The sequence below is a fragment of the Mastacembelus armatus genome, chromosome 22 (genome assembly GCF_900324485.2).
Source record: "Mastacembelus armatus chromosome 22, fMasArm1.2, whole genome shotgun sequence".
Classification (NCBI taxonomy): Eukaryota; Metazoa; Chordata; class Actinopteri; order Synbranchiformes; family Mastacembelidae; genus Mastacembelus; species Mastacembelus armatus.
Window position 1 is genome coordinate 8323186 of NC_046654.1, and position 72089 is coordinate 8395274.

A 72089-nucleotide genomic window follows, 5' to 3' on the forward strand; every position below is an offset into this window, starting at 1 on the left:
TTTTAAAAGCTTGTACATGGGAGGATGAGAGCGGGCGAACAGGCATGCAACCCTACCAGCAGACAGCTAGGAAGATCAGAGAGAAGCAAGCAAAGAATTTTTATCATTCAAAGAAATACAAGGGGAAGAAACAAGGGGTTATCCAAAGAGACAAGCTGAGAGAGACAGACAGGCAGGAAGACAGAGAGACAGGCCGAGACAAATAGACAGTGCTTGTCCCTAGTTTGGTAATCTGATGGAGAGATTAGCAAGCAGGCAGCATTTGGGTCGGATTATCGAGTCATTAGAAAAGACTTGTTCTCCAGAGCCTCTCTCATGTGTTAATGTGGCTTTACAGATCCTCAGTCTGCGCAGGGTCTAGATTGTGTTGAGAGTATATACAGTATATAGGCTTTCAGCATGTTAATAGGGCTGCATGAACCTAATGAACCTTCACAGAGTGATTTGTTTGTATGAATGTGTATTATTTATGTACTATATGAAATCCACAAATCTGTATGAGTGATTTCCTATTTTTTAATCTTTGAAATAATTTAGTTATTTTTTAATTTTTTTTGTTTGATTTATCAAAACGAGATTTAATTCTTTTTTTTTTCAGTTGAGGAATTTCCACACTGCAATGCTGTAGATGTGTTTATTGCAGAATTGAAATGTATCGCACAAAAATAACCATTGTGTGTGAGGGGAAACTAATCAATATAAATCATTTTATTTTTGCATCAGCTGAATCACCACTTCATGTTTATTCCTGGAAAAGGGCTTAAATTTATTTATATTAATATTAAATTTTGCAATTCACCACCTATCATCTGAATTTATTTTTATGTAAAACACTACTTTGCATTTTTATTGAAAGTCCCTTCACCCCACAAAAATAACTTCACCTGAGTTTTCAGCAATGGCACACAGATTCTGGACTAGAGGTACTGTAAGTGAACCTGAAGACAAATGAAGGAGTCCGAGCAAATGCATCTGTGCTATGTCCAACTGTAGAGCTAGATAAGTTGTAGCATTTAGCACTGTAGGTCAGAGGAGAATATAGGTGTATATGGCCTTCGTGCACTTGCAAATCATACACCTGTGATGTTCAGTGATGACGGGATTTAAACAGGATCAGGAGGAAGCCAGAGAGCAGACATGTGTGGGTGTTTGTGCAGAGAAATACACGTATTTACAGTAGGTTATGTGGATCTTAGGTATTTACTCTGTAAATATCAGTGGTGATACTTACAGCTCAACTCTGTGTGTGCTCTTGTGTGTGTGTGTGTGTGTGTGTTTCACTGGGTCAGGGGTGGGGGTAACTGGGCAGGTTATTGACAGCTGATCAATGCTGCTGACGCTCTCTGTGTCAGATATGCTGATATGGTCCAGTGACCGCAATATCAGTTTCAATTTCACTGGAGTGGGCAATGGAGCATCTGATGAGTGGTTGTGTGTGGTTTGTAATATTTACTAAATACCAAAAAAATGAGTGTGTGTGTTTGTAATCAGGTGTCACCAACAGGACTTTTTTTTTTTTTTTTTTCTTTCAATACTAAGCAGCTTTTGAATGACTCTTGAACAGCTTGTAACTTTACTTCCAGGTCAAACATATATACACTCAAACATTTTATACACATGCAAACACACACTATCTGATCTGTGTTCCCAAAACCGTCTCTTTTGCTGCTGCCTCTGCATACACCATGCCCCAGTTCCCCACCCCCATCCGTTTTTGTCAAATAAATTGCTATGTGACCTACTTCCCATTTTGCACCATTTCTCTCATGTTCAGAAATTATTGTTTGAACATGAGCGATTTGCTTTGGGGCATACAGTATCAAAGAAAACATGGTGTATATAATTTGTGGAATACTGTACAGTAAAGTGTAATGGATTAAATGTGTTTCTAAAAAATATAGAAATGTTATCATCAGCATTAAGTTTTTTTTGTTTTTTTTTACTGTTGTTGCTTTTTTTTAATATGTGAGCAACATGTTCTAAGTTATTTTAAAGGTTTTTGTTTTATTACAATTGTCCTTGTTTGGTTTTTGATTAAAATGCAATGCTAAAATAATATTTTTAGTCCTCATGATAACAGAATGTCTTTGTGATGCTCATGGACTGGGGAAATAAGGTAAATCAATTTTGCAGCCAAGTTAAGCAGAAAGCACTGAGATACAAGCACAGTTAATTAATTGGACCACATTGCCTTTATAACCCAGTTAGGTCTGCACTAGTTGGCATCCAGTATTCTGTTTGGACTTGAGATGCGTTTTTTTTTTAAAAGCTCCTCATCATGAAGGGGATCTCCTGGCCCTGCATACTGGATCCCAAAAATTCTATGTAGGCAGATTATACAGTGGCAAGTGTTTTATATTTGCGTACGTTTATTTACTTATTTCACTTTACTTTACTTTATTAACTTCATCTATTTTGCAAGTTTTACCGATTCCACAGATTTGATTTCAGCTGACACATTTAATCATAATTTGTATGTACTCATGCAAAAAGTTCCATCTGATCGCTTTCTCAAATTTTGCAAGAATTATCACATTTGTCAGTCTTTCATATATATTTTTTTGTTCAACATTTTGAGATTTAGATGCTTTCTAAGATTTTAAGATCAGTATGTGCATATGTTTGTGTGTTTGTACATGCATATACGTGTGTGCCAATGTGTGTCTATCAGATCAAAGCTCCCTCCTGCCTTTTTCCCCAGCTTTGCAGAGATGGCACCGGAGAACACATTGACCCTGATTTATTGGGATCAGAATCCACATGACAGCAATTAATTTACATCCATTAACCACTGTGCTCGCTCTCTCTTTCTTGCTCTCTGTGGACATTTTGCACTCTCGCACAATCACTTTGAACATTCTTGGTTTCTTACCTCACTTTTTCCTTTCTCAGCATGTTCTGTTGCTCTTTCCTCTTTAATCAGTCACTCTCACTCCACTAGTCACTCCTGAATCTCCCTGCTTGTTTTGCTCAAGGTACTGAGTTGCCATATTCCTGATGCATTCAGAAGACCTTTAGCATGCAGTCCAACCACTGTGCATTAAGACATAAATGGTAACATGATCAAGTTCATATTACGTGTGTGTGTGTGTGTGTGTGTGTGTGTGTGTGTGAGACTTGGAAGCATGAGGAACATTGGGCTGTCGAGGAATCCTATGAACGAATTCTATTATAATCATTAAATCAGATGTATTCACACTTTTTAATAATCAGAACAAATTAAACAGTTCTTAATGAATTGGTTAATTATGATCACAGAATAAATTTAACATTAATATTATAAGCTCAGCATCTTGTGATCATTTTAGCAGATCCTCCATGCCACTTTCTCATTAAAGCATCCAACTCATGCAGGTTCTCAAGGGTCTTTCTTTCTGCTCCTCACGATAAGACACTTTGTTGCTGGCCTACATCTCTCATTGCCTCACTACCTCTCACTCTCCATTAAACTAGTTTCTGTTGGCCAAGTGCTTTCTTTGTGGCTTCTCAACTCACAAAAGGACATTTTGCTTGAGGGAGAAATTGCCATTTATTTCCATAAACAAAAAAAAAATGAAAAGGGACTTTAACACTTTGTTTCTTGCCCCTTTTTTGTCTTCATTGTCTACACATCTTTGCTATCTGCACCATTGTAAATTCTCTTCATCCAGTTTGGGCCTCCATGCCTTAACTTTGCCCCTGGGGTGAGAGGACTGGGAGAGCATGACTGGCTAAATGCACAAGGGGCTGAATGACTGGGAAAGAAAAGTAGAGGATGAATTTTTCTGACTCTCATCTAAAACCCTTGTCCAGATGAATTGAACATTCTATCATGGACATTCAGAAGAGATGCACGCATAGGCTATTACGTTAAGTGCTCATATTGTATGCACATTTACTAAGTATAATCATGTATTACTGTCTGCTCATACGCACATATGCAAGTCAGTATTTCATTTAATCATGGTATATTTGAAAATTGTTATTTTCTAATTCAAAATTTATTCTAAAGACACAATGCAAAATGCAAAAATTCACTCACGTCTCTTACCCAACATAGCTTGAGGACACGATCTATCAGTATCTGTTTAAGGATTGGCTGGGAATGTGATGCGGGAGGAAAAGTTGCACTTGGCAGCAGGCAGAAAGACATTGCAAGGGGAGCGGGGGTTCACAATAAAGGATTTTAAACCAAAGCCTCTTTGGTAAAGAGGAGGGAGGGAGGGAGGGAAGAATGGGGCTGTGGGGGTGGTGGATAGATACAGGATGACACAAGGTCCAGATTAACCCTAATCTCAGGCCTGATGGTTTAGGTGAGGGTGAGGGACTGGAGGAAGCTATCCCATGCCAGGTGGTCATGAGGAGGCTAAAACTGGAAGAGGGTGGAGGGCAATGGGTGGATGAGGATGGGACAGGGTGCTGCTAGAGAAGAGTGTGAGAGAGAGACAGAGGAGGATAAAGAGATGAGCATGAAGTATTTCGATATCTCCGCTTTCAGCGTGGTTTATTAAAAACTAAAATCCACACTGACTGACCAAAAACAGAAAAGATGTTAGGGATTGGAAGGGGGGGGGGGTTACACAACTAGTGGAACAGCCGGCACTGTGATGGTGGCTGCAGGGTGATTGGGTGGTTGCTGCATGGTGACAGTGGCACATCCTGGTGCATGGGATTAGAGGGACAGTCAGTAATCTGCTGTTTAGGCTGTATGTAGGGCAAGAGTGGCTTAGCCCAGGCACTCTTAGCATGGGTGGAGAGCCAAAATGAGAGGGAGAGGAAGTGGACTGGTGTTATATAGCTGCACTCAGTTCACTTGAATCACGTATTGCGTTTCTTTAATTTGTCTCTTTTTTTTCCATTATGTGTATCTGCACATTAACATCCTATGATATAAAAAGTTCTATTTGCCATTTTGAAATGCAATAACTATCGTGCAAAGGAGGAACTGACGTAGAAGGACAAGAAGAGAAAAGTTAAAGGTTGTTTCATATATTACTTAAAGGTTGTGAATAGGGAGGAATTGTAATATATATGAAAAAAGGACATTTTTAGTGTAGCAGGGAATTGTCATTTTCAACAAATACATACTCTGTCTGGGTGGAAAGTTTAGATGCAAAACATACAATCAGCTCATAAAATAAAATGTATTGCTATTGGATGATTTTTTTGCATTTTGCTTTTATGTTAATGCATCAATAATATAACAATTGAACACTAACAGGGATGATTCTGAATAATGAGTACTTTAAAAACATTTTATTCCCAAATACTTATAAAACTCTTATATTTCTAAACTTTTTACCACAGGACCTGATTATTTCTGTTACTGTTACAACATCAGTAATTTACCTTACTGCAAAATTGGATATGCAGTCAAAGTGCAGACATGCAGCGCTCAACCAGTTTATTTTATTATAGAAACAAGCATCAAACAGAGAATACAATACAGTCTAAATGATACAGGTAAGGATCCGAGAGAAAATGTCCAATACAATTCATACAGAGCAGAGCTTCTTCTCTCACTTATGATCAATATTGAAAAAAGGGCCATTAAATTTAAAATCTAGTCCCTTACAATGCCACAATACTATCTAAAGCCCTTCAGTTGCAGGAGCTCTGCAGATTTATAATATAAGCATTGCTTAAACTGAATAAACCAAAGGCACTGAACAAATTAAAGGCCAAATATTTGAAGCACTGAAATATACAAACCTGAAACCCACAATAAAACACTACGCTACACGGCTATAAAGAGAAGCTGCAATCTCTTCAGAAGCCGAGGCACATCCCAACCGAGTATAGGCTATAGATAACTATAGTTGTCATCAAGAGTAAAATACACAAAAGACACACACAGATGTTCATACAGGAGTCATTAGTTTGTAATTATTGTTAATCAGCAAAAGTTGAGAAAGAGATACACTTCTTCCTTTTCTGTGAAAAAGTCTTAAAATACAGCAAAAACATTTATAGCAATCCACACTCATCAGTCATGTCTACATCCACAAAAAATAAACAGAAGGCATTGTTGAATAAGAGGGCAGTTTATTACATATCAGCATTAGCTTCTGCAATATTTTTTTCTGATACTGAAATGATCAGTCTTGTAAAAAAAAAAAATCATCTTGATCAACTATTTTGATAATCACGTGATCTACAAGTCAGATTGGCAAAAAAAAGGACAAAAATGAGTTTCAGATTTGCTGATTTCCTTGCCCTAAAATATATGGGAAAATGTGGAATACATTTTTCATACTTTCATTTTATTAACAAATTAATAATTAACAAATGAATCTACAAAAATACTCAGTAGTTACATTAAAGCTGCAGCCTTAGATGTCAGTTCTGTTTTTATTACTGGACATTATTTTTGTGTGCTTTGTCTTATTTTCTTCATCATGACTAATAGGTTTATTGCTATTGATTTTGTACTTTATGCAAGCAGAGTTCATTGAAAGAGAGGAAGAGAGAGGATGTTACAGTGCAAGGTCACCTGGCGTAACAAATTATGGCCTATGCAGAGTGTGTATTTACTTCCCCCGTTGAAGGCTACTGAAAGACACATCAACCATGTTGGAAAGGTACCACCATGCAATCTCCCCTCAGCCTTTCATGTCATTCAAACAAACCTCCATCCATTCTCTCCATGTTCCAATGAACCAAGTGATTTATGTCAAGTGAAGTCAAGCATGGGCCAGCGTATGAATCAAAATTTGTCAAGTTGGCTTTTCCCACTCAGGTCTATGAATTGATACAGCTCAGTTTTGAATATGAATCCCTGGAGAGCGCCACGTTGCTTTTAACTGACTGTAGCTTCAGCAGAGCAATCAAACCCTTTGTTTTTTCACACCATCCCACAATCCCACCTGCTTCGGCGAGACGATGGAGTGCCCTTTGAAAACAACGAGGCGGCATGATTTATTATTCTAATTAGGCAAAGTGAGACTTTAGCAAAGCCACAATTACACTAAATCGCCAAAACAGTTTTCTGGTTGGCTGGCTCCTGTTCTGCTCAGATGTTAATCAGAGGCAGCTATTGAGCTGAGTTGCAAACTGCTTGTGAGTCACACTATTGCTTGGTAATATCTTCCACAAACACACCAACAGTCAAACAAACAAATGCTACAGTGCTGTAGTGAATAGCAAATAAGCATCTTGTCTTATTAAATAAAATTGCAGTAAAACTTTGAAGGCAGGTATGTAACGTATAGCTTTCCACCCATCCCTCATTCAAACAGAAGGCTTAACGTGCCACAATACGCAGTTAAAATCTATCGCGGCGTTTAATTCCAGGTCATTTTATAATCTCTTTGATACTCACATCTGCACATCTCTTCGCTCTCACTCACTGACAATCAAACAGCTGCAAGCTGGCATACTCTCTGAATCCTCTGGTGCAACACACAAACGGCACACACACGAACATATGCAATCACACACACAAAAGTGCCCATTGGAAATCATGTACACAAGTGTGCATGCAAGCTCATATACACACAGACACAAATACTTATACATAAAAGTGTACTACACACACACACACACACACACACACACACGTACTTTTACTCAAACTGCTATCGCACTCATGCAAAAAAGTCATTTTATCCATCACAGATATTCTTCGTCCATCACAACATTCAGCTGAGACTGGAAAATTCCTGAATCTATTGATTATTTGTAAGAGGAACGTACACACACATTCACAGATGGAGACACATGCGCATGGAAGAAATTAACATAGGTCTGTATGTATGAATGTATGCATGTATGTCATCCATCCCAGTGGTGCTCATCACCTTTTTGTCCCCTCCTTACCACTCCCCTTTCCACCTCCTACATCTCCATACACCTCTAAAACACCCCAATCATCCTGCATCAACAGGCATGTGAACCCACTGTTTGGTTCATGTCTCTCTCTCTCTTCCTCTCTCACTCTCTGCCTGCTCTATTTTCATCTGTGCGCTTCCACTCTCCTAGCTTTCGGGTAATTACCTGGCATTTGCATTGCAAAGTCCCCTGTGCCGCCCTCAGCTCCTCTGCAGGTGATTGAGCTTCATTTCCCCAGCAGATAAGAGAGAGAAAGAGGAAGAGAGAGGAGAGAGGAATTGCAGCAGGTTGTGATGTTATTCTGGCTTGCAGGATATAGGAACAATGCCCTGAATCCTTTGTTACTGGTAGATTGCCTGGTTCAAAGCATACACAAGAACTTCCCACATGTAAATTCTCATCCTCATTACTATCATATTACTTGGGCAGGCTGGTGCGTAAATGAAATCGAAAAGCAGTAAAATCATTTCACAGTATGACCTGACTGGCTGTTTTTAGATTATTTTAGGCTATTTGCGTTAATTTGACAGGTTACAGCAGATAATCAGACAGGTTAAAGAAAAGTGCAAAGACACACATCTTTGTTACCCATAAATCAAGGACATTACAGTTATATAGTGTGTGTGATTTCAGACTTTGGGGTAATCTTACCTAGGGATCCAAAAAAAAAGCAATTCATTTCACAATTTCAAAATTTAAAAATATATATATATCATCAGGGTCTCCAAAGCCAAAACTGACAATTATTTTTAAAAAAACATGTTGCTGACTTTACTTTACAATGTTACAACAGACAAAAAGTGTAAAACCTTACTCTGGAGAAGCTGTTTGAAAAAACTTGTTGCCAATTAACTTGCTAACCCTTTTAGATCTACCCTTTTTTTTTTTGCTCATGGATTTCATATCAAGGCAATAACAAATGATCGTGTTGAGCTTTTGATGAGACACATCCTGCACAGTCAGTGTTAGATTTTAGGTTGCAGTTACAAAAAAAAAAAAAAAAAAAGACAAATGGAGTAATCAAAGATATTAAATATAGAGAAGCTGCAGGAATATTTTAAGATGTGTCACTGATAGTTTTATATGTAGCCTACACTGGCCTGTTAATGTGATCCACACTGAGGCTTTGGGATGCTTGTGTGTTTAAGAGTGTCAGATTGTACCACACACTGACTCCACAGGAACATGACCCGTGTTTTCTTTACAGATGCATTTGAATTCATGATTCAATGTGTAGAGCCCTTTTAAGGACTGTTAACAGTGGACTCTTCAAACTGTTACTCATCCAGATTAACCCCAAACACGCGTCCCTTGTTGTAAAATGAAGCACAGTGGGGAACCAAGCCACCCGTACATCCATCCTCCAGACTCATCGACCAGAAGCGCCTCCCACAGAACGAGAGCTGATAATTGGTGAGAGCTTATTTGCATGCTGAACGGCGTGGATATTTATTTAAATTTAATTTCGTTCCCGCACACGGTGCACCGTAGGCTTTTGTGCCAAAGTCATATTAACCCCTTGACTAGTTAATATGCAGCGCACGCGTTGCCCACGCACAATGAATATTCATATTGATGGCGTTTTCGCCGGCGTGTCCCCACCCCTCCCTCCCTCTCCCTCTTCCCGTCCCCCCGGCTGGAAAAACGCAGCGGCGCGGCGCTATGGAGTCATCCCGGAAGACCCAGCCATTTCCACGATTGTTTTCCTAAACAGAAAAACACGCAGCGTTTGGGTCGTCCTGTTTTCTGTGCCGCAGACTCAATGGCAGAAAAGACTCAGCTGCCAAGCAGAGACCGCGCTCTGAAGGGAAGAGAGGAGAAAATGGTGGTGGCAGGTACGGTAACGCGCACGGTGCGTGGAGCTGGCACAGGAAGACACCTGGCAGGACTGTCCACGTGCTAAGAGTCACGTGATGAATGCAGGAGTCACAGTTCATGTGCAACAATGAGAGGCGATGCTTCCATTGTGTTTCACTGTGACTGTTTGAATTCAGTCTTGAAATGTTTTCCAGTTGTCATTGAGTCACACAGTAGTTGATCTTTGAATGAGGTGACAGTAAGTTGACCTACAGGCATTAAAGTAACAGGACAGGTGCAGCGACAGTGCAAGATGTCGGTTTTTAGGCCTCTCCAAATCTGCATGGCATCATGGGTTCTGCTCCCTGAGCGAAAGTCTCTCAAATATGCACGAGAGAAAGCTGGATATGGTTTGTTTCACCTCAGGCCTGAGGTTTTCTAGTGCTTCCATTCTGCAGCAGAAAAGATAATACATCAGTTTTACAGATCATAAGGTCCACACATAAAACCTTTTTCAGGTGGACGTGTGTGATTTAAACCAGGAGTCCTTGACATGAGGAAGCTGAGGACCTACAGTCGTCTTGAGGCAACACTCAGGTCTGATGAAGTTTGATCCATACGTGTAGTTTGGATTGAGTTGATAGTTGCAGGCTGTGTCCCAGACGTTGTTTTCAGACGATGTTTAAGAATGTGTATGTTTTTTAAAATGAACAAACAGTGGAGCTTTACAGCGCTGAGTACACTATACGTTTTTTAAGATCTTGAGGGACGCCTGCCTGCTGTTTGGTGTATTCTTACATAGCCTTTATCACCTTTTGTGGTTTGGCCATTTGGAATGCAATCTAGTGTACTTAATCAATCATATGTACTTTCTACATTTGGATGAATACTTGTTATCTTGTATGGGGACAATAGTGTAATGTGAGTCAGCCACAAAAATCTGACGTGGAAGTAAAAGCCTTCTGGGATGTGTGGTGGGATTGCGTTACAAATAGTTGATGATTAAAGTAGGATAAAACAAATCTGTATGGATCAAGCTCTCAGTGCTGTCAGAGACATACTGGAAGTCAGACAGAATAAGATTCTTCAGTTGCCGTTATATTTAAAACATGTTTTGGCTGTTAGTCATGAGTGATGTTCTTTTGTCTTTAATTATTTTTTGGGGTTTGCCAGTTAATGAAATAAACGCATTGTAATCCCACTTTTGCTCACCTAGCTATAATTTCACCCATTGTTTTTTATATGATTTATACTTAGAGATATTTATTTTATTTTTATTTTTAGCACACATTCCTATCCGTTACATCGCGGCCTGTGTTATCTTTTCATTCATCTCTCCATCTCACAGGAGGGCTCGTAGGAGTATACGACAAAGACGAAACATGGTGCAATCTGAACCCTGTGGTCCCAGTTCTCACCTACTTACACATGAGCATCCACAAAGTGCATTGTGGGAGGTGGGTGTGAGTGCTTAGGAGGAAGCAGTGCCGCAGCGTCCAGGGGCCCATCTGGGCATTATGCGCATGAAGGCTCCACCCCGTCGTAGGTTCCTGCTCCGTCTGTTGAAGCAGCTCGGAGACACCGCATGGCAGAAATCTGTTCCTCCCCTCTCACCGTGGGGGGCAGCTTAGGTGGGGACAGGGTTGGTTTAGTGTGTGTGTGTGTATGTATGTATGTGTTGGACTAGCATGCTTTTTTGTCGGTGTAGGCCAGTATGCATGAGTAATCTGGACACTGCAAGGACTGTCTTCACATATGCCCAGTACAGTCCCAGCCTTGCGTGTAAGTGCACACATTTGTGCTCTCTCTACAGTGAATATCACTAATTTTAAAAGTTGTTTCAATCCCTCCTTGTTTTAAAGAAGCTCCTTGTGCCTTGTACAGGCATCCTGGGGGTCCTCTATTCCCTCCCTTGCTCCAGTCTGTATAATGTACTTTGTGACCTTGGCGAGAATGATCCAGTGGCAGATTGCTACATGGTAGGGGCATAGTGGCTATTATTTTGAGTCAGTGCAGGATAGACTGCCAATATTTCTTCCAAACAGGATGGGGGAGGTCAGCTGACTAAAATCAATCTCTGTTACATGCTTGACTATAACTCTTTAAAGCAGCTTCATGGCAAAGATATATTTCTGGCATTATTTCTCTGTTGTTTTCCCATCTCTGCTGTCTTTTGTTGCCCTTGCTTTTTTGACTTTTGCCATTAACTCAGGGGAAAAACAAATATGTAGATTAAGAGATAAAATATGCAAATGATACAAGTAAAAAATAAATGAGAAATTTGATACTGCAGCTCTGCGATTAGCACCGATGACCCAATGCAGGAACGTAAATGTTTTCTGACCCCTACCTGACTTGGAGTTTGTATGTTCGCACCATGTCTTGCCTAGTGCATTCTGGGATAGACTCTAGCTTCCTGTGACATTGAAGATGAAGTAAGCAGTATATAAAATGGGTGGATTTGCTCTTGTATACCTGCAGAGGGGATGTGTAAAGGTAGATTTTGCATATGTATATTTCCCCTAACTATGCTGTTCAAAACACGATGCATTTATTTATGTGCACAGACCGTGTGGATGCCATCCCCTTCTCTCTGAGCAGGCCTCAACAGGATGTGCCTCCATCTTGCTTAGAAGGAGATATTGGATCTGGTGCCATAGTAGGTAGTCTTCTCCATAGCAACTGTTTCCGTTGCTAGGATACAATATGTATGGAATGCATGGATGACTTGAAAGGTGTACACTCCAGAGTCTAGGCAGGTTTCCATCCCTGAACCGAGGCAGTTTCAAATGTATGTATGTCCCACCACACCAGTTTGGGCGGATTTGTTCTAAGGCCACAGCAGCATCATTTACTTTGCTTACCTGTTGTTAAAAATGGACACCTCCCACCAGCCTTGCCTCTTTCCTCCCCTCCTTTTCCCTCTTTTGCCCCAATCTTTCTCACCCCTACCCATCCTCCCTTACAGCAGAGGGTAGTTGGCACCACTATAAAGCATCAGCCTCCTCCTCCGACAACTCGTGCCTGACTCTCTGCCAACCTGTGTGAAGCAGGAAAGTGGAATAGCAAGAGGGAGGGAAGAGGAAGAGTGAGGGAAAGAGAGAGAATGGATTTTTGGAAGGAAATAAACAAAGCAGCCTGGAAATGGACCTTTCCGTCACCGGTTTTGGCATCCAGGGAGAGTATCTCTCCCGTCTCTCTGCATGAGGGGGCAGCAGCACTTGGACTTCAGTTTTATGGGTGAGAAACACTGGACCATGGGTAAAACCAGAGAGTAACAAAGACTGAGTACCCACTGAAACGAGTTAAAGTGGACGTTATTATCCGCTAAGCAACAGATTGTTTTGTCCTTGACCCTGCTACAAGCAGAGTGGCAGGGCGCTGGGTCCGATGTTTTGGTTCTGGTCCAGACGCCTACAACCATCATGCTAAAAACAACCAAAGGTGACCAAACTATTCCTCTTCAGTCCCGCTGCACTGTATAGCCTGCACTGCGCTTTTCAGATATCCTCGAAAACAAAGGTGCACAAAAGAAATTACGCCTATATCTCATCCAAGTTGGAGGAAAAAATCCTTTTCATGAGTCCTTCCCCCATATTCAGCCTGTTTTCTTCTTTTGTAAGCTCAGCCAGTCACCCTCCCTGCTTGTTTTTTTTGTCGTCCTCTGTTATTTCTTTTGCTGGCGTAGTGAGGCAGCGTAGTGAGGGTATTCAGCCAGTTCTTTCTCTGTGCCTGTGTGCGTTAGGTGGGGTAATTCTGGCAGAATGGGGTGTGGGCGTTGGGCTGGCAGGGGGGGAATGCTGGGATAGGCACAGTGAAAGGAGCCAGCCTGGCACCACCTGGACCTCTGCCAGCTGCTCCATGGGAGAAAAACCCACAGCAGAGGTCGGTGTGCAAGCGATTGTGCAGCTGATTGCACGCTTGCCGGCACACACATGTATGTAAGAGGAGTGAGGGATGATGGGAAGGTGGTGTGAGGAAGAAAGTGTGAAGTGAAGATGGAGAGCAGCTGACAGGGACAAGAGGGCGGGGAGGTTTGGCTTGGAGTTGGTTTCTCTAGACATTGCTGTGTCGGCGTGTTCCTGGCTGTCTTCATTTTTACCTCTCTTTTTTTGTTTGTTTATTTGTTTGCTTGTTTGTTTTCTCTCTTGGATGAAGTGCTTGGTCTTTTTATATAGTGCCCAAAGGCATGGTGGTCTGCAAGCCAAAAGAATCCTTCACTGCCTCTCTGCTACCCTCATCTGTTGCTTCTCACTGGCTATTTACTCCTTTTATTGTTTTGGCAGGCTGATCTCTCCTCCTCCCACTCCTCCTCCTCTATCGCACACTTGTCCCTCTCTCACTCTCTTTTCTTCTCTCTCTGTCGTTTGGCAACTTGAGTACTTTTTATCGCTGTGGCCAGAAACAGAGGACACAAGGGCGAGAGCGAACAGAGGACAGAGATAAAGCAAATTCACAGAAGAAGGTTGAAGATTTCTCCTGTCCTTCCCCCAACTTGACTTTACCCCCATGCTCTGAGAATATTTAGCCGGTACAGTCGCTGACACAGATATACTTTGATTGCAGCTGACTGTGCCCGTGAACGTGACCTGGCAGTCCCGATCAACCTGCTGCTAAAAGACAGAACTGTCGCACAACAGGAGAGCAGGAAGGGACTGCCTGAGGGCAGCCAGGCCTCTGTGACATTTTAGGAGTCCTTTATGCTTCTGCAATCTGTTACTGGCCAGAAAAACCAAACAGTTTTGTCTAATATTTAAAAAGTGCCCTAAAGGTGGCACACCAATACATTAGTTATCAGCTCAAGTGCTATGGTATTTATTTTGCTTTCTTTACTCTTCAAAACACCTATTACTCTTTAGGGTCCCAGCATCGCAAGACCACTTCTTTTCAGTGATTCTGTACTATGTGGTTTTACAGTAATCACTTTAAGACCTAAATAGTAGATAACCGTGGATCTTTGAACTTCTGTCACTGGTGGAGATCATAACGGGCCTATCTAGGAAATGAACTATTATGTGTGTATCAGATTAGAGATTGTATTCAGGCTAGAGCAAGCGTCCTTTATTGGTTTGTGCCTAAGCTCTTAGTGTGCCCTGTGTCCTCTTTATCTGTAGACTAATATTAGTAGTTGCAGTAAAAACCAGCCTTGCTTATTGGAGATTTGCACACTAAGTCACCCCAGTCTTCTTAACCCCTAATCCTCCTCACACATCTGTGGGCTACATAGACACACATGCACACACTTCCTTTTTAGCGCTCTAATTCCACGCAGCACATTTGGCAGTAGAGTTTGTTTTACTTATTGGTTATTTTTAACATGGTGAAGATTAGGACAGTGCTCAGTCTACTTGTGAGGCCTTCCCTAACATGTGGGGTTATGCTGGTGTGTACCCCCGGAGTGTCATCATCAGCTCACTTTGTGGGCGCCAAGCCTAGCACTTAATAGACTTACGTTTAAAAACATACAGTAGCGTAAGAGAGAGAGATCAGAAAATGAATGTGTGGTTGTGTTTAATAGTGGGTGTTGAGGAGAGGACAGCGGGTATAGAATGGCAGTCAAAGCCGTGTAATCTCTTAAATGTCTTCCAACACAGAAGCCTCTGGCTCTGATCCGCTGGCCTGGGTCGGCCTGTAACACAGCACAGACCTATGAAGCCTGGCTAAAGGAGTTAATGGGCCTCTTTACTTACATCCTGTAATTTATACTGTTGAAGCACAGTGTTATGATGTGTAACCATATTATCAAAATATTTCCCTTCACAGACAAGCATGTAGTCAATGGGAACCCCACTGTGGAGCCTTTTCCAGAAGGCATGGAGACCATCATGTTTGGTGAGACCACGCAGCAACACATTATTTTAATCAGAAAAAAATAACCCAGTAAGGAATCATCTGTTGTTTGTGATCAGCTACATATTTTGGGGAAATGTTGGCCTCTCTGTGGATGGTCATCATGACAGAGACTCTGTAATACTGTGCGTATTTCATGCTGTCTTTATGTCCAGGTATGGGCTGTTTCTGGGGAGCTGAGAGACTTTTTTGGCACCTTCGCGGGGTCTTCTCCACACAGGTGGGCTACGCTGGTGGCTTTACACCCAACCCCAACTACCACGAGGTCGGCACTGGTACGTCTTTGTGGGCATAGACGTTCTACGCTTTTTATATTACACATTCATGCTGACCTCCAGTAGGGGGATGAATGGGGTTGGCAGGACAGCTCTCTGTAAGATCAAAGGTCAAGAGAACAAAACATGCAACTTAAAAGGAAAGAGAAACGGAGCGGGAAAGGGTGTTTTTAGTACAGCGCGCTCATCCTCTCACTGCCTTCCCTTCATCTGCAGTCATCTACTCAGAATGCACTGCTCCAGATGGGCTGCACCCACCGTCCCCACCCCCCCATGACCTACTTGTAAGGATTGGGCTCTGTACTGTGCTGTACTGCGGCGTTTTTGCCAACAGAGGTTACTGTGCATGAAGCGCCATAAATGAGCTTCTTTGCCTCAGACTATCATTTGGTGAACATTAAATTGAAGATACAGGCTTGAATTGACTGTATTTGCTATAAAATGTTTTTCTAACTGACTGAGTGTCTGAATTTGGTTTTTGCTGTTTTGAGCATCATAGAATTCATGATGGCATCATGTAGGTCATTGATATATAATTCAAATGAAGACGTCTCAGCACTGTCTTAGCTCCGTGTGTCTCTTGTGTGTTTATAGGAGTCGTAAGCTGTTAGTTCTGGGCTGTGCCATTTCCAAGGCCACATCATTGTAGGCAACCATGGAGTCTAGTTGCAGGCACAGCATGGTGGGTGTGGAATGGATGGGAACGACGCTCTGGACTTGGCTGGCAGACTTTCAGAGCACAGCCCTTTCCCATCTATCTGCCTCTCTGTCTGTCTTTTTGTCAGCTGCCCAGCAACAAGATGGTCAGCTATGGGAGGAGGATGGAGATGGAGACAGATGACAGAGCAAGAGTGATAGGAAGCTGTAGCAAGTGGGGGAATGGATAAAATAAACTTTTGAGGAGAAAGAAAATTTGAGGAAAAGGTGTGAGAAAGAATGGTTGCCTGTCCATCGGCTGAGAGAGTGCAGGCGTCGCTCCATTGGCCATGACGGAGCAGAACACTGCGACGGCATGAGACCGAGGAGCTGTCAACACAACCAGGGAAGGACAGAAAGCTGGTCAGACAGACAGACAGAAAGATGGAGCTGATGGAACCGTCAGCAGATCCAGGGAAGGATGGAAGGACAGGCAGACAGGAGGATCATCTGTCAGACAGCAGTAGGACAGGTTGAGGTGCAGTCAGATATTTATTAGAAAGATAGACTATACAGACAGCTGATGTTATCACAATGTTTTACCTCTAATCATTTACAGTCCAATCCTTTTTACAGTACTTGTACTAGTTGCTTATCTTCTAACAGGTTATCCAAACATAATGGAACAACATAGTAATCAGTTTTCTGCTCTGCCAAAGTTGAATCCCATTTTGTTTACCCAACCATACTATGTCCTCCTCCCAGAAGAGTTCTGTGATGGTATAACAATGTAACATTGCATCGGTGTTTGCTAATTAAGCTGAATTGATGCCTGCCACAAGGGTTTAAAATGAGGCCTGTTGTAGAACTATGGTGCAAAGTTTGATGTTTAGTTGAGCATCAGATTTCACCCATTGATATCACACTAAATGGGAGAACCATTCATGATTGGAGTTTTAATTGTGCACCTCACAGTAGCTGTGTTCACAATCTTTCAGTCGCTTTGTGATTTAAGTGATGGTGGGAAGATCAGTCTTGTGTCATTACAGAATATGGGACTATTTGGTGCAGCCACTGTGTTACAACAGTTCCCACATGGTTTGTTCATAGGCCTGAAGTGGAGCTTTGAGGAGCCACATGTCACCAGTCCGCATGTGTTGTCACAGTAAATATGCTGTAACCCTCATTTGGCACAGTTTATTACAATCCAGCTAAAACCAGTGGAGTCTAATACAACAGTCCTAAAAATAAATCCCCTCTTGATGAAGGTTATAATGTTTTGTTTTTGTCCACACTGTTTTTGAGGCATTCGTTCAACTATATGATCATTTTGTCAGATAGTTGCAGCAGCTTGTGCTGTTATCGAGTTGTACTGTGATATGCTGACCAGGGTTTCTATGACTTTGTCCACCCTGTTAATATTAATGATGCTGGACTAAGTAACACAAACAGCTCTCTGTATGATATAGTACAATACGATATATAGGCTCCAACACTACCACAAACAGTGCCAGCACTTTTTAATAGAGCTACATTGGACTGGATGAGAAACTTCACTTATGGTTTTCAGCAGTGGGGAACAATTAAACAGAAGATGGCAACAGAGCAGTATGTTGATTTGGGAATCATGGGAGAACACTGTTCACCCTGCTGAAGTGTCCTTCAGCAAAACACTGAATGTCTAGCAACTTTAGTGGTGCTGGTTTGCAGCAAGTGTGGAAAATCATTTGCTTTTTTTTTTTTTTTTCTTTTTTTTCCAATGAGTCTTGACATCTACCTTTACTGCATTTGTATGCTCTGTTTATACTGCTTTCTATCATTTTTACCGAATTTCCAGTACCATGACTGCTCCACCATCAATCTGACTCACTGCTGGTTGTGACCAGGGCAAAATGCATTCAGTCCCGTATTTACCTAGTTTGACAAAACCTTGTTAAACCCTACATTTTTATTGTCACAGAAAAGGTTGAAAGGATCCATTAAAGACTCTCTTGTTAAAAAATCCTAATAACCACTGAAAAGTGTGCCTGCTCTGATTTCAGTAACAACTGTTTAAAAAGGTGAGGTATTCCATGTTCATTTGGCACAAGAAGATCCTTTGGGCATGCTGAGTGTCAATTAGAGACAGAAAGTGGGTCTCAGGCCAGATGCATGAATTTGGCAGCCTTTCTCCCATTGTCTGCAATGCACCTGATGCATTTTTTTTTTTTTTGTGTGGGCATGTTTGTGTGTGTGTATGTGTTCTGTGTGTGTGTACTCCTGTGCATGCATCTGTGTAATATGCGAACTGGAGGTAGAAACGACTAATATTGATGCAATCCTAAGCTGACACTTCTGTATTTACGTTTAGCGTAGATATTTTCTGTGTTTGCATGAAGTATGTGAGTATACCTTTTCTACTGTGAATGTGTGTGTATGTGTGTGTGCATTTACCTCCATGTGAGACCTAAAGCAGCCTCCAGTTTGAGAATGCCTGCAGGCAGCTTGTTGAAGCTTTGGGGTCCTGGCAGCTGCAGACAGGAGCGAGTGTCTGTGTGCTTTTGGCAACCGCCACCATAAGCTTCAACCTTTACTGTGCCTTCTCCCTCTCTCTCGATCTACACCCTACTCTGTCACTCTCTCTCTCTTTCTCTCCCATTGTGCCATAAGCAATAACAGAGCTTTGTGTAGATTAAACCTGAATGTCTTCCACCCGCGGCACATGCACTCAATGACACATACGCCCAACACACACACATGCTGTTCATAATTTCTACTTTGCATGTTTCAACTGGCAGCGTTTTCCCGTGTCCACCCCATGCTGCTTGATGTTGATTAATACAAGTTTGTCTTTTCTTCGTTTTTTCTTTTTTCTGTGTTTAGGTCTGACGGGTCATACTGAGGTGGTCAGGGTGGTCTTCTCTCCTAAAGACATCAACCTTGAGAAGCTGCTCAAACGCTTTTGGGAGAACCACGATCCTACACAAGGTATCAACCCGCACACAGCTACAGACCAACACTCTGACAAACCCAAAAGTCGCCCTCGAATAAGACCCGTCCCGAGGGGTGCAGGGTGTATTAGAGCAGAAGGATGATGCCCAGACGCGCCTGCGTGAGCGTTGTCGTGGGGGGAGGTCTCATGGGTGTAAGTGTACGCCAGACAGTGTTAATGTGTCTGAGATCCAGCCATCCATGCAGAGACACACCAGTGTGGTGCATGTTCAAGCCCCAACTGCGAAAAAGAAACTCTCTCTGTGTTAGAGCATGTTCATGGCATGTATTTTGTCCAACATTAACCAGCTGAGGAAACTTTTTCTTTTGTCATTCACACCACATGTGGGCTTTTGACTGACTCAGTGATGATGCTACGTTCACTCATTTCCGGTTGAATGTCTCAGAATTTTTGTTTTATCTTATAGGTGGATTTATTCCCTTGACAGATATCCTGAAGTTGTCAATCACAGGACATGGGTGAAATTGTTGTGATGGTGAACATTTCCCCTAATTAATACAAATGCGTTACGGGGCTGCAGTTTGCTTGGGTTCTGATCTATATTTATACTCTTCATACCACATGCATGTACAATGAACGTCTTAGGGTTTGAATCCTGGTCTCCTCACATTCTTTAATGAGATGTCTCTTCCCCACCTGTCTCTCCACTATACCCACCCCAGCTCTCATCTCTTCAAGTCCTTTGCTCTCTTGTTTTTTCTGCTCACTGGAGGAGGTGATGTAAGAACATTAATGCACCAGGAGGGCACAGGGAGAGTGCATGTGCATGTATGAGTGATAGAGAAAGGACAGGCAAAGAGGTACTCTGCTCACTCATATTGAATGTAGGGAGGGGCATGACAAGTTGGGAAGAGATGAATCAAAGATTCATAGGCCCGACATTCAGCCTTTAAAAACCGGATTGTGCACGCACACGCAGCACACACAGTGACAATGCCCACATCAGTTTTCTCATCTGTCATGATTGCTTTGTCATACTTTTTGTGACCTAAATACTAAAATGTCAGCCATGTTTTAGCATCTTTAACAACTGACCAGCTAAACACATATGTGGCAGATCAGCTGTAAGTGTCACTCCACCTGTTCTACTAGAGTTAGGTACTGAGGATCATCACACCTAAAGGCAGAGGCATGTCTTACTATAGCCAAAGGCACAGGCAGAGTCAAGGCGACCCGCCATGGGGCAAAGGCAGTGAGGCCAAAAGAGTAGTGATGCATTTCCCCTGACTCACTGCCTTGTCTCATCTCATGTTTTATTAATAGCATGCAGCTTATTGTCTATGTGCGCTAGTTGTGTTTTTTTTTTTTTTTTTTTGGTCACAGTTAAGACCAGGCGACATATTCTGAAATAAAGTTTATAAAATAAACTCAAATGTACAGATTTTTTTTTCTCGGAGTGTTACTGCGTGTTCGTGACTTAAATATGAATCCCTGCCATCTCTCTTCTCCAATTCTGGGTTCACATGTAGCAGAAATTCCTCTGATTTGACAAATGTGGCGTGGAGTAGTGGAAAGGGGCCCGCTGGCTGTGCCTTCACGCATGCTTAAGCTCCAATTTATTCTGTCCACCTTGGAGCTGGGCTTAAAAGAGAATGGAGAAATTAGGGAAGTTTGCTCTTTTCCCTTTTAACTGCAAAGATTCACTAGAGATCGTCGCATATGGACCTGAGCCTAGGAATATCCTGTGTTCTCCCACTCATCCTGATTTATATATACATCATATTGGAGTGCATGTGGAACTATCATGTGCGTATTCAGTTGCATGCAATACTTATGTCTAATGTGTGTATATTGTGTGTATCTGTAGTGTATATATGTATGTGTGTGTATGTTTTGAGATCTGTGCCTCTCTGCTTTGCCTCAGTTCAAAAGGGTTTAGTCCCGACAACGTGATGTCGGGCTGCGTCAGCTCCACCAATCCCGGCCTGGATAGCAACATTAGCAGCCAATCAGAAACTCCCAGCAGCCTTTGCTGTGTGCCCTCTTTCCATATTCAGCCACACTAGTCTCAATCTGCTGGCTTCCCTGTGTTGTTGCATAAAGACCCCCAATTCTACACACTCCCATTTTATAAGTTTCTTATGTCTGTGTCATGACAACTCTTCAGTAACATACCATCACACGTGAGTGCAGGGAAACACTCAAGCACAGGCAAACTCTCAACAGTCAAAGTAGCATCTGCATGTCAGAGGACGACAGCAGCTGAGTGTGATCATGATAGATAAAAAATGATTTCATGTATTTAGAATTATTACTGATTCTAACACGTCTTGTTATTCTTTCACACACTGCAGATCAGTTGAGCACACATTTCCATACACAAGCATACTGTTCACTTCACATTATTCACAAGTGCTCATTATGCCTACTCATAGACAGCTTTACTCCATTTGCGCGTACATGTGAATAGGCATAACACACACACAACAGCAAATGCAGTGGGTGTGCATAGCTGCACCAATGGCACCAAAGTCAGTTTGTTCATTGAATACTTTCTTGTTACATCGGTCTGTAGGCCCCATTCCTCTCCCTGTATTCCCTTTACCTTTAGCTCCCAGTGGAGTTAAGAAGCATCTGAACTATTCTGCTCTCACACTTCCTTACCCTGCCAACATGTCAACTCATCCCTCTATGTTTGTCTGCTACTCCTATAAGCACCCTACCCCACATTTTGCTCCTTAACCTATTCAAACATAAGTTCCTCTTCTGTTTTTTTTCAGTGATTTCTTATGCCTACTTTCTCTTCCACCCATTATTTCTTTCCCCCATCTGTTTTTCCACATTCTTTCCCAGTTTCCCACTCTCCTTCTGTCTCATTTCTTTCCCCCACATCACCTGCACCCCCCACCCCTGTCCTCTTTGCAGTGAGTGGAGCGGAGGGGCGAGTGAGTGAGCAAACGGCCCGGAGCCCGTCAGCACATCCGCAGAGCAGCGCAGTGAGTCGACCGCTCCCCGAGGCCATCCGCTCATCACACAAACACACTCGCATCCACTCGCTCTTCTTTTATCTCTTAGTCACTCTCTCCTCCCTGCTCCTCATCCTCCCTTCCCCCCTTCTTCTCCGCTCTTCCATCTTTTCCTTCGTTCCCCTCCTCCCTCCCCCGCCGCCCTTCATCTTAACAACATAGGCTTTCCCCCTCCTCTTTGTTTCCTCCTCACCTCTTTTTCTCTCCTTTCCTTCCTTTTCCCACATTCCCTGCTTCCTTTATTTTTTGAGGCCATGCAGTATTTATGGTGTGGGCTGCTGATGCTGCGTCAGTGAACAGGCATCACAGGCATACGCTGATAGACACAAAAACCCAAATGCACAACTAAGATGGCCGACGCAGCTTTCCTCATTTGATACCGTCTGCACGTACATGCATGCTCACCCTTGTAGGTAGATATCGGTGTAGTCACACAACAGAAAAGAGAGATATTACAGATGTAAGTGCAGAGGTAGTTACTGCATAGGATATACAGTTTCTTAAGATACAAAAAAAGCTTATCATAGAATATAAAATGGCTTATTATGTGTCACATTCAGCATGGATGGGGTCAGATCACAAAACAAATAAATTCAGCTGTCTTCCATCTGCTAAGTCACACTGGTGGCGGTTACCGAAATGAGCATGAATATTCCTTTTATATAATATTGTCATCCCAGCTGGCTGCGACACACGCCAATTCCCTGTTGGGGTACCCCCACATCCCCCAGTGTATCACCACATCCCTCAATTTAGGGGTGCCCCTACCATCTAAATCCAAACCCCACAGGAGCTGACCTTGACCCCTGACCTGTGACCCCTACCACCCCCACACTTCTAACCCAGCCCCTTCCCTATTCCCCTGGTTGGCTGAGAATGCCGTGCTCATTACCAGGTGTCAGTTATTACACCCTCACACACGCTGACAGCAGTAATTTATGGAGATTGCGGCACGTGTCTGTGCAGCGTGAGGGTGGAGATCAGCGTGTCGGTTTGATTATGTTGAACTTATAGGTTTTATAACTTCCATCTTTTTTTTTTAGTATTTTTGGTTAATAAGGCAAACTTTTCATCTTTTTTGTGCACTTTGATCATCTTGCTCGGCAATAAATGCTTATATCAGGACGGGATTGGAAAAAATAATATGGGAGAAATGAAAACGAACGAATGGCGATTAAGGAAAAAGCCAAAATAAAGATTAGATTTAAAAACATTAAATCCCTACCTGAGCTTTGATTGTTGATTAGAGACGGAGACCTTAGCATGACACAAACACACAAACAGAGCTAAATCGTTTGCGCTGTTAATTTCAAGTCATCTCAGTGCTGAGTTGGTATTCTAACAGTATTAGATGAATTGTACTAAAAGATTTTTGCTCTGAGTTTCTCTGACATAACATGGGAGAAATAATACAAGAAAAATCAATACTTTTTACAAGTATATTGCCAGCAGGGAATTGAAGCTGCTGTAGTAATATTGCTATTACATTTTAAGGAATTATGATTGGATATTATTTCTGTTAACTTAATTTGAAATTGTTCTATAATATGTTGAATTTGCTGGAACTGCTGACCTGAACACTGTTTGTTTTCTTCTCTTATTTTTTGTGGTCAAACTTAATCATGTGACATAACATATTTTAAATATGATGAATTTAACTCTCGTCTGTGCTGATGTGAGTACAGGAGTAGAACAAGCACTACATGTTAGATTTAAAAGCAGCTAAAAATAAACAGCACAAAGGCCAGAGTCAGTGTTGACAACATGCCCAGAACTGTGAAGTGATCATATTAGAGCACTGCTCGAGTAGAGAACATAAAATAGAAGCCAAGGAGAGAGGGAGAGAGAGAATATATATATATTTATATATATATATTAGAGAGTTACTGTGGTAATCTACATGATATGCATGCATCTTACAGTCATGTATTCATACATGCTCAGTAATGTTTCTGAGGCAAACACACAGTTTGCTGTTGGTGTCACATGTGTCATCATCTGACAGCCGGAATATCACTTTCTGTTTTGCTCTCTATTTTCGCATGTCATGCATTCGCTTCCTGTGTATGTATATACTGTATACAGTGCATGTTTATATATATGTGTGTGTGTGTGTGTGTGTGTGTGTGTGTGTGTATCTATCTATCTGCGCATGTTCATGTGTTCACATGTGCAGGCGACTGTGTGTGTGTGTTTTTGTTTTTGTTTTTGTGTGTGTGCATCTGTCCGCTGGGGATGCTCTCACCATCCCAACTCCGTACTCTGCCGCTGTCTCCAGCGAGTCAGGAGCAGCTTACATAAGAACAGGGCAAAAATAGCAGCTGAGAGAGGAGAGGAGGAGAGGGCTCTGCTGGCACGCACACAGTCATAACGGGACCGCGGGGCACAGCGCAAGCCTGAGTACTATCACGCACGCACACACAAAGAGGAAAGACTGCAGTTATCAGGCATTATACCTCTTTTTTTTTTTTTTTTTTTTATTTGTGGTGGGCTCTTTTTTGATAGAATGGTAAAAATGATGATAGCTGGTCAAACTCATCAAATGGTCAAAAACTCCAAATAATCTCTGTTGCAGGATGTGCGCACAGGGCAAGGTTGTGTCTGTGTGTCTAGACCTGAAGTGGGTGAAGTTTGTATTGCACTGAATGGCAGTGCAGGGAGAAGGAGGTAAGGAGTAGGAATGAAGAGATAAAAGAAGAAAAAAGAAACTACATTAGATTGTTCATTAGTGCTTATTCTGCTGCAGTCTAATTGGTACGCACTGCCAAATGCAGTTATTTCGAATTCACTTCAAATGTTTTTCCTCCACAGTCAAAAGGATGCAAAAAGTCGCCAATTATGCAGAAACATTTCTTAATTGCAGACACTGACAATAGCTCAACTGCTGAAATGTTTATTATTCTTTCATCTCTTTAATTAATTTTTTTTTTTCTTCATTTGCAATCTTTGTTACATCTGTTTGAGTGCTGACTGCCCTTCTGAAATATAGAGGGAGTGAGAGAGCTGAAAGAGACAGAAGGGAAGGAATGACAGTACATAAAGAGGTGGAGAGGTGAGTCTGATCGCAGCTCTTACAGTTGTTAAGGGATGAAAGATCATGTTAAAAACATCCGGCCGCTGGTTCTATAGAGGGACAGGAAGAAAGGTGCGACATGCATCAGCACAGTGCCCTCACTCTTTGCCTGATTGTAATTTCTACCTCTGTTTCTTTCATCTCCTTCACTCCTTGAGTTTTTCACAGTAGCCAGCGTCCCATTTAATCTGATTACCTTCTGACTGTTTTATATCCTTTTTTCCCCCCCAACTTAAAACTGCAAGTCTAGCTGTACGCTGTGTATGCCCACCCTTTCTCTCGCCAACCTCCAAGCACACAAACATACATGCACATGTGGTAGAAGGGATGGAGGTTGGATGGAAATCGACAAGGGGGGGAATAAGGAAAGCAGCAGTGAAGAAAACTAAATGAGCACAAACTGCAGGAGGAAGTTGGAAGTGGGAGATATAACAGGCTTTTATCCACAACACCAGCAGGGACAAGCTGAGTAGAGCCATTTTTTGGAGGGGGGGTTTGTGTGTGTGTGTGTGTGTGTGTGTTTGGGGGCTAAAAATTGAATGTGATGTTACAGAGTTGCAAGAAATCTCAGCGGGTGTAAACACAACAAGCCCAAAAAGGGTATGCATGTACGTTTGTGTATCCAGGTTTGTGCGTAAATGTGTGTTGGAGGGAGTAGCTACTCCCTCAGAGACTTGAACTACACTATCACCCTCCCACTTTGTATGATTCTGGCTTCTATTTGTGTTCAGGGCCCTACTTTTAAATTTTCTGATTTGGGATTGGGGTGGGGTGGGGGAATAGTTAATTAATATTTTTGGCTTTGTGGGTGTAGGTCAGTGACCCTGAGATGTGATGTGTCAACGTGTGTGTGTGTGTGCATGTGTGTGACCCATAGCCCCTCCCCTTCTGTCCACCCCCCATTACCCTCTGCTTTCAGAGGCAAGGCTTTCATGCATAATGCAGAGAGAACAGGGAGGCTCTCATTAATAATTACTGCCGCCTTTGATGGATAGAGAAAATAACGAAGGGGGCTGTTAAAAATGGAGAGAGTGAGAGAGAGATGTTGGAGGCAGGAGGGGAGAACCAGAGTTTTTTTTTTTTTTTTTTTGGGTGGTATTTGTTGTTAGTGTAGTTCTTTGAGGACTGAATGCTTATGGGGATGGATTTGGAGTTGGTATAATCAAAAACTAGGCTGATGTTTTGGCTGAAGTTAATATTTTGATTAGGAAGTAACTCCTCTTCTGGTGTTAGAAGAATCTCAGAAGATGTGATGAATCTTAATTGTCTTTGTGTTGGAAGCAGCTATTGCTACTCAGGGGTGTTTGTCTCTTGATTTTTCTCTGATTTTCCGTATCTTCTGACATCTCTTCTAGATGAAAAGACTTTGCCATCTTTCCTTTTAATGACAAATTGAAGCTCTATCCTTTTTTTGTTAGGTAAAAGATTAATTCATTGTTCGCCTATAAAATAGCTTTAATCAAATTACAGCATTTAAACCAGTCCTTTCATGATAAATGACTGGTTGTCCTCATAATCATTATGCATATTTTGTCCATACATAATATTGCACATGTATATGCAAGTGTAGTTGTGGGTGGGTAGGTGTGTGTGTGTGTGTGTTGGGTGGGCTGGGCTGGCTGGCTGGTCAAAACCTCAGGATCAGCAGCGAAGGTCACGGGGCACAGCAAAGCTACAAGACCCCTGCAAGCCAGCCAATCAGAGTAAAGGCTCTGGTGGACAGCCAGTGGTAGAGAGGCTAATGGTGGCACCTCCATCAAAGGCCACCGTTAGCCTTGTCACTGAACAACAACACTGGGGGAAAGATGGCCGACATCCAGCACTGCAGAGATTGAGAGAGAGGGTGAGGGTTTAGATGGCTGCAGAGGCAGAGGGAGAAAAATGAAAGGGACTGAATGGTAGATGGTACAAAAATAAGAAAATGGCAAGAAGTTAAATGAGAAAATATTTTTATGAAATATTAAAATGTTTTAGCCATGGTAGAGAGAGCTAAAGGGGTTAACAATTGTGGTGTACTAGTTTGGTCCATAATGAAACATCTTAACTATCACATGTACTATCCTGAAATTTGCTACATAAATTATTGTCCCAATTGCAATGAATAGTAATATTTCTGATGATTCCTTAACTTTTTAGATAATTCTCACCTTCGTGCAATCTGTCAAAAAATTACAACCTGTGTCCGTGACATTCGTGAGCATGTTGGCATTTAACAGCAAGCACCGCTGTGCGTAAGTACAGCCTTGTTAAGATTTCATGCGCTTGTTGTGATGGAAAGGTTGTGTGAGGTTAAAAAGGGATGGAGCGAGTAAAGATAGATTGTGTTGTGATAAACTTGACTAAACTATTTAAATGTATCTGCCAGGTACGCCTTGTTATTTTTCTCTCAAAGGCCAAACGTGCCAGTCACCTTAAGGTAATACACACATCTGTTAGCTTTATTCAAGGCTGCGATTGCAGATTTCAAGTGTCATTTTTTTTGCATTGCATTTTCAATGGAGAAAATATTAAAGGAGAGAAAAGCTGTGTACTGAACCGAGACTGATGTTATGCGCACGTTCTGTTCAACAGGATCATCTCCACAACACACTGGTTTTGCCATCATATTTGAACCACACAGTCATTTAATATTGTTCAAGAAAATTTCAGTGAAGCAAATTCTCTAAGACAGTAACATAAGTTACAGAGTTTATTCAATGTTTGTCAGAGAGTAGGTGACATCTGCTTGTCTGCTCTGAGTTGAATGGACATATCAACACGTATGATCATTATATCTTAACAGCCTGTGTCGTGGTTGGGTTGGGACACTGTGATGTAAAAATCAGATTTACCTCATTAATAGAGAACAACATAACTGGTGTGACTTCGACAAAATGTAAAGACGCTTTAATCTGTAACTTGTGATGGTATATTGCAATACACAAACAAAGTACAGTACATGTTTTCATCACTCAACTGCAGCTTAGAGACTCACAGTTTAATTAAAGCTTTTATATTATGAGCTCTGTTTTAGCATCATTCAGCGCATTGTTTATGTTTTACAGCCAGCAACTTTACTGTTTCGATTCAGTCTCACCACTCTCATCAACCCCCATTCCCAGCCTCAGGTGACATCTTATTTCAGCAAGGAACACTCAAAACCCCTCCGAATACAACCTGCAAGGCACCAAATATCAGACTGGGTGTTAGCCGCTATCTGGTGAACATAGTGGAGAATTTATCAGTTAGAGAGCTGGATACTTCCCTCAGGGGTTGGTGGAGAGCAAAACAGAGCTAAAAAGAGAGTCTATGTTGGATTCTTATTTGTCAGATGGACACAAACACATCTCCAAATAAATACTAATAATGTGGCTCTGGGTCTCATGTGTAAATAGGCAACTGTTTGGCAACATGTTCACATCATCAGTTGTAGGTGAACATACAGCATGTCTTTGGTGTTTACAGATTGATTTGCCAAAAAATTAAAAACAAAAATCAATGAGAAAAAGGAAAGAAAGGGACACGATGGCGAGACACAAATGCAGAAACTGTGACACGATAATGACTTTGCATACAAAACATTTAGAATACACCAACACAAGCAGAATCAGCCTTTCCATTAATTTCCCCTCTGATGCGGCGGCTTCAGAAAGTATTCAGATCCCTTCCCCTTTTTGCAGTTTATTGGCTTGTAGATTTCATTTAAAGTGGATGAAATTGCCATTTTTTCATCACTCTTGACTCAGATACGCATAACAACAAAGTGAAAATATGTTTTTAGATTTATATGCAAATTTATTTTAAAAACCCGAAACTGATATATGGTGTGCAGCAGTATTGAGACTCCTAATTCAGTACTTTGTTGAAGCTATTTTGGCACTATAAATACAGACTGAACGCTAACCTCTGATGTTTTATCCAGCTATTTGTGCTAGGCTATATGACAAAAACACCTGTCTGTATATTGCATTACAGTTCAACAGCAGCCCAGCCTTGTGTTCAGGTGAGCAGAGCTGCTGTCAGAGGGCTGTGACAATACTCTAAAAGCTTTAAAGAAAACACATTTGCCACTGGTCCTAGCCCAAAACTTCAGGCCACATAGTGAGAAAGACAAGGTTTTATTTTAGAAAGATATCTGAAGACAATGCTCCCTCAGTAATGAGAGAAAACAAAGGCTGAGTGGGAGCAATCATAAGAAATGAAGACATGAAGAAGGATGCCATAGAGATGTCCATGGATGCCAGAGCTGCTCAGGATTGTAGCATTTGAAAAGCGTAGATGTGATGGCAGCCGTTTGGCCTTCTAATCAAGGTACACTAGGCCTGGGCCTCCTCCAGACACACTGATGTAAAGCTGATGAAAATTTTGACAGTGCCCCATAAATGACAAGGAAGAAGCAGAAAATTCACCCACCTACAAGAGCCCACACACCTACACACCACAGGCCTCCTTAATGAAAGCCTCAATCTGCAGTGATCTCCTGAATTCATTTGGCTTCATGAATTGAAGATGCAGGATGATGACATAATTGTGAAAACCTTTTACATGCAAATGACATTGTGTCTGCTGGGATTGTGGTACTTCTGCTTATTTGTAGGGTGTCTTATTTTCCCTTTGTGTGTGTGTTTATGCAGGTATGAGGCAGCAGAATGACCGTGGTACTCAGTATCGTTCAGCCATTTACACATCCAGTCCCACTCAATGGGAGCTTGCATTGAAGAGCAAAGTGGTCTTCCAGCAGGTATAATACCCCCACACACAACGTAAGGCTTCATTATGATATTTACTCAGGCATGGTGTTGCATATAATCAAACCAGGTGAGTAGTAAGGCTGTAGTGGCAGAATTATCAGACTGAACAAAACATCATTTCAAATAACGTTTTTGGCTATTAGGAAGGGTTAAGCTGTACAGTGGAGTTGATGCAGTTATTTGAATAACAATTGAAGCCAGTCTCTTGAGTGGTGACCTCTTAGAGCTGGATGCCGTTTAGTTAAGCCAAGCCATCTCTGTTGAGTTGATCCCCATCTACTGCCAATCAGTGACACCCTCTTTCTAAAACCGAAAGAGGAGGAAGGGGTCGATAGGTCATCAAAACTCATTTCTAAATCTCTTCCTTTCAGTGGCACACGCGTCCCTCTTTTGTTCTTTCTGTCCATCTGTCTGTCCCTCCATCCATCCAGCCGTTGATCCTTCCATCAGTTTGGTTTGTTCATCTTCGCTTTCTAAATGGTATTCATGGACAAGCTGGCAGGGGGCAGAGGGGAGCAAATTATAATTGTCATGGTTACTTAGGGCTCCTGGGGTCAGCAGTCACAGGCTAAGGGCTGACACGTTGCCATGACAGCAACCTCCCAACCTTGGCCTTGGACTGGGGTCAGAGGTGAGAGAGGAGTGGCAGCTGGGACCAGGAAGGTGGGGGAGTAAGTGCAAGAAAAGAATCAGATCAGGGGCATGACCGACGGGCTATCAACTGACCATGACCCCACACACTCATGTGCACAATCTACATTAATAAGCTGTACGTCGTCACATTGTTTAGACAGAGAAAACCACAACCGGCATCGACCAGTAGGATCAGGAGCATAACAGGCATTCTGCATTTTGTCTTTAGCACATATAAGGTCTGAAAATTAAGGAAGAGATATTAACTGATAGGACACATGTATCTCAAAGTATAATGGGAACTGCAAATATGCTAATCATAGAATAAGTTTTATATGTTGTTCCCTTAGCACTATTACATCTTATTGTGCATGTTGCCTTAAAAGTTGAGTTTCAAAGTTTTTTCTTGACCTTGTAAACAGCATTTGGCTGCAGAGATAACTAAGATATTATGATGTTATTATTTTAAATTAGCAATTAATAGAATAACCCTTTATTGCACTGTCTATATATATATATAATTTCAACTCCAGAACAACAATTTTGTAACTCTGGATCACTGATATTCTCCAATAGGTATGTACAGCAACGAAACAAAAACATGCTAAGGTTCATCTTGTTAATATTGCCGCACTTAAAAGTCAAAAGTAGTAATATCAAGCATTATCTTTTTGTCCCCTCCATACCAGGAAAAGGCTGAGAACCTGAACAGGCACTTGCAACACCCGTACATTTGCAAACATCCAGAGGAGAAAAGACACTCAGACTCTTCCCTCCTCTCTCCCCATCAATGCTGCTGACACTACCGATCTGTCAACCACTTCAGTGGCACCCCAGTTTCATCTAAGGGACCATTGGGACACTTAGCTCCTCAAAGCAGCTGACACAATATGAACCAAAATGGCAGCTTCCTGCCCTGAAATGGTTGCCTTGCCGCATCGATGCTGAGTCTCGAAAACGCTGCATGTGAATGTGTTTTATCCTAAAAGGCCAACGCTCTCCATCGAGGCAAGTGAGTGCATGTTCGGTAGAGTGACGAGGGAGTGGGTGGAGGCGATCTAAGAAGACCAAAAGATAAGACAGGCATCACCAAATCCAGATTCCATCCCACTTCCAGCCCACGACTCACGCATACTCATATGTACGTACAGACACACACAGAGACATACATTTGGCACTTGCACGCACAGCCCAATGAATAATTAACCCATATGAAGAGTCTCTTCTGCAGGGCTTTCAGTTTCTTAACTTCAGAATTGGAGGGTTAAGGAGGGGGAGGAGAGAGAGAGGCAGAAAAGCTTGTTTAAGCACAAGAGCAGAGAGGGGGAGGAGAGGGGAGAGGAGAACGGGGTTCTCTATAATGAAATTTGAAATTTGCAGAACATCAAAGGCTTCTGTAGCCAAGCCACTGTGGCAGCCGAGCAGAGAGGAGGAGTGCAGCTCTTCCTCTCCCTCTGTCTCCCCTGTCTCTCTTTCTCACTTCTCTCTTTTTCTCTATCCCTCCCTTTCTGCTAAAATGTGTCTCCCCAGAGCTTGGAGGGGGAGAGGGGGGTGAGTGCAGGGTGAGTAAGGATGGGAAGACTTGATTAGGAAGAGAGTGCAGGGTGGTGGTGGTGGTGTGGTGGGTTGGTGGGTTAGAGATGGGTTAGGGTTTGGAGAGAAATTGGAGAAACAGGGGTTCTGCGTGTGTGTGTGTGTGTGTGTGTGTGTGTGTGTGTGTGTGTGTGTGTGTGTGTGTGAAAACGAGAGAAACAAGACTGTGCACGCATGTATGAACAATAGGTTTTATCAAGCCAGCTTGTGTGTGTGTGTGCGTGCACATACGTGTGTAGGGCCTTGGAGGGGTGAGTGTGCCCTCTGATAAGGCATCCCAACTTAATGAGCTTGAAAGGGGGATGGTGGGGTGGGGGTTCAGATGATGGATGGAAAAAAAAGGGGGGATCATTTGAGGCTAGAAGTCCTGAGGAGAAGCCCGGGGGTTCTTAAAAGGGGGCACAGCATCAGCAGGTTTTGTAATCGGGCTTCAAGTCACAGAAGCTCACATCTCTCGTTTTGGAAAGTGTTCAAAAGTCAGATTTGCCCTTCCAACTATTGCCAGGCTTTGACATTTTATAGTCTGTCTGTGCTTCCACATGAAAATCTTAAGATGTTTTTGCTGTCTGCTGAAGTGAGCGACAGCAATGAGACATCTTGCTTATGCAGCTGTAAAACAATATCTGCTTAGGTCAAAGAGAATAGTAGAAAGCTCTTAATAGTATATTCTTTTCACATAACTTTTTAATTACCAGAAAATACATGGTAATTCTTCATTGAGGTATTGTTGGATGTACTGCAGCTAAAATATGAAAAGGCAAACGGTTTTCACAAAATTTTAGGAATGATCTGCTTTTTCGGTCTTCAAATGTTGAGCTACTTGTTGTCTGCCCTGGAAAAAAAAAAAATGTCATCGTAGGACCGCACGCTGCCTTGCTCTGAGACTGAAGTGCATGCATCCTCACTCCCTCTCAAAATGTAGGAGTGTTGGTATCCTCGCTCACAAAATGTAGGAGCGCTTGCTGAAGATTAGAGCCCAGCTAAAATGGATGCCTGACCCGCGCTCAGAGACAGAGAGAGAGATGAGCAGGGCAGGGGAAAAAAAAAACCTGTGCATAGACAGACGCACAGAGGGAATACACATCCTTTTGCTCATACACACATACAGATGCAGTGATGTGCATGAATGTTTTACTTCTATGATATTTCACAGTAATAAGAATCATAATGTTTCAGTCTTTTGGCATCTTTTTTTCTCTTTCAGTCAGTTTTTTTTTTCATTGCTTCTGTTTTTATTCAATCAGCCTCTCTGTAATATCCTGTGCTCTTCTCCTTCTTTACTCCACTCCATCGCTCCCTGCATGTCTCTGCACCATGTCCGTTCCGTCTCTTTCTCTCCGTCTTTCTCTTTTGTCCTTTCTTCATCATTCCCGCTCTGTCTCGCTCTCCCTGAGGTCACTGAGGGCAAGCATGCCGTGGACTAGTCGATAAGTATCATGTCAGGCTATTTCATGTGTTTTCAGGCAGAGCCACAGTCTGTCTGTCCAGCATTGTACCAGAGAGCAGCTCAGCTGTCTGCAGTGCTCAAAGTGTATTTACATTTTTAGGATGGTGACAGTGTCTCAGGTGTGCGGTTGCAGTCGATGTTACATTGGTTTTCGATCTGAGCGAAAGAGATCAAGAGTGTTTAGTAATGAATAAATCATTTATATATATTATATTTAGATATTATATTCAGAATTAGAGTGGTGGAAAGTAGGTAAGTACATTCAAGTATCAAGTGCCTTATTGCAGTACAATTTTGAGGTGCTTGTGCTTTACTAATCTTTTTTCATTTTTTTGCTCATAAAATATTCCTCTGCAATTTATAGTGAGTCTTTTATTTTACTACATTTTATAGAAAATGTAGCCACTGGTTACTTAAAAAAAAAAATCTATATTTTACATACAGAATGATAAATTCAAAATATTAATCTTCGGTATTATAGGTCAGACTACCCAAGAGCATATAAAATTAATTCAACTTAAAATTCCGAGTGCAGGAGCTTTGCTTGAAACCATTTTATATATTTATCATTTTTTTAGCGTTTGTGCCTTTATATCATAGTATTATGGTATAGAGAGACAAGAAGTATGAGGGTTGTAGGGGAGGGAGCAGGAAGGTGTGCAACAAAGGTCCTCGAACAAAATTGGACCGAGAAAGTGGCCTATCAGCGGGACCCAACCCCCCACAGTGGAGAATTTTTTACTTCAGTAAAAAAATAGATATAGATATAAATGCTTCTTCCACCTCTGGGAGTTATTATATGTTCACTGTAAATACACAGTGGCAATATTGCCTTAAATTATGGCCATGCCAATTAACCAAATTTGAATTTCAAGTCATGAGGAAAATGAGGAAAATAAGAATAAGACATACAAACATAGAAATGTGGAGAAATGATAAATGGCGGTAGGCCACACACAACAGTAACAGGAGTGGACTATACAGTGATTACATAAATCACTGAATTGAGGTCATATCCCTCATCAAATGTCTTAACCATGAGTCATCGGGCGTCACAAATTTCGGTCCGTGCGCGCCTCTTCCCCACCACTCTGCAGCCCTGGGCCTTCCGAGGGCAAACGACAGAGAGACAAGACAGTGGGGCAAAAGAAGAGAGGAGGAAGTACGTTTTTCTCCTCCTGCTCCTCTTCTCCTTCCTCCTCCACCTTCACCCTCTCTCGGGGTGTCACCTCCTATTTGTGTCCCGGGGCCGTCTCTGGCGATGGTGATGGCAAGAGGGGCTCTCTTGCTTGGCTGAAGAGCAGGGAGGACTTGCACGAAGCGATGGTCTGTGCTCACATGGGCGAGAAAGAGAGAGAGAGACTTAGAAATGGAGGGAGAGGCAGCAAGAGAGAGATGCACCCGTTCAGCCGTGTCTTTGACAGGGGAGTCTTTCCGACAGGCGTGAAGAAAAGAAGGGCTGACTGGGCTGAGTGAGCTCAGCCCTGGACACACAAACATGTTTTTGTCACTTAAGAGGACATTGCATTGACTTATATTAATTCCCCAAAGATTTAACAGAGCGGTAACTACAACCAGTGCCAACCCCAAGCAAAAACGATATTCTAACCCTAAAATTGAAAGGTTCGCTTTATGGAGACCTGTTTTTTTCTCCTAATAGGATTTAAGTCCCCATAAAGTGGATTTGGAAACACAATTTTCATCCCACTATGCGAGTAGTACATATACACGCACACGCATACACACACACACTCTGACCTATTCTTAATATTCTTAATATGTCCCTTTGTTTCAGTCCTCTCCTTCACCTGCACAAGTATATAAATACATACATGCACTGCTTTCCCTTGTCTGTGCAGCCATCACATCATCATCAACAGCATCAAAAATCTATTTTGCTCCTCTTTTCTAGAAAATTCTCTCCCCCATCTTTACCATTTTTACCCTCCACATTCTTCCTTCAATTCCTCTGCTGCTGCTGCAGTGAGAGAGAGAGAGAGAAAGCGAAGCCACATAAGGTTATACACAGTGGCGTGACGCCATGCATTCTGATTTATAGATCTAAAATGGCTGCCGTGTTGTGACTGCTGTAGAGGGCTGGATGGAGAGCGAGGGAGTGGTGCAGGGGTGTATGTTTGCTTGGAATAGCAGACCTTTTCTTGGGAATTATGTTCTCCTCATATGAAGTGTCCTCTGCCCTCGAGGGTTCGCTACAACCGTGGTTTGGTGGTGAGGGCTGATTAATTAGGCCATGATGTACAAAGCTCCATGCTTGTGGTGGCTGGTTTACTAGAGTATTGCTGGATACAGGCTCTGTGCTCTGTGTTGGATTGTAGTTTGGTTTGTGGACATTGGGTCCTTCCTGCAGGGAGTGTGAGCCCTCACGCTGTAGCGGCCGCCGCTGAGGACTTCGAGGTCAGCTGCTGCCTCAGCCTCTCAGTGGGGCGCGGAGCTTTGATTTACTGACTCCACTGCATCACCTCCAACACAACACACACACACACACACACACACACACACACACAGCTAGTACCACACTGCCTCCATGTGGACTAAATTACACACTGCCCTGCTTTCATTCGCTGAAATTATAAATTAGTGGTCATACATTTTTAGATAAACAGTTTCTCTTTTACATGAACAGTTGATCTAGTTATGTACTGACTGCAACTTGTTTCAAAATAATTCATTTCCATGCTTTAGTTATTCAGTTCAGTTTTAGCAAAAAAAAGAAAAAATGTGTAGCATGTTGGATGGACTGTGTCTCTGGCATGTGATTTACTTGGTTTTGTTTCAGGTTTAGGTAATGGCACTTCTGTTTTTATGAGCCTCTAAATAAAATACAAAGATTGAGAAATGTTGCAATAAATGTTAAAATAGACAGGCAGCTGACAAAAAGGAAAAACCTGCATAAACAAATGGAGAAATATAAATTGCTGCAGATGCTTGCATCGATGCAAAATTACAGTAGGTTTTCTAGGGGGCTCCGAGGTGTACTGAAGCTATTCTGGAGGCTCGTGGGTCACCCAGCAAATCATGTTTGAGGCCACTTGGTGAATTTAAGTATTCACACTCCTTTCAGCTCACTATTTATTTGCATTTCTGTTGAGAATGTCTGGTACTTATCAGAGCTTTTCCCACTGAAAATAGCTGCCAACAATAAGGGCAGTCAGAGTGAACCAAAACAATGATATGAAAACTGTAAAGGTTGGATTGAACAGATGGGGGGTAGTTACCTGTGGGCTCGTCTCTATATAAGTATTGATTATCGCAGTTTTAATTATTACATTCTTCCCAAAACGTTTACCTGCTGACAAAGTCGACATTGTCATGCTGAAGGGTTAAAGTCATTCTTATGCCTTTCACCTTATTTCTGCAGAAAATATGACTGTGATTATGAAGGGCCCACAGCTCAACAATAGAAAAGCTGATAATGCTGTGAAAGATTTTTGAGCTTTAATATGATAAGATAACATAACCTTTATTAATCCTCGCAGGGTATTCAGGGAAAAGGAAATAAGACATCTTGGCACTTTATTTCCTGCCTTAAAAACCTACCCATGGAACCTGTCATAATCACCAGGAACTCAAGCTGACCACAACTTCCATAAAGGAGCCTTTTTTTTTTTTTTTTTTTTTTTTTTTTTTGCATCACTTTGAGACGAACGAGGTCCCCTTCTCTTAACTATTAGTATCCATAACAGTACCATGCAGAGAGACAGGGCGTATGCAGAAGCTAATAAGAACAGATTGAGCATGGGTTGAATGCATTCAGCTTGTGCTCCACTGTTTGCTGAACCCTGCCAATTGACGCCCCCACAAAGCAAAGCTCCTCCGTGCTGCACACTGCTCTGAGGTGTAACAGGCTACATGCGAGCTACTTGTTGCCCACCGACAGCCCCGGTGCACCTCGAACTTGTTGTTTTGTCAGCTCTCAGGAGCACTGATCCAGAGAGGACTGAGTACTTGTATTATTAAATAGAGAAAACCACTCAGCGCAGCAGGTACACCTTTGATATATTGGTCAGAGGTGTTTAGTGTGTGAATGTGTGTCTATGTGACTGTGTTTTTTTTATTATTTTTTTATTTTTATTGCGTTTGAAGCCTTCTCTCAAGGTGTTTAGAAAAGTGTAAGCGTGAAAGTGTCTTAAGGAGTTTTCAGAGGGAGCAGGTACTCTTTGATGCTTTGTCCCACAGAGAGAGCCACACAGGCAAACTGCAATACACAAAGACAAAGATCTTCCTTTCTTCTGTCACTCACTCACCTCGCTTTCTAGTTGAGGAGCAGAAACTCTTTACTGTATTAGTGAGAGGTACTGAAGGTTCACATCCAGTACACCACAGAAGAAAACAACCATTTAAGAGGCGTGCTCATTTTGAGGAAGTCGCAGCAATCGCAGAAAGTAGAGTTGAATCTATGTCACGACTTTGGTGAAGGAAACCAAATATGTCAACAATAAGGGCAGTCAGAGTGAACCAAAACGTTACTTTAGTGCTCCACAAAACCAGAACAATGATATGAAAACTGTAAACACTGGTTTGAACATCGTTTTATGCATGCAATATGCCAAATAATAATACCAAATATCAGGCTGCAGATTCTGTTTGAATATGTTAATACCCAATTGAATTAAAATGGAATCAATGAGCTGATTATTGTAGAGGCAGTATGTTTACTGTAAACTGCACACTGCTTTTTGTCTACTTGTCCCCTATCTGAACTGTATAATTGATTGATTGATTTATGTCTCTTTTTGTCCCATAGGAGCTGGATAAAAAAGGCTATGGTCTCATCACCACAGAGATCCTGGAGGGGCAGCGGTTTTACTACGCCGAGGACTATCACCAGCAATACTTGAAAAAGGTGCCTAATGGTTATTGTAGGCTAAAAGGCACTGGGATCCCGTGTCCCATTGGATCCCAAAAAGATGAACTGTGAAGGATGTGCGGTGAGAAAGAGGAGGATTTTGGTAGGCATTACTGTCATCATGTACTGTCCTTAGCCTTGTATTTTTAAAACTATTTGATGCCATGTTAATATATATTTAGTTCAAATGTATTTGTCAGTATTTTAAAATAATTATTTACTGAACTTCAGGGAATTGTTTGTTTAAATCGAACAAAGCCCAGTAAAGCAACTTTCTTTGTGTAGCACCTTTGTGTAGAGATAGAGAATGCATTCATATCTCAGTGATAAAAAAGAAAGGAACTTAAAAAAAAAAGGTGAAAGGAAATGAAGCAGTACACTGTTGGACCACAATAACAGTCACCTTCCACTGGGTGGCGACATTTCTCAAAAACCATTGGTTTGCACCACTCATTTTTTTAATGTGGCATACCTTAGGAAAGAAAGCATGTGAAATCTTAGTCTTCCACAGCTGGTTGATTGGGAATAAAACTACCAACCTTCATGTGCTTTTTATCCAGGAACCTTTTCATATTCATCCTCAGACTTTGCTGTCAGAGTAGCAATTGTTCAGATTTCTTAATGCAGTTTTTTTTTTCTTATCAGTAGCTTAGAAAAAGGCAAACACAATAATAAGTTAAACTTGAATTTCTTTTTTTTTTCTTTTCATTTTAAAGTGAATAACTGTGCATGAATCGAGGCAGGCTAAACACGACCTTCATTTTCTTGTGTATCTCTCTGGAAATAATAAAAGGGCCCCTTCAAACCTTTGTTTACATGTTTTTATGCATGCAAATGTCTGCTTATCCAACCGTATAGACATTAATGGTAAGCCACTGTTTTGATTATTTGTCCCCTTTTCTGCCCATTTGGAGAAGGGACATACCATACCAGCGAGGGACAAATGTGTATGACTCACCGTGACACAGACTACTCATTCTCATTGTAGAATGAGACACTCAAGGCACCCATGTATGCAATATGACACACACTTTGCTTAAAGCCTCACTCCACTTCCCCAAAAACCCATAATTATATGTTAAAATCGTATTATACACCATATTATGACAAATCATAGAGCACCGAGCAACTACCAAACAAGCATTGTGTGTAGTGCTTTTTATAATTAAACACACAAACCCAACCTGTAAGTCTATCTAAAATTGAAAATCACACTCATGGTTACACTCAAAAATACAGAGATGAGATCTAGAAAAGGTTTTTGGTCGACCGCAGCAGTGTGATTCACCCCGCTCTCGTTTTTCCCCCTCCCTCTTTATCTTTCTTTGTCTGTGTGTATGTGTCACATCCTGACACCTGTGTGTAGGTGTGGACCAGGGCACAGGTGCAGGTGCAACCTCTCTGGGCCTATTTTAGTATTGGGACAGATATTTTTGCATGTGTCTGCATGCAGCAGCCGTGTGTGTATGTGTGTCGGAGCATATGAAGTTGTGGCTTGCTTGATCGAACCGTGCAGAGTGGTGTGTGGTTGGGCCAGCTAGCTGTTTTCCAGCACGCTGTTGTATTTTGTCAAGTGTGTGAGGGAAGATAACCTTTTAATAAAGTGATCTTCATTTCCTCGGTTATGATGAGAGGATGTCATGAACGCTTTAATCACACAGTGTAATCAGCTTTTCCACCATCTGCGAAGATGTCTGACTTCAACGAAAGTCTCAGAGAAGCACGGCGTGAGTGTGTTTATTTCTGCCACATTACAGAGAAGGTGTTATCACAAACTAAGGTCATGAGACTATTATACGTAGGAAGAGATTTGCTTTGGAAATTTTAATGCAGACACATTAAAATGACATTTAAAAGTAGCTGTATGAGTAAGTGTATGTTTTCTGTGTATTCCTTTGTAAGAGATTAAAATGGGGCATGGAAATGCATGGTACTGTCATATACGCATCCATACACCAACACAGTGAGGCAGAGCAGGACAGGAACCAGGCTGTGTGTGCCCTTCAGACAGAGCCTATTGTCTGCAGATGGGCCTTTAATGGCCCCACAGCTGGCCACAAATAGAATGGCTTACTGCTATGCCTCTCACTGGCCTATAGTCAGTCACCCTAAAGAGAGGAGACACCAGAACCACCGTGGTCATGAATTTGATATCCTATTGTTCTCTTATGAGCATGTTTTCTTCTTTAAGCTCACAGAGACACGTCATGACCCCAACCATTTAATTAAGAGAATAGCTTTGTGAAAATGTGTGGTGCTGTGGAAGAGTGAGCTGAAACAGAGGTGCTGGTTGTTTATCAGAAGTACTCTGCACTCTTACCCACACATGTACACACACACACACATATAAACACACGTCCCAACCACTACCTCTAAGTTCGTCCTGTACTGCCGCCTAATGCAAAAGGCTGCGCCCACGCAAAAGAAAGAAACACACTAAAAAGACACCTTGCAGAGACGTGCACCCACACAAATTTCTTGCACTCTATGTTCTCTATTGTGTCCTCCTTTCACAGCTTTTCATTTATCTTCCCATGACAACTTCAATAGATCTTACTATTTGTATATATAGTATCATGCACACATATATTATTGAAAGTAGAATTGTTTTATACCATTTCATCTTTAGATGCTACCATAATTTGTTTTCGTAGGACACCAACACAGCTTTGTTTGGTGAGCCATAAAAATAGAACAATATCAGACTGGTATATTCTGCTGCTACCCTACCAGCTGGAGAATTGTTTCACTTTTTTGTTTGTGTCCTGACATAATTACTTTTTTCAATTGTTTAGGTAATAGCACCCAACAGGGGCGTGGGCGTGTGTGGGTGTGCATATCTTCTGCAAAGATGAAACGGCTTACATTTTTCAATATGGGCTGTACATTTCTCTCATGTTGCTATAAGAGTCTATGCAGGGTTTTGCAGATGCCAGATGTGTTTGCATCCCCTCCCTTGCTCTCCCTTCCCCTCCCTCTGGTTCCTGCATGGATGCAGGGTCTCAATCAGAGCATCAGGGCTCCAGGAACCAGAGCACAGCAGGGTCTCTGTGCTGCCCAGAGAAGTGCAGCCTTGTCTGGGTCAGTGCATCTGTGGCCTGGGGGTGAGCTGGGGGAAGATGGCGAACCTTGGTGCCCCTGAGTGCTGATTTTACTTGAGGTCTTCTCCATTGGTGCAGCCTGACCTCTAAACTCTGAAGGAGTTTCACAAGCTTATTCCAAATACAGTAGAGCAACATGTAGCCAGAGAGGCTCCTGTGGCTCTGTCATGTTCAGGTTGATGTCACGTTAAAACTTTCAGGCAAATGGTCACCACACAGCTTACTTTGGTACAGATATACTGTCAGCTGGGGAAAAAAAAGAAAGAAAAAGAAAACCTCATACATGCTTGTGCATACAGTATTCAGGCATGCATTTTTTTCCAAGAGAGAAAATATCACAATCCAATCTTTTCTACTGGGAGTAGTGATGGGTTAAGGGTGGGGGTGGAGGGCAGCACGTGCTGCAGGGCCTAGTTGGCTTGCTAACTGGCCCACTGGCTTTCTGGCTGACGGCCCACACTGTGACACTCTGCACCTGGGAGCCTGTGTGTTGTCAGCCATACTAGCTAGTTCAAGCTACCACCACATGGCACACAGGAAACACAAAAATAACTGCTGAGTGTCTTCAGCACAGTAACCACTTACTGGGGGTGTGCTGCTGACAGAAAAGGGGATGAGAAGGGTAAAAGGAAAGGAGAAGACAGAATGTTGGAATGACACTAGGTGACAGCATTAGGAAGTAAGAACAGAAAACTAGAAAGGAAAGCGAAACACAAAGATGCCAAGGCAGTTGCACCTGTGCAGTCGTGTGTTAGAAAAAGATTCCACCGGCCTTGATTCAGACACTTTGTTTTGCTGTGTGGTGCATTTGGGTAATTCATTTCCATGTAGTATATCTTATCATGCCGTTTTATATAATCACACACACTACAAAGATGATTGCACAACTATCAGAGTTTGACATTTTACAGTTGAGGCATTTGATGTAACTGTTAAATTTCCAAAACCTCTCTGCCTCTTGTGCTTATTTCTGGCTTTATCTGGTCTGTCCACCTGTGCCTTGACTCATGTGAGCTTCACCTCACACAGGTGTTAGAGTCTAGTCTCGTTTGTACACTACCAGCAAGCCCTCGATTAGAACTCAAAACAGGAAAAGTGTTTTGCAGCATTTGGGCTTTCAGGTGCTGATATGTTGCTATTCTGAGGAAAGAGGACAGAGACAGGACACACATACACAGAGACACACGCATTGTTTGCACTGCAACATACACAAACTGTATTTTCTGTACACTTGCCTCAGGCAGCTATTTTCTGCCAAGGGTGCAGATTAAATCTTGTGTTCAGATAAGAGCCAACATGAGATGGTGTTGATGAAGATGGTGGTATTGTTTATTTCCAACTGATTATATTTTTCTGTGTTAGAGAGAACGAAATAAAAGGAAGAGAAGAAATAGATGTGAAGGAAATGAGTAGATAAAGGGAGAGAAAAGAGGGAGGGGAGATTGTGCTGGCTGCACCAGGAGGAAGCTGTGTCTGATGCTTCTCCATGCAGCTGCTCCCAAACACCCACACTCTTCCTGTTGGAGTATGTGTGTGAGTGCGTGCTTACTTTTTGTGTAGATTTACACAAAAGCCACGATATGCCAGTGGTCTCGCTCTTTATTAAGCATTTTTAAAATTTCAAACAACATAGAATCCTCTTACTGCACTGTAAAGAAAGAGCAGGTCGATCAAACAGAAAATCGTGGTGCTGCAACTTGAAAGCTATTAGAAACTTCAGGTATCCTACACAAGGTGCAGTCTAAAATATCTGAAGTAGGTTCCCCCTGCCAGGCTGAGGCCGTCTGCATCTTTTCAAAGAAACACTGGCCTCAAAAAACATCCGCTGGTAGAAACTCTGGCCTGACAGGCAGTGAATGGAAAGGTTTGAGGTGAGAATGTGGCCACACTGAGGTGTGCTCTGTGTGTGTGTGTGTGTGTGTGTGTTGTGAAGTGTTTGGCGGTCTTTTTAAGTTTCCATTACAATGAAAGACAAAGGGCTTTTTCATCTGTTACAATGGTGTTGTAACTGACTGGTAGGTTCACTGTGTCTCTCTGTTCAGGTTGACCATGCTTCTACAGATACCACTATATTTTTAGATTTAACTTCAACTCAGTGTCATGTACCATGCACAAGCCTTTAGCATCATAACCTTTGCTTCTACGTCAAATCAATCCAACTGCATTCTATTGTGCAAAATCATAATAAGCATCTTATTAACCAGAAGCGAATTAAATCCTATTTAAATTAGGTTAGTGGTATGTTTTCTAAGATAACAAGCCAATAGCAAGCTTGTCACTGGCTAAACTTTGCTTTATAATCAAATAGGATAAGGTCAACAAATTCAACTAAACACACATTTTCCATTACTATCAGCTGTGTTATGTGTATCCAAATATGTAGACTATAGTCAGCATGTCAACTGAGCACATGTTGCCCAGCAGTTGAGATATCATCATAATTGGATTGGGGTACTGTGATGACTGGGAGCTCCTCCTTTGCATTGTTCTTCATATGCTGCTGCTGCTGGGTACTGAGGCAGGATATAGTGCATCTGTTTCACACTCCATAATGATGGGGGAACAGCACGTGTTCAGCACCAAAACTGTGTGACAAACCATTGCATTACAGTGCTGCCAGTTCAGACTGGATTGCTATTATTGAAGGAGATCAGAGTTTTGGCAAATTACAGAACAGGATTTGTTCCACAGTTTGGGAAAGATTTGATTAAAATCTTATTGGTAATGCCTGAAATTGGAATTTTCACTATTCAAAATAGACAAACATATGAATTAACTGAGAAAATATTCAGATTAATACTGAAAATAATTATTTGTTGCAGCACTTGTCGAAATTTTTTCACACTGTCATTGTACTGTTATAGTTTACAATACTTAATAGACATTTCATAGATGTACAGTATATGTGAGAAGAAATGGACTAATGTAGTACATGTGGAGGAGGTGAAACATGAATAAGCCATCTGTGCCAGCTAGCGATACATGCTGATTTAACATACATACTAGGAAATCTCCTACAATGCAATAACCTTTAATGACAAACATGCCTTCCCCCCTTCTCTCAGCCACCTCTCCCTCTCTTCTCTGTTACTTATCTGTCTTTGTCTTGCTAACTCACTTCTCCATCTGTCACAATCTTTCCCCCTTCTTCTCATGGGGCCATGTGAGATGAGTACAAGACAGAGGAGAGTGTGAGCTGTGGTGAGCCACAGACCAAAATAACTGGTACTTTTTTATAAAAACACATGTGCATCCACCCACACATAAGAGTCACACATGCGTGCACAGTGACACACTCACACACACAAACACAGAGGTCCCTGTTAGTTGAAAATCCCTGGAGAGAGATGTAGCTGGATATAATTTGGCTGTGCCAGTAGAGATTGTGTGTGTTGATATCCCATGATGGAAATGGACTACATGAGGAGTAAAACAGACCATGTGTAGATGCTGAGAAATGTTAAGTTTTATCAACTGTCTGGACTTAAAACTAGAAGAGAACATTAACTGATGCAGCGATTGTTTTATTCTTTCAGTTTCCTTTTTTTTTTTGTGCAAAGATACTACTCTGTGTTTCTTTCTCACTTTCTCTCTCGATCTCTCTGTTGCCTTCTCTCGTGACAGATCCTGCAACCTCCCTGTCAAGCTGGCATAGTAGCATCATTCTAAAACTGGTATTAGGCATTTCCTGCTGCGTCCGTTGGCGGGTGTAAGGGTGTGTGTGTCCGCGCACGTCTATATATGTGTGTGTGTTTGGTTGTGTGTATGTGTGTGTGTCGGGGCGGAACGCACCTGGTCCGCGCAGCTGTGGGGATCCTAGCAGGGGGGAGAGAGAGAGAGAAAGAGAGATAGAGGAAGGAGAGAAAGAGAGAGGGATGGGAGGAGACGAAAAGGGGGCCCTGTGTCCTGTACTGGGGACCCAGTGAGTTCAAATAGATTACAAGAAAGGAAGATGTGGGCAGAAACAGAGGGACTCAATTTTAAGGCAATCACAGTAGCTGAACATACATGGGCTTACGATGGTTACAAGCTTCAGACTCGTTGAAACTTCCCTTTAAAAACAAAATTTTCCATTTATAAGAATTTGTCAGACAAAGTGTTTGCATCCACAACATGTGATTGTGATGGAAACCAGCGTGCCCTGTTTCATCTCTATTATAAGTTTGATGTTAGACATTTCCCTTATTCTCATAAGTTGTTTGTATGTATAGATACATATCAGAGTCCTGTCAAAAAATCCTGCAAAATGTCATTTTAATCTGTCGTGAAAGGAAATGAAGTGAATGTGAAACAGGTTGGCATCATCTATAAAATCACTGCCTATGCATATAATATTTAGATAATTGCATTGGGGCTTGATTGCAACAGATTTGCATATTTAAAATAACTGTAGTTTCAGATTGCCTTCCCAGTCTCCTCCTCCTATTCCCAAGCCCCAGATAAACAGAAGGAAATGTTTTCAGTCCATACTAGGATGCAGTTCCTCTGTTCCTCTGCAGAGGGGGGCAAAGAATCTGGGAATAACAGAATTAAAGAGCAGCTGTAGTGACACAGACTCATCGGTGTAAATTGAAAGTAAATAAGACAATGATAAGAGGGAACCACCTAGGCGCCCACTCTAAGAGGATACAAACAAATCTGTTAATCAGGCTTTTTCTTTCAATTTGCACACAGCGACTCCACAATGGAAGAAGACCACATGTCGCTCACACAGTCTATTTCACAGCTGGATGACCAAGGAGTGGTCAGCACTGGAAAGGTCAGATAATAAGGTCAAATGTCAAGCCACAAAACTGCAGTTGAGGGTGGGGGAACACTATGTTATCAAGCACGTCATGCACACGGATGACCCCCCCCCCACCCACACACACACACACACACACACACACACACACACACACATTTATTGAAGTCATCATCACCACTGTCGCAACTTGTGAGACTTTGCTCCAGATGGGCAAAGTAGTCAGGGGATGTTTGTATGTGGAGACAGTTTGGTCTGACGTAAAAGGCTGAACAGAAACACACACACACAGACCCTGAATTAGCATGTCTCAAGAAGCTGGGAGGGACAGCATGGGTCAGTATCAAAGCAGCAACTAAATAGATCAGTCCCTGGTAACTTAGACTTTAATTTTGGAGGTTAGAGGCTTAAAATCAAATATTTACAAGATATCGCACATAATGATAAATGCTTACAGTCATTGTATTTTACTGGACATTGTGTTGGATGCAAGTTTAAAATATATAGTGGGTCCTAATGTTTCTGTGTCTGTTTGTGTTAAAAATTACATTCATAAGCAGCAAAACACAGCCTTGTTCAGATCACTACAGTGGTTTTGCAGCTTTAGTTTTACTGGTATTATAGCAGCTAATGGTAGAGATGAAATTAAGTCAATTCACTGACTTTATGATTCTTACTTTACTTGTGCTATTGTTATACTGAGCATTTTAGATGTATTTGTCACTTGATGTTATCATGGCATATCAAGTTACACTGTCTGTTTTAACTAGCATGTAGGAGCATTAAGTTAACTGTGGCCTCATTCTCTGTTTTCATATTCTCACAGGATATCCAGAATAGCTGCTTCTTAATAATATTCAGGTGATATTAGGTCACGGCAGGTGTAATGAAGAAAGTATTAATTTCCTAGAAGTGACCCGTCTAATGAATTGGTGTGACGGTAACTGCTCTAAATGCAGCAAAGAGATTTCAAAGAGCTATTTCAAAATGTCCAATCTCTACCTAATGTGACCTTTGAATAGATAGACGTTTGTGTGTGTGGGGTGGGGGTGGGGGGGTTAGAAGTCTATTTTGTGTGTAGTCTATTTTGAGAGTTTCAGGTACATGAAATTGAGTTACATCAGATCTGCAGACTGATATAGTTATACAGCTAAGATATCAGGGGGAAGAGTTCCCTGAAAACAGTCTTGTGCGCTGTGTGAAATGTTTAGGTTTTAGCTCAACGCTTATATGTTTATTCTTACATCTCTGATGATTTAGCAGTTTGTTTTACTATCCCCCCGTGACCCTTATCCAGGAAAAGCGGGTATAGAAAATGGATGGATGGATGGGTTTTACTATCCTATTTGTATGTGTATACTGTATGCACAAGTTTGGGATTGTTTAATAACAGGATGCATCCAATCCCAATCCATGCCACTCCTGTACCATCATGTTTTTGTTTGCTTGAATCAAGTCACCATGTTTCAGTGGTTTTTATGGCAGCAAACTGTGAAAGCTGCAGTCTTTTCCCGTAACATAAAGCAATGACACTTAAAACCACTTAACTCTCGTCTTCCATACACTGATCTAACTGGGTTGTTCAGTTTGTTATTTTTACTTTAAATTACCTGTAACACACAGATGCACAATCTTATCAGTGCATTAAGATATGCTAAGTAACGTGCATGGTCAGTGATGCACGTTAGTGACCCCTGGGTTCAATTAGCCCTGGCATGAAGCCTAATTTCACGGTGTGACCCCTGCTGCTGTACAGACACAGTCAAAGAGAGAAACTCAGTACAACTCCCTTAAATGTCAATCTGTGTCTGTCTGTGATCAATGTGTCCTTTGAAGGAAGCACCAGCAAGGAGACGAAGGCAGGAGAACTGGTGAGCGAACACAGGACCTAACCGGATGATGAAGCACGGGGTGAGGAGGAGGAGAGTTTCAAGATGGGATGAGAGGTGAGGAAGTTGCCATTGCATTCAAATTGATTAATGTATGTTCATAGATAGAGATTGTATCTTTAAAGGCTCAGTGACCTATGACCCAACCCCTAAGGACTTCTGTAGAGACATCAGCTTCAACATTTGTTTTGAAATTGAGAGAAAGGTCGTGTGCCATGTGGTATGTGTGAAGATGAGAGTAGTTTCACCAACTAAACCCTGCCAGTACTACTTCACTGAGGTCAATGCTTTACACTTCACTGTCCTATTTACCTCTGTTCTTATACAAATTTCCACAAGAATTCCTATTTCTTATATATATTGTGATGCCTATAGAGCTCTAAATACTATATGTAGAACTATACATTGTATTCTTGGCTATGTAAAGAGATGTGTAAAAACCCTCTGCCCTCCCTGTCTCCAACATCTGGAGCTCACATCAGCCCTCCTCAGAGACTGCCACTGGTACAGAATGAAATGAGAGGACAGACAGAGAAAAGGGAAACAAAATATGAAAACAGAATAGATGTAAAGATAAAAAACAGTAAAACAGTTAAAAGAGACAAAAAGAAGATAAAAACAACATATAGAAAACAGGAAAATTGTCTTAAGAATTTGAAAATCTGAATTTTCTACATTCATCCTTTCCCAATATAATGTCAAGGACAATAGAGCTGAACAGAAACTGTATTTGTTGTGTTCATACATCTGTGTCTGTGGTAGGTGTGTGCACTTGTGTGTGTTGTGCTGATGATTTTCCAGTGATCGTCTCCGATGCAGAGCAGAGAAAGCATGAACACTGGTTAGCTTCTGTGGCGAAACACTCTGTGTGGCAGGAAATAGAACAACCTGTGATCTCTGCAAAAACACTAATGGAAAACCTCACTCAGATAAAAAAAAAATAAAACGTGGGTGTGTATGCACAAACGCACATGTGTGTGTGCGTTCAAATAACTGCATATGAGTAGAAGGTGTGGTGAAAGTTGTCAAAATAATTATTACTCCAGAGATGACACAAAACCAAAGTATGTGTCAGGTTTTCTGAAAGAAGCACAAATGCAACGAACATCTGCTTTTGCAACAATTAATGTGAGAACCACAGACTTTCTTCTGCATAAAGATAACAAGTGAGACCTCAGAAATGTGAGAACAACACAAACAACATCACAAACCCTAACCTTTTCACTCCATTTCGTAACAGTTCTTTTAATTCTGGTATGAAAATATGTGCTATATTTAGTTTAACAGCTGATTTTATATAAGATAAATGATCATCACCACTGGTGAAACCTTGGTCTTTACTCAGTTGTTTAGTTTTGTTTCTGCAGGAACTCATTAAAGGCCAAGTTGGACTGTGCTCACAAAAGTTTTGTGTAGTGTTTCATGTGCTGATGCAGTGGCAGAATTGTGACATATCAGCCAACAGTGCATGTGCTTTAATTCAAAGGCAAACACAGAAAATACAAATCCATCCCATCAGTTTAAAAGAAATGCCCAGAATTCTCTGGAAATGTAGTTTGTCTCTAGTTTCTTATAATTGGGTAAAGTAGCTGATGTTCTTCTCTTGTCTGAACAAAGTCATTCTGATTTAGAGATGACACAGATGCAGAAACTGACTGCTGTCTGGTTGTTTTAATTTTGAGATGCAGAGATAGCCAGAAAGTTGCTTTATGAGTATTTTTCCTGAGAATTGAGAGTAAATGTTTCACAGTCTTGTCCTGACTTGGACTGATTTCTTAACTGGCTGAACTTATAGTGGTAGTCAGGGGGAGATTTAACTGGGTCAACAGTTGGAACATTGGGTTGATACAAAACCATATGCAGGTCTACCAACAGAAGCATTGACAGTGTGTGTGTGTGTGTGTGTGTGTGTGTGTGTGTGTGTGTGTGTGTGTGTGTGTGTGTGTGTGTGTGTGTGTGTGTGTGTGTGCGTGTGCGTGTGCGTGTGCGTGTGCGTGTGTGTGTGTGTGTGCAGAGGTGGTGGGTCACAGGGATGTTCTTGACTGTGTCATCTCCAGCAGCTGTTTCCCTCAAACCCTGCCTCACCCGCTCCTCCCCCTCCCACCCCATCGTCTCACAATGAAACCAATACAAAAGAACAGGAAGTGCCTCCCGTTAACTGGGGCCCAATCAAAGCCATCATTATTCCCGTGTCAGAATTTTTACAGGAAATAGCTTCTCAGAAAATATGCCAGCTGTGCAGGGAGTGTGGCATTATTGTCTTAAAGGTCTTGTCTGTTTTTGCTTTTTTTTTTTTTTCACTTATCAGTCTGCTGACAAAAGGGCACATAGACCCGTCTCGATCACGTGCTGCACACTGTCACTGCTGTGCGTTCACAAGGCAAGCCAGGCACTGTGTTCTCTGGGGTTGGGTGGTTATTGTGCACGCTGTGAAAAGAGCTCCCCTGCTGCGTCTGCACCGGCTTCTTTGGTTCCCATCCTGAACCGAGCAATTGTCTTTTTGAAACCCTGCGAGCGGAGCTGAGCCTAGAGAGCACACAGATGCCAGAGTACATATAATGATAACACACACACACACCAAGCTTTTCCCTGCTGAAGCTACATCTGTAAGTGTGCTGCTCAGATTACAGCATGTGCTCAGGTGAAGCCTAACATTTGCCAGATGCTGTGCTAAAGTCACCAGGAGGTTAGCCTAACATTGGAGTGTTGTTGTTAGACGGGGAGGGTTGAATCCTCTACCTCCCTAACAAGGGGGGCACACATCTGGTGTGAACAGAAAAGTAATTTATGACAATTATCTTAAACAAGTGTGAATAAAAGTGTTAATGCCTTTGCTTACCTGTGATTTTTAAGCAACAGAATGGACTTTTAATCCTAAGATTGATTCGTTTTTCAGCTAAAAAGAAAAGTAGCTTACCTGTTTATCTAATCTGCAGTTTGTCCTCTGTAAGCTTTCTGTCTCTCCAAGTCTTTGCAGACGTCTGGAGGACAATAATTAACTTAGTCACTCCACGTTGACACAGGTGAGCACCGCTCAGGCTGTTAAACTGCCATTATAGGGCTGTTGTGATGAAAACACATCAAACACACACACAAACTTGATTGACTGCTAACATTGTCATAGCTTGTCTATCACATTAGGCTGAAGCCTATTCAGTTACAAAATAGTGCTGTTGACTGTATTAACACCAGTCAGATAATGTAAAACCTACAGGGGAAAATACAATTCTGCTATTTGTGAGTACAGAGCAGAGATATGGTGATTTCTATCTCGCCTCTCATAAACTGGGCTTTGTCAGGTCTATCTCGTGGTTTGGCCAAAGGGGCTGCTCTGCGTCCTTCACTGTGGAGCTTATCAGTGGTGTTTGAAGTGCTTGTCTTTATCTGAGCTCACTGTGTTGGGGTCACCAGCCTGACCTAGTGGTCACTGTGTCTGCCTTCATTATTTCTCCCTCCCCTCTGCTTTTAAAAGCTTAGTTCGCTCATTAATGCCAAAAAAACTCTTTATTTCTCACTTGTAAACCCGATGGGTGTCCTGCAGTACGGATAACTTTGGTTTTGTCTGCCGTTGTTTTGAGATCTAGTTAGGTTGTTACTTTTATTTTCATAGTACGACAGCTCTGTGTGACGTTTTCTGCCTCAAACTGACCTATATTAGGTCGATGGCTACATTAGTGTGGGTGGGTCACTTCAGGTTGAGCAACAGAGTTTAATATAAAAATTAATGCTTTTTTCTTTGGTTTTTTTGCTGCGCAAACCTTTGACCACTCAATCGCTGGAACAACATTAAATAGAAAGTTTGTTTGTAGGGGTCACAGCTTTAGAAATTTATGCTCAAATATTTTATCAGAATAGTTTATATCCACAAATAATGTTCTAGTTACTGCTAATAATCCACAGTCCTCGGTTTTCACTGGAACTAATTTTTGCCAAAAAATAGTCCCTATGAGAGTTATTGAGAGTGAGGTTTGTGGATCAGCCTGAGTAATGAGAACAAGGTTTCTGGAAAGACACTTTGTTGTTGAATTTTTGAAATCTAAATTTTCAGTTCAATGACTGTATTCATCCCCGTTTCACTGTGGAGGGCGTATAAATCACCAAGACCCAAATTGTCTGCATGGTTAAATGCCATAGGGTACGTGAGGAAAATGTGTGTTGTTTTTTTTTTTTTTATTATTATTATTATTTTATTATTTTGGTGAACCAGTCCTATTAGATTTGCTCTCTTATCCATTTAGATTTTTTTTAATCTGAGTCTTTAAACCTTATTCTTCATAAAGCCTTATAAATAAATTTCTTTTGTTTTTTGAGCCCAAGTGTTTGTAGTTTGTGAGAACTAGCTTCCAAAGGCCATATTCCTCTGGAGGAAGCAGCATTTTTAGAAATATTTGGCTTTGACCCCTCCACATTGGCCAGACTCTTAACTTAGTGGTGCAAGGATATTTTCAGTAAATTACAGACTAGCCAGAGAATGCTAGCAGGAAATGTCCATAACACAATACACACAGACTAGACATAGCTAAACAGATATAGGCATTTCCTGGTAGTGTTCCTCTGGTTGAGAGTGACTCATGGTTGTGTTACTTCAGCTTTTATTCCCAGAAACAATTCTTTTATTAGACTTTAAAGAATTTGTGCTGAGCACTGTTCATAAGCAGTAACTAAGGTGCAGAGGGTTTGGACGATGGTTTGTTTAACTCTGTGTTATGACCTTAAATGGTTCACAGACAGAACACAATTAAAACTCTACACATAGTGCACAGCTGAATACAGCAATACAAAGCTGACCAGCTGACAGACTGACCATTTTCCCTAAGTCTCTGTATCCATCCCATGATGCCATGCATGTAATGCACATCACAGTATTTAGTGTGTGTGGGAGGAGGTGAGGGCAAATATAAGACTCACGTCATTGAAATTGAGAAAATATATACAGTTAAGCAATAAAGTATATGACAACCAGACAGTGAAAGATGCTGCAGTAAGGCCAAGGTGTGTTTTGTGTTTGACTGGTCACAGAGCTTGGTAGTCTAAGAGTTTTTAATCATCTCATGAAAGCTCAGACCTTTCTGGTCCCACTCTACCCCCTCCATCTCGAGAGCTCCAACAAGGATGACCACCACCACTGACCCACATTAGGAACGCATAACTGTGTGTATGTGTGTGTGTGAGCAGTGGGGGGCATCAGCTGTGTATCATGTCTCAATCCCCACTGTTTCAATTCATTAGTGGCAGAGGAAGAGGCATAAGAGATGAGGAGGGGGTGGCAAGTGTCTGTGTGTGCTCATGCATGTGTGCTGACATAGATCCATTTGTACATGCACATGTGCTGGAACATGTGTGTGTGTGTGTGTGTGTGTGTGTGTGTGTGTGTGTGTGTGTGTGTGTGTGTGTGTGTGTGTGTGTGTGTGTGTGTGTGTGTGTGTGTGTGTGTGAGTGAAGTGGATGAAACAAAGGAAAGGCATGTTTTTAAAAAAATGCAATGTCAGTGACAGAAGGAGAAAGTCACTGCTGTGGCTCATCTTAGATTTCAGGGACCCACTTGACCTAGAAACACATGACACACACACACACACACACACAGGTGCACACATACCCACCAGGGACCAAATGGCCTCTGTCTGTATGATCAGCTGAACCCCTGCAACAGCAGTCGTACGGTCAGGCTCCCCTACATCTTTCCTTCTTTCAGTCCCTCTCTTTCTTTCTCCTTTCTGTTTCTTGCCCTCAAGTCTCTCCCAGTCATCTCCCACACAAACTTTCTCTGCCTCTCAATCCACGTGTTTCCTTTGTTCATCATCACCCGAACAGATTTCCTGTTTGTATCTCTACTTCTTGCTCCGTAAGTCTATGTTGTCCTCTCACAAAAACAAATGTAAGAACAGCTATTGTGTGGCATCAGTACAAAGTAAAGGGCCATATTTGGCCTTGATCTTGTCAGTGTGTGCAAGCTGGCCAGTCAAATTTGTCAAAATTCTACACGACCTCATTCACTGCAACATAATACAGCATTGTAATGGGCCAAAAATGTTGGAATTGGTTTATTTCCATTTCAGTCATGTTCTACACCACAGCTTCTCTATCCAACAGATCAGGCTGCAGTCAGACACAGCCTTGTGTTTAGGAGCAGTTTAAAAGCCAAAAACTCTGTGCATCTTCAATACAATGGACAACAACACTATGTGGGTGGTCCTACAAAGTATAGGCCCAGATAGCTTTGAATTACAAGGTCAACATTCTAGTTTAAGTAAGTTTAAAGTCTATTTACCAACGAGTCCTGCTTGCATAACAACAGTAAGAACAGCAATTACACAAGAGTATTTGCAATTATTATGCTCATCATCTGGTAGTCATCTGCAAATTGTTGCATGGGTCTTGATTTCGGGTAAGATTAAGGATGTAGCAGAGACAGGATGTAGATCAGGCTCATACTTCATTGCCAATGTAGAGACAACTTGTAGAAACAGGCAGTTTGTCTCTGTGCTGTCTGTGGACATGCATTCTGGTGTTTTGGGGGTTTTTTTTGTTTGTTTTTTTTTTATTTAGTAGTTTTGAAAACAGAGGAATTGGTTTTGAAGCAAGATTAGTGTCTGCAGTGCTTCCAATAATGGTCATGCACTACAGCAGCTCAGAATCAGCTCAGTCACTTATTCCTGGTCAGTCTTCTTGAATCCATATAAAGGCAATCTGTTAAAACATGTCAAAGATGACCATATGTAATCCAATTCAAAAGCTGCTACATGCTGTTTGAGAGAATTGATGGAAGGTGTTATGTGTAATCAAATCACCCCCCACACCAACTGGCCCCAACCACGATCACCAAGTTTGACCTTAACTATGCTTACACAAAGCCAGATGTCTATCCTCAGTGGAATAGCTGCAGTATAAACGGACTGTTCCCGTCAGGGTTGATGAAAATGACAAAACAATAGTGTGACCAGCAGCTGGCAGACTATCCTCTTGCCCGATCACACTGAAAATTATAGTCTGCTTGTTTTGGCCCTATGTGGTGATCGTGGGTTTTATGGCCTTCTGTGGCTTGTGCCCCATGTGCTGTGCAGTTGTATTTCTACAATTTATTCCTGCATGAGGTGAGTAGTAAAATATTCACACCCAAGGACATGGACAGGGCCACCTGACAACATGATAATGATAACAGCACAGTTCCCACAATGGGCAGCAACATTATTGTGAAACTATAGCCATATGTTACTGACTTCTGCAAGCTATCATGGTTTAAGATTAATTCCACCTTCACCAAATTTTGGCCATATTTTACTGCCAGTGTGTCTGCCAGAGTACGTCCATGAAATATCTACTTGATTCATTTTATGCCCTGTTTACATCTTCTTTCCTTATCTACATTCCATTTAGATCCAGTTGAGATACAGTTCACAACTGTTCACCACCTTTTATTATGATGGTGAACTTGCTATAGAGAGTGTAGCTCCAGCTCCAAAACCACTGGCTCCTAAAGTTCCCATAATGCAATTAATAGCATCTCATTGATGTTTGTTGTCCGCCTGGTGAAGATCTATGCCTTTCCAATTCCACACCCTCAGTTTGTTATGCAGACTTTCTGCAGAACATTTGTGTTCAAACCACCCTGGTGATATCACTATGACATCATCATCAGGGTATAGCCACAGAAGACATTATGCAACTGTTTTCACCAACTACTGTAATACTCCTTGTGACAAATAAACTGGCCTTGTGACCTGGTCACAGGTGGCCATAAGATTTCGCTGTTGCTGCAAAGATCAAATGCAAACTTTTGCTCAAACACAGACAAATTAAATGCACATCTGTATGGCTGTTTGTTAAACTCTGTGTTAAAATCTACAGATTTGTTCTAAAGTGGCCATACCCCGGTTTGTGGATGCATTTCAGTACTGCTTACTTGTAATTGCATTGACCAAGACCTAATGTATTTTAGTATTAACCCCCAAAGAAAAAGCAAATGATAACAGCTCAGTCAGAGCTTGTTATGCCTACTACCAGCCACTGACTCCAAAAAAGCAATGTGGGCAGGTGGCTCTGAGTATGAGGTTTCTTCTCATGTAAAAATCAAAACACATGAATCAATTAATAAACAACGATGCACAAACTTGAACAATAAACGCAAACATAAATAACAAGTGGCCAATAGAAATCAGCAATATGCATAAAATGTTGTGTCACTGCCTGGGTCACTGGGGACAAAAGCTTGAGATCTGTAGGCTGTTCAAAGCTGATGGAGAAGACTGAAGCTCTTTGATGAAAGACAGAGTGAAAACAGGGAGCAGTGGAGGAGGAGGAATCCTGCATGACACATACAACTAGGGATACAAAGAATTAGGTTTCACAGTGTTTCCTGACAATTATCTTTCAAAGATGGGCTTCTGCTTGTTGATGAAAAAGATACCCTTATGTATATAACACTGCCTTTCTGCGTGGCAGTATGGTGGTCCCCCCCCCCCCCCCCCCCCCCCTTCTATCTTCTTCACTCCTGTCTCACCTCACAGGATGACCCTCATTACACCCTCTTCTGTTTTTACCAGGAGTAAAAAATAGACACTTTTTGAGAGGTGCTTTGGGAGGCAAAGATGAGTGGAGCTGTGAGATTCAGGTATGGAAACACACACATTCAGTCATAGAAGTGGGACAGCTGTTTGGGCATATCGTTACAAGTTTTCCCCTTTTTTAGTAGTAGGCTGTCAATAAAATATAAAGGATTTAAATTTAATTGAGAGAGGGAAAGAGAGAGGAGAAGATAGGAGGGGGTGCTGCTAATTATGCATGGCGATTGTTGATGGCTTGATTGTCTGCGTCCAGCTGCACGGAGGAGCGGGGAGAGGGAGAGGGAGGGCGGGGAGAGAGGCAGACTCACTGACGCCAGGCTCGGAATTCTCCCATCCATTGAAAGAGAGACCCGATTGTGTCCGGGGCCTTTCCGACAAGCACCTGATCCCTGCCCAGACACACTGATCTGTGTGTGTGTGTTTTGCACAGATTTAAGTGCTGCAAACTCTGGAATCTGCAGACAAGCGCTGTCATGGGTCTCACTGGAAAATAGGCATTTTTTGATATCCTAACTCATAGTTCCACAAATTGAGTACGCTACGAATTCAAGAGCAGTGCTTTGGATCTTCAAAACAAATTGCATTATTTTCTAATTTTATAATCCCAAACTCCTACTGCTACTACACCCAATCCCTGTCCCAGTTGATTGCGCAGTCAGAAAATACAAATAATTATTTTCCCACCAGACCTGGGAAATTTAGAGCAATATTTGTCCTACCCTTGACATAATTAAGACAGATATTTAAGGTCAGGGTCTTGTTTGGATACTCGGCACCGCTCACACAATATATCTCTGAATAGCACTGGGCCGAAGTCCCGTCTCATGGTTCAATATTGTGGTTTGTAGTGAGGTCTCTGACTGACTTGTCATGCAGGGTCAACAGTTGTGGAGGGGATTGCCAGGAGGACAGCGGGGACTAACATCTGTTAAACCTCTGCTAAATGGGAGGATGTCTCCAGCCGTGCGCATTTACGCACAATCGTGCCCAACGTGAAAATGTAGTGCACTGGTATTTCTTCATAATCTTAAAATTGCCTGTTACTTTTTTACACTCATCTTTTTGTACGTGTGATAATAATTTGCCGACAGTCTTGCAAAACTCATGGTGCCATTTAAGGTAGAATGGATCGTTCAGGTGAGACTTCCAGAGTGGCTGCAAAATATCCCATGAACACACAGAGGCTACTAATCTGGCACCCACAAACCGCTGAGCAACGACTTTCTCAAACTACTATTTGTCTACTAGACAGTGGAAAGTTGGATTTGTTCTGGCTTTAATGATGACTGTCCTGACTGTGTATCGTCACTGTAGCCTTTCCCTGTCATTTTCCATAAAGGGATTCAGGTATCCTGCATCATTACACACGTCCAGGAGTTTTTGGAAAGCTTTTCATCTTTATTTCTCCAAGTAAAACTCCAGATGAAGAGTGAAGCGTAGGGGCGTAGGAATACAGTCCCTGTCCGTGAGTGACAGGCCAGGCTAACCAATCCGATATCTGAGCGCCTCAGCTTCTCTCTCCTCTGGTGCTGGACGGGGGAGGGCGGGCCGTCTGCCAAAGAGGGGAGTGCGCGTCGGGGTGAATGGATGACGTCGGGAGGCTGGCGCCAGCATGTCTGGGACTGGCGCGTTAGATCAACACAGCTGGGCCGGGATAGGACACACAGCTGGCTCAGGCCTGCATTCCTCCACAAAACAGGATTGTGAGAAAAGGGGAAAATAAGACCCAAATAGGAGCAGAACGGGACGTGCTTTGATGTAAACTAAAAGACAGCAACATTTGGAATTGTTGAAATATTATTTTTGAAAAAAAAGGAGATTAGATTTTTGCAGAAAGCGATTTGACAACTAAGTTCGCCCTTAACATGCTGTTCTCTCCTAGCTCCAGACATAAAATGTTACCTCTGGAGTATCCATCTAACCTTCCAAAACAGGTCTAAGCAGTGATCAGTTCATTAATCATGTAATTATCCATATAACATGACTGACCACTATAATAACATGTTTTTGATAATTAGTTGACATAGATATAACCTGGCTGTGCACTGACCTTTTACCTATTTTACACTGAAATCATAGCTTCAGTATTTGTGTAACACTATACTTTGGTATAGTGTTGCTGACAATAAGGATGTGAGCTGCTGTGAAATGTAAATTGTATTTGTAATTAATATGTAGGCCCAGTGTACAGGCTACTTGTGTTGTTTCCACTGTAGCTGAAATGTCTTCTAGGGCTTTAGCAGCAGCCAGACCTCATTAAAGACATACATGAATAAATAATATTTGATCAAATAAAACACCTTTATGATGACATGCCCACTGAAGCTCTTGTTAGTCTTTACACTGCCTGGAAGCATAGGGTAATTATTGATAGATATAAAGGTGGAATAGAAATTTGTGAAATCTCAGTCATTGTTTTGTTGTAAACTATGAGTATATTTGCTTTTTTCTCCGCAGTGTGTCCTACATTACTATCTGTTTTAGATAAACAAAACCACCTGGAAGAGGTAACTAATTGATTGACAGTCTCCTTCAGGCGTCCCAGACTAATTTCCTCATTCTTTACAACCCTTGCACAAGGTGATATCAGCCAATGAGGATGCGCTTGGTCTTTACACTGGCCAATCACAGCAGGATGCGAGGAAAGGGGCGTCATCAGACGTGTAGTCTATAAAAACCAAAGTGTAGCTCGCTGTCACAGCGCTGTGGCGTTTCTGGACAGTGATAGGAGCTCAAGTCTTGGAGAAAACCACCACTGACTTATAGTCACCTATCAAACTGAGTCTCGTCATTTTTTTTTTATTACGTCTGTTTTCATCATGAAAGCCATCAGTCCCGTCCGCTCGGCGAGGAGCTGCTACAAGGCCGTGTGCTGTATTTCGGAGCAGAGTCTCGCCATCAGCCGGAATAAACACTCGTGTCTGGAGGAGTCGGTGAGCGCGCTGTGCGACATGAACGACTGTTACTCCAAGCTGAAGGAGCTGGTGCCGAGCATCCCGCAAAACCAATCGGTCAGCCAGGTGGAGATCCTGCAGCATGTCATTGACTACATCTTCGACCTGCAGATCGCGCTGGAGGCGGGGGACACAGCCACGCCGGAGATGGTTTTGTCAATAAAGGTGAGGAGAGATGTGGGCTGCAGGGTGGACAGATGTTTGTCCTTCAACACCTTAAGATACTGATCTGACCTAACGACACTTCTTCTGTCGCACTTGCAGCGTATTGACTTCAATAGTTATATACAAGATTAGATTTGTTAGTTCAAATGCATGTTCTGTGGGATTTGATACGGTTTAAAAGCGGCCAGGCATCTTCATGCATACACTTTTTATTTTTGCCTTATTGTGATGCAGCAGCTGATGTTCAGCAAATGTTCTGTAAGTGATGTTGGGGAACCGTTTCGCCAGCGTCTGAGTGATTCTCTTCTTTCTGCTTTCCATTCAGACTGCCGACCTTACTCGCACATTCTCCAAAGATGAAGGCCGATTGTGCCACTAGGATGAGGATGGCAAATTATGGTACGTATTTATTTTGTAATGAATATCGTCTTGCGGAAATACCAGATGTGTGTATTTCTAAATATCCCTTTCTTGTTTCTGAGTTTCAAAATAATAGCTCACTATAGGCTTTCTTAAAAATAAAACTTTAAATAGCAGCGAGAATAGTGGAGGCATTGATGTCCTGGAATCTGAAGGTCTCCTTACCCTCCACATTCACCACGGTTGCCAATTAGACAGGCCAGTGAATGTGTAGCGGATTCATTGCTATCTGCCTGGGGTTAATGAAAGTTCCATGCTAGGCGCCAGTCTGTCTGCTCCCCTCTGCAGGGAGGGAGGGAGGAGGGAGGGTGACAAGCAGAGATCTGACTTAACTTTTCTTTTCCTTTCTCTCCATGCAGGTGCAGGGAAACACATGTCTCCACTTCACTCCGGGCAAGAGGACAAGAGGGGCAGAAAGGGTGGGATAGGTATTTGGGAAAAGAAGAACAAGAAGGAGGAGGAGGGTGGAGAGTTTAAAGAAAGAAAAGACAGAAAAAAGTGGAGCGTTTCCTAGACGCGTGGGAATCAACAGTACTGCATGAGTAAAAAAACAGACTCATTCTTTGGCCCCTGACAGACAAATCAACACACCAAAGCAGAAGCCAGGATTAGAAAGTGAAAGCCACCAGTTTTGTCTGTCCTCAACCTACCTGGGACTCCCTAGGCTATAGATAGAAGTAGAAAAGTTGGTACATTGTTTTATTTTCCTTTTTATGTTGCGTTCTAAACCAAGTTTTTGTGAGTTGAATTCACAGCCAAGCTGAACTCTTATTCCTGCAGTATTCACCCCTGATCCTTTTTCTAATGATCTGGAGACTGTTACTACTTCGAACAAATGTGTACATATCTGCCGTGGGTATGTAAAGTGAGTCAGTTTGGATATCTGTTTTTTTTTTTTTTTTTTTTTCTGAATGGGAGCGTGGGTTTTCTTAGGTATAATCAGAACTCTATACTAGAGTTAATTGTAAATGTTTGTAGGGATTGTGTTATTTCTACAGACGTGCTGTGAGTTTCATAAACTCTTTATTATAAGGTTTGCTTTGTATGTATGTTCTTATGTAATGAAATAAAAAAAGATGTGGAACAGTTTGGCAGGTATGGTATTTTTGAAATGAACTGTATGTGCTTCAGAAGTGAAGATTGCTGCTGACATGACGTTTTGACTTTGGATGACAATGAAATGCTGATACAACAGGATGTATTCAGATGAATCTTGAGGTTGAGTGGTTGGAAATCAAACGAAGGGAGTTTCCTGTGAGAGTTTTTATTTTTCCAAAGAATGAGCTACAAGCAGATGAACTTCCTAAATGATGTAGAGCGGAGGATGTTACGTGGTTATAAATCAACAAGCCAACCATTCATTCAATTCATAAATCTTGAAAGCCATGATGACACCAGCTCACTCTGTGTATGAATGTGTTTGACAACGGAAGCTGAAGAGCATCATCTGTAATGCTGTCAATGCACCTCTACCTAATTCAACACTTCTCTAGACCCTTAATATGGGTAGGAGTATAACAACATTTAGAGCACACTAAAAGAAAAGAATTGTATAGTGTTTTTTTGTTTTGTTTTTTTTAGGAAATACTGTAAGTCTCACTGTACTTAGATGGTTGGAAAACCTTAAACTATTCCACCTTGTGGTTTTGTTTGGAAGATTGGGTGTTAAGTACTGGACCACTGCTCATCTGGTTAATCAGCAACAAAGTGACTTTTTGTGGTTTTGTGGCTTTTATCATTAGTCTTCTCAAAGTGAAAAAGACAACACAACTAGGATCTCCATGATGTTGTGTTAAGTTCACTTAGTTGTAATGTTCAGCTTACTTTTAACAATGAGGTTGCAACTCCATCTAGTGGTAAAAAGGAGTCATTGGCTAGTGGACTACATCAGTCGTACAGTATTTTACAAAGGTTCTTGTCCATATTACTCTGCAATAAATTCTACCTTTGTGAACACTTTTTATTCATTCTAAAATAATTCTAGAAAATTAATATTCTGTAAGTGTTGAACTGATCAATTCAAAGGTGTAGTTAATTTTGTTTGTTGCACTGGTTTAAGATATTATTGTAAGGTACTAATATCATTTGTCCCTCAACTCAAGTAAATGAATGAACAAGGTACCGTCTAAACATACCATTTACAAACAATCGCTTAAAACATTTGTCTCAGTTATGACCATTATGACTTTTGCAAAGGCAATAACAGTTCCTATACACTACATTAGACACATTGTCGTGACATTTTATCTACATAAAGCATTTTGTTATGATATATAATAGCCAGAAAAACAATGTCATTAATTGTTTGTTTTATCAATAGGAACAGTTAGAAGATGAACCACTAACACTGCTTGAGGCCAAATTAAAGCAGAAGAGCTTACCGGTCCACGCCACAAGATGGGAGTATTGAATGAGGATGCAAAAGCCTACGTCCTCCTGGCATCCCCGGCATGTAAGTACTCTATAGGCTTAGTTCATTTCTTTTTTATGTCAGAATGAACTCCTGCGGGTCAAATGCTGTTTTGAAATAATAATGCAACCCTTTGACCATAAACTCATGCTTGTTTGATACGATACATTAACAAATATTAGATGAAAAACAAAGAAACTACAATTAGACTTTGATTCAAAGATTCCATGCACTACATACAATCAACTCTGAATCAAAAATGTGATGCAATGAACAGGTTTTCATGTGTCAAAAGAAAAAGTCCCATATGTATGAATGTAATGCACTTCTGTTAGTGGCAGCATGTTTTCTGTTGGCCCCTCTGTTGAGCATCCAGTGTGATATGTTTCATACTATACTTGCAATGTCTTTTGTAATATTTTAAAAACCATGTATATAGCTCATTCTTATTGTTTGCTACTAGCCCAACACTGGTTCTAGTCCAAGCCCAATCCCTCCAGAAAAGTCGAAGGCATTGCATTAAAACTCTTAGTCGCAAACTGGAATTCCCCAGGATTTAACACCTAAAGGATCATTCATGCCATTGTTTGCTTCAGCAGGAAAAATAAAAGCAGCACTGAACTACTTTAGATCAGTGTAATAAACAGAGGCAGAGCAAAAAAGAATGACAGAATGTGAACAAAGTTTAAATCTGAGTCTTCCACAGTTGTGGATTATGCAACACTGCTAATGAGTTTCACCGTATGAATGAGGAAGAAATCATCAGATTTAAGTTGCATCATGTGAAGATCACTATGACGATTCTCTTTTTATTTCTAGTATCTACAACTCTGCAATGTTGCAATATGATGTAATCTACAAAGAAAATGTCTTCACCAACACACAATAGAGTATTATCCAATCCAGTGTAATAAGCAGTCAGATGTGTTAGCTTATTTCTCTCACCCTTATGCTATTATATATAAAGTCATTAGGTGTTGTCTTAAATGTGCAAAGCGTAACAATAAAATATCTTGTATTTGGAGCATATTTAGAGCTAAAGGTTAGTTCACGTCAGTGCATGACAATAGGCTTGTGTTGGATGGAAGCCTACTTTGCCATGGCCAATGGGGGTCAAGTTATATGGCTTGGGTCTGGTAGCTGTGGTTGGGGGAGGGGTTGTTTTCTTTCAATATGTCCTCTGAGCCAATAAGCAAGAGTGCTACTGAGTGAATCCAATTATCATCTACAAACTATCCCCAGTAACACCTTGCACCAGGCAACAATAGGCCTCTTTGTATTTAAATCTGTATCCCATGTAAATAATTAAACAGCTCTTTTCTTCCCGCACAGAGCTGATCCAGACAGGTCATTTGTACACATTATTTATCTTTAGCCATATTTCATCATTTGTTCAAATTTCTCTTAAATTTCTACGGGTGTGTCCAAAGTTATATAAAACCATTTTCCCCTTATTGTAAAATATAGGCATATATGCACTAAATCTGTTCCACTACTTCACAGAGGCTTGTTATTAATTAATACACAATTATTAAATATTAACTGGTCAAATGATATTGATATTAAACAATCAAATATCAGATATATGCACATACATAAGTATATGTATAGATATATGTATATGCTTATGAATACTGGGCTATCTTAATGCACTGCATGTGTAATGCAAGATAGGCTAAGAATCAGATTATTGTCTTTTGTGCCATACAATGACCATATTATAGATCTATAGTTATATATCTGCTATACTCGATATGTGTATAGGTTTTCATTTTCAAAATAATAAGGGGTCATTGTCTCCAGCTCCAGCCAGGCAATAAAAGAACATTCTCTCCAAATTATGCTACTGTCCCTTTAAGAAGACCAGCCCCATCCTCATACAACTGTTTTATGCAAATATGACAAGCCGAACGTGCCGGAAGCCAATCAGAGCCGAGTTCTAACCGCGGGAGATCTAAATTTCGCGGGACGAAGTTTGGCGGTAAAAAAAAGCTGTTCTTCCTCAGCTCTTGTCCTGTTGAATGGAGAGCGGAGCTCTGAGCTGGACGGACTGGAGTCACAGATCGGGACGGATTCTGCACAGAGGGGGTCACAATAATCTGCAAATCTCCATCTGAAACCCGATCTCAATGAAACCTGGGAACCTTCTGGTATTGGACTTCAAAATTCTCGATGGTTTAAAATATTATATTTATTTATGCAGCAGTTTTTTAAATAACTTGTAAGGCAAGTACATTTTGTGCCCGAACAAAGGATAACAACACCGACGGGAGAAACACATTAGAAAACACGCCTGGATTGTATGTTTGACTCATGCATTTCACTTTTGAAAGGCTTATTTCAGCCATATGACTCGTATTTGGGCTATTTTCTTGCTATAGTCGCAGGACATAATATATTGTCATTGAAAGCCTGTGACAATAGCAGCTTGCCAACAACAGGGAGTGTTTCAGTGAAGCATTGATCAGTGTGTGCTTAGCTAACAGCACACTTCTCCCTTTGCTTGACCAATCCGGTTAAATTAGTTTACTCAGGAAAATGATGCGGATGCCTAAAGGCGTCTCCCCGGCGTTGGGTCGCCCAGCGGTGGGGCTCCCTTGCTCCCAGCAGAAGATGAAGGTTTTGTCCGGGGCAGCAGTAAAGACCGAGTTCTTCAGCGCCGGACTCTCCAGCCCGCCGATGAGCACGGTACCGGTCGGCTATTTCACCCAGATCTGCAACACCACCACGGCCGAACAAAGAGCCAACAACCTGTACTCAACCCCCCACGGACCAGAGGCTAAACCCATCAGATCATCCTCCGGGCGACTGCCGGTATAAAATCAAACACACTACGAGTCATTCAGAGTTCAATAGAGTGAGTTGTGTGTCTGCATGTGGGCGGAATAATCCGTGATTTCCATGGGTATGCATTATTAGCAGCGTTTGGGGAATATTCACTTGTGTTCTTGACGTGATATGTCACAGAGGAGCCACTGTGTGTGCTGCTGGGTGCATGAATGGTGTGTTCCTGTTTTCTGCCATGACATCTTGTCCCGCAGTCCAGCTGTAGCTAGACAGGAGCAGACGCTGTGTGTGTATGAAAAGGAAGGATGAGTGCCTGCCCCCCCCACAGCAGGGGTGGATTTTACACAAACACACACCAACACACTGGCATCAGCCTGATCGAAGACTATTGACTGTCATTTCTAATCTATTCTGTTAACCATTACATATCTAAGCCCCCCCCGGGCCTCACACTCTTATTTGGACAGTTTTTTTTTATGAACACACTCAAAGGACAGCTGCTCAGACTGCACCTGTCATCAAATCCAACGCAGGACCTGTGTAACCTGTTTTAATTGCTGTAGGAAGATGGCAGAGGTCATGGCTTGATAACTGGTTGGTTTCCTGAGAACTGATGCAAGAACATTAGGGGGAAAAAAAAGAAACATTCACAAACACACAAAATCAGATGCATGAGTTTACGTAAGAAAAAACACACCATGACCTGTATTCCTGTCTTGTACGTGTCCCACTCCTGATAGATTATTTGAAAAGCCAGATCATGATCTGAGAGAACTGGTTCACCAGCAGCAACATGTTCTACACCTGCTGTTGTTCCTCATGTTGGTCTCTCCTTTCTAACCGGTCAGCCAACCTTGCAGTTTCGTTGTTTTTCTTTTTTCAATCTAGTAAAGTGCATTAAAGCTAAAGAGGGTTAGGTTTTATGGATTGCATACATGGGTCTCCAAATCTCATTTTAACCCCTGTGCCTTTGGACGTGGAATATGCACTTCAAGAGGATTAGTTGGACAAAAGTAGTGAGAAAAAATTGCCAGCTGACTCATTGCATTTCTATTCTGTATGTATTCTTGTATTAGTACATGTCACATGGTAGAGGCATCCTTGTAATCCAGCATTAAGACCAGTTCACGTGACAGACAGTTTGCCTATAACTTGCCCAGTATGGAGAGTTTTGACTGTAAATGCACACTGCTCATACTTGCATCAGAGGGTGGCTGAGACAAGCTGCAGATAAGGAGCCAGCGTGCCATGTTTTTCACCCTGATAATGGCGTTGTCTGCCAAACGCTACTTACATAGATGTGTTTGGGTTTGTTGTGACTACTTTTACTTCTATTTTTAAAGTGACTTGAAGTGCTGCTGTGCACAGGCGAACGTGACCATGTGGCAGCTGGTGAAAAATCATTCACCTGGTCAAAATGAAAGTTTAGTTGTGGTGAGAAAGAATGATGCACTTCTGAGATTACACAGCAGTTTCCAAAGTCCCATGGTTATGAAACCTTGTCAGCACATTTCATTCTGTTAGGTAAACTTTCAGTTCTATAGGGAAAAGTATCTCAAAGTCTTTAGTTAAAATTTTACAAGTAAGTTATGGAGTGTTTAGGTTAATGGGCTTTTTGATATCTGTTTATATCATGAAGGAAACATTGAGTTTGGTAACATTTAAGTCTGAAATTCTAAGGCTCTAAAGGTCTTAAAGATTTTTTTCTTTCTTGGTGGAGATAGTCACACGACTTAAGTCTTAATTTTCATTTCATTTGAGAACAGATTTTTTGGAGGTAGTACTTAGAGGTAGTAATTGCTCAGCAGAATCATCAGTAGTGACACTTTTTTCTGAGTATTTCTAAATTACTAACGGCAGCACATATGAAGTTGAGACATTTAAGGTTGTGTCCCAATTACTAGAACATTTTGTCCACTCCCACTTCCCTAAATTCAGAGATTTAGCTGTGCAGAATAGCTTCCAAATTGAGTTGAGCTTCACTGCTGCAGGTGGCATGGACTTTGAATAAAACTGAATCCTCAGATTTCATACGGCTTGTCAACAAACCCTCTCGCTCTCAGTCCGTCTTCACAAACTATAAAATCCAAGATGATTTCAAGCATAAATTGCAAGGTCGTCTGTGCATAATGAAGCTGTGTTAGTTGGGGTGATGTGTGCAGTAATAGTTGTATATGACAACAAAAGATGTTGGGATAACATCATTATGATTGTGTGGGTACCCCCAGTACCCTGCGATACATATGTGAAATAACCTAGATATTTATGTGCTTACTGGCGCAGTAGCTTCATTGCATGTGCAGTCATGTGTCTTATGTTTACAGGAAGTGTTGCATCTTCAGGTCGCTTCCTTTAACTTAACATAATAACCACTGTCTTTTTAGCTTTTGACTGGGGAACAGGATGCTTGGCTTAGAGTTAAAGGTTAGAGGTTAGACTGAAAAATCAAACAAATTCAGTAATAGTTGATGCTTGTCAGGGTGTGATAATATTGTCTCTCTGCTTCTTTTGGCTTGATAACAATGTTAAGTGTGTTACAGGAGTCAGGCCTTGGCTGTTACACTACAGAGGTAATACAACTGGTTGTTTAAGATACATATTCCCCGCTAATGTCTCATCTATGTATTGCCGGAGTTTCAGACTGTGCCAGAACTGCATGAGCACTGATATTAGCTTTACAAATTATGCCTTCTGCCATTTGGTAAGAACATATAACTCTTCAGTGACATTTTATTTCAATTGCAGCACTGAATTCCCCCCTGGTTCTATGGGTTTATATTCTGACCCAGTGGTCCTTCCAATTAAAACAGATGCTGCTTCAGTAACTCTATGCACTCCCCCCAAATCTCTCTCTCTCTGTTCCCTTTCATTCACCTTGTTTTACAACAGTGTGCCCCTGGAGCATAATGTACTCAGTAAGTGGAGTTTTGCATTTCAAAGCAGCCTGCTTCCCCTGTTCTCCACTAGCAACCCAATTGGACAAATCCACTTTCTCCTTTGCCTCTTGAAGGACACATTGATAATCTCATCAGCTATGCAACCATTGTTTGTCTTTTGACTTGCAAAGGGTGTGTCCATGAGGGGTTTGTGTACATTGGAGTTGATATTTACAGGCATACTGTGACTTGCCCATAACTTCAATGGATTCTGAGTCCCACACAGCCAGACTGACAAGGTTTGTTGGTTTGAGGAGAGGCCGGGCTATAGAAGTAATTTCTGTGACTGTAACTTTGTGAGAAAAACTTCACTGTGGAGATTTCACCATAGTGCAGCAGCGACGGCGGGAATTAGCCAAGGAATGTATGGCAGTCAGAGACACGTGCAGGCCTGGGTGGAGCTTTGTCGGCCAGCAGGGTGAGGTTATAGCAAGCATGAGTGGGGTGATATGACAAGTCTGGGAGATAAAGAGCTAATATGAGTGTAGTCAACTCAGGCCTTGCCCATTTACTGTATCAACAGGTCGTTTAATTTGAAATTAGTGACATGTATTTACTGTAATAACTACAATTCACACAATGCCCATCTCTTTGTCAAAGACTCATCCAAGTGATTCACATTCAGACTTTCAGGTTGTTTATGTGTCCTGATATAATTGGAATATTTGTACTTGCTTGTAAATTGTTAACGTTTTTATTCAGTGCCCTGCTCCGTGGTGTGGGAGCCAACAGGCCGTCTTTTCACGAAATGAATGGTGTTTGCGTAATATGACCGACTCACTTGAGAAATCCCTCATGCAAAAAGGGAGCACCCAAGCCCCCACCCTAACCCATACAGCTGCAAGGTGAAACCGTTACCCCTCTTAAAATATGTCATCATGCCTGTGGCTGTGACTTCTAAAGTGAAGTTCTACAAGCCTGAAAAATGTTGATGTGGAAATGCACATTTAGGTCATGGAAGTTATGAAGTTCCATTTTATTTTGTGTGAAGGCTGCCGACTGGGCAGTCAGGTAAAACCTGACAGATCTTCTCTCCTTTTAAAACCAGAGCTGCCACTGCTTATATGTACTGTCATCTTATTCCCGTGTGTGAGCGTGGGTGTTTGGCAGCTACTATCAGGACTCCAAGCAAACAAAAACACAACTTCTAAATCAACAACAGGTCTTAATAAACGCAGTTACTATTTTTTTCCAACATAGCTAGTCAGATCCCTCCTCTGCTGTAGTTTCTGTATGACTCCCTGTGTGCTTTATGGTCTAAAAGCCTTCCCACTAACAGCACATACATTTGCTGTGCTGCTCCAGATGTCGCCAGTCAACAGGTGGACGTGTCGGGGAGCACACTAGGACAATGGCAGCTTTCATTATCCCCACACACACACACAGGCGCATCCACACATGGTTAATCAATTCCCCACTTTTCCTCATCTCTGCAAATTGTCACTCAGCTAAACCTGTTAGTTAAAACAGCTCACTCACGTCTTGTTCACTGCAGTGACAAAAAAGGGATTATTGTTGCCAAGTACTCAAAAACAGATATTGAGGAAATGAAAATGTAAATAGGTGAGGTCTGAACCAGATGCTGCAAATTACCCAGCCTCAGTCATGTGTAGTTGAAACCCCGCACCTCGTTAGCTCAGCCAGCAGTGTGTTTTAGTGTGGTCACTGAGCATGTAGAGGGAAATGACTGCAAATGAACTGCAAACTCTCTCATCCACTATAGCTGTTAGCTGTAACCATTCACTGGCAGGAAATCTGTGTGATAGTGTGTCACCAATTTGCTGACGTTGTTGTTTTTCAGTCATTTCTCAGTCTTCAGAGGACTTGTTTCTTTCACTTTGAATGTATAGGTCACCGCATAAAATAATGGTGACATATTTAGTTTATGCTGTTGTCCAAAGGTTGTGTGTGCTTTAGATGGAGTTTATGATCCAGTGCAATCACAGAAAGGCAATTAGATGTTTGGAAGCCGTAGAAAAAATGGGACTTTAGAAAGGAGGTGGAAAGATCATTGAGTGATTCCAGGGATTTCCTGGCGTTTTACAGGCGCTGGGTTGGGAACCGATCCCCACCCTCCACCCTCCCACCCTACACTCCACTTCTACACAAACACACACACTCACACACACAGACACACACAAGGTCAGCCGCTCTTGAAATGCTTGAGAAAGTGTGAGGGGGCTGCTTTGTTCCTGTAGTTAAGGGCTGTTGGCACATTTACAACAGTGCACTTTTCACCAACCCTCTATTTAGAAGTTTTGCTGCCACTGATGTCACTGTTTCATGTATGGGTGCTACTTGCTCTACACTACACATTTTAACAGTTTTACTCACTATTATGTGAAGCCATTAGGATTTCTTAAGCTGGCAGGAGGACAGATTGTTTTCAGAATTCCACAATATTGAAATGAAGAATACATTTACACTCTGAATGTTCTTATAGTATTAAATAATACTGCTACACCCCCTGTTTTCATATGTTTGTTTGATTTACATACATTCATTTCTCTCCAGGCTAAAAGGAAGCTGGATCTAGAGGACCCTCTTTACCTCCCAGAGTTCCGCACACCGAAAGGCAAAGGCAGCTTAACAGCAAGGATACCAAGTCCAAGGAGTGAGTGCACTACACAGCTCAGATTGTGAGGGGAGGAGGTGTAATGTTGTTGGTACTAAAAGTACACAAATACTTGTGTTGGTATGTGTCCTGATAACATCTCACAAATCAAGTCAAGTCAAGCATATTTTTTTTTCACGGTACAAAAAGCACAATGTAATTCAAAGACAGACCCTTCCTTTATGGGGAACTGTAGGCACATTCAGAACATTAAAACAGACAATTATTGAAAATGCTATAAAATACTGTAATTACAGAGAAAATAAGTTATAGGAAAAGTCTTATTTCAGCTCTTTACAGTGATCTAAAAGGGTCTTCTATTCTGAGGATTGCAGGGAGAATTAGCATAATAAATGAGAGGCCAGCTCTTCAACAAAGTCTTAGGGAGAACAGTAACATATGGACTTTTGTGGCTTAATGTCTCTGCAACTCAGGACTCCCAGAAACTCAAATTACTCAAATTATTTTATCTATAACAGATTAAAAAGTTCAAGACTGCAGAGAATTGTCATGTGGGAGACGAGCAGTTCAGCAATTCTCTGGGCAGGCAGAACTATTAGGGATGTTTTTTCTGCACAATGTGTTTGGATATAAAGAAACAAATATTGTGGTTTGAAGATTATTTACAATCAATAAGATGTTAAAAGGAATGAAAAATGAGTCTTACTCAGGACAGGAAATGAGCATAACTCACATGTTCAAATATTAGTTTGCTTTCATGGTACCTTGTTGACAAAACGTGAATGACTATTTTAATAAGTATGTCAATCAATGCTCTGTATCAGCTGATCAACTGTACTGAAATTAGTTGTGAAAAATTAGCATTGTGAAACTCAAGTA

General features: G+C 41.6%; 3 protein-coding genes across 6 annotated transcripts in view; all 3 read left to right on the forward strand.

Moving 5' to 3' along the window:
* The first annotated feature begins 7950 nt into the window (after positions 1-7950).
* msrab (methionine sulfoxide reductase Ab) lies at positions 7951-38740 on the forward strand. 2 transcript variants are annotated; one of them, XM_026306391.1, is made up of 7 exons: positions 7951-7966; positions 9567-9644; positions 15370-15438; positions 15612-15731; positions 19230-19334; positions 30012-30118; positions 38567-38740. In XM_026306391.1, the coding sequence occupies exons 2-7, from the start codon at positions 9572-9574 to the stop codon at positions 38738-38740; spliced, it is 648 nt and encodes a 215-aa protein (XP_026162176.1). In that variant the 5' UTR covers positions 7951-7966; positions 9567-9571. The 2 variants fall into 2 exon arrangements, with proteins under 2 accessions (XP_026162176.1, XP_026162169.1); XM_026306384.1 differs by lacking the exon at positions 7951-7966 and having other exon boundaries at positions 9521-9644.
* Positions 38741-59660: 20920 nt separating this feature from the next.
* On the forward strand, positions 59661-61591 carry id3 (inhibitor of DNA binding 3). Its single transcript, XM_026300764.1, has 3 exons — positions 59661-60082; positions 60408-60481; positions 60862-61591. The coding sequence occupies exons 1-2, from the start codon at positions 59783-59785 to the stop codon at positions 60459-60461; spliced, it is 354 nt and encodes a 117-aa protein (XP_026156549.1). The 5' UTR covers positions 59661-59782; the 3' UTR covers positions 60462-60481; positions 60862-61591.
* A 3304-nt stretch (positions 61592-64895) lies between these two features.
* e2f2 (E2F transcription factor 2) overlaps positions 64896-72089 on the forward strand; it is an 11188-nt gene continuing 3994 nt past the window's right edge. Inside the window, exons 1-3 of one of the 3 annotated variants that reach the window (XM_026300762.2) lie at positions 64903-65062; positions 65438-65726; positions 71150-71249. In XM_026300762.2, the coding sequence (XP_026156547.1) occupies positions 65451-65726; positions 71150-71249 (376 nt within the window). In that variant the 5' untranslated portion in view covers positions 64903-65062; positions 65438-65450. Of the gene's footprint in view, positions 65727-71149; positions 71250-72089 lie in introns of all 3 variants that reach the window. The other 2 variants (XM_026300763.1, XM_026300760.2) reach the window with 2 other exon arrangements.

Coding starts and splice junctions, on each gene's coding strand:
- msrab (XM_026306391.1), top strand. CDS start 9,572: ATGGCAGAAAAGACTCAGCTGCCAAGCAGAGACCGCGCTCTGAAGGGA. Junction 9,645..15,369: donor GGAGAAAATGGTGGTGGCAG/GTACGGTAACGC, acceptor TTCCCTTCACAG/ACAAGCATGTAGTCAATGGG. Junction 30,119..38,566: donor GCAAAGTGGTCTTCCAGCAG/GTATAATACCCC, acceptor TTTGTCCCATAG/GAGCTGGATAAAAAAGGCTA.
- id3 (XM_026300764.1), top strand. CDS start 59,783: ATGAAAGCCATCAGTCCCGTCCGCTCGGCGAGGAGCTGCTACAAGGCC. Junction 60,083..60,407: donor AGATGGTTTTGTCAATAAAG/GTGAGGAGAGAT, acceptor CTTTCCATTCAG/ACTGCCGACCTTACTCGCAC.